Below are 69,252 nucleotides of genomic sequence, written 5' to 3'. Positions count from 1 at the left end.
TCCTCCAGCTGGTCCAGCGATTCCTCTCGGCTAGCTTGGTTGCTTTGTTCGGTGTAGGCCCTCACCCTCGGGGAGCCGTATTCCAGGTCAGTGGGCAAGATAGCTTCAGCCCCGTAGACCAGGAAAAACGGCGTGAAGCCCGTGGCACGACTCGGCGTCGTCCTTAGGCTCCAGACCACCGAGGGGAGTTCCTTCATCCATTGCTTGCCGAATTTGTTGAGGTCGTTGTAGATCCGAGGCTTGAGCCCTTGTAGAATCATGCCGTTGGCACGCTCTACTTGCCCATTCGACATGGGATGAGCCACGGCGGCCCAGTCCACCCGGATATGGTGATCCTCGCAAAAATCCAAGAATTTTTTGCCGGTGAACTGGGTGCCGTTGTCGGTGATGATGGAGTTCGGGACCCCGAAGCGATGGATGATGTTGGTGAAGAACGCCACCGCCTGCTCGGACCTGATGCTGTTCAGAGGTCGGACCTCGATCCACTTGGAGAATTTGTCGATGGCGACCAGCAGGTGCGTGTAGCCCCCGGGCGCCTTCTGCAAGGGACCGACGAGGTCCAGACCCCATACAGCGAAGGGCCAAGTGACGGGTATTGTCTGCAGAGCCTGAGCGGGCAGGTGCGTCCGCTTCGCATAGAATTGGCACCCTTCGCAGGTGCGGACAATTCTAGTGGCGTCAGCCACCGCCGTTGGCCAGTAGAAGCCTTGCCGGAAAGCATTTCCGACAAGGGCTCGGGGCGCTGCGTGGTGGCCGCAAGCCCCCGAGTGTATTTCTTGCAGCAGTTCCCGACCTTCGACGATGGAGATGCAACGCTGGAGGATGCCCGAGGGGCTGCGATGGTAGAGCTCCTCTTCGTCGCCCAGCAAGACGAATGACTTGGCGCGTCGCGCTACCCGCCGAGCCTCGACTTGGTCGAGGGGTAGCTCTCCTCGGCGGAGATATTGCAGGTACGGGGCCTGCCAATCTTGATCTGGCGTGGCCCCGCTCTGCCCTTCCTCGACGTTCAGTGCCTCGCCCTCGGGGGTCGAGGGTACCTCGGGCTGTGCCGAGGGTACCTCGGGCTGAGCCGAGGGTACCTCAGGCTGAGCCGAGGGTACCTCGGGCTCGGGCGCGTCGTCGAGCTTGACGGAGGGTTGATGCAGATCCCGGGAGAAGACGTCCGGGGGGACTGTCGTTCGCCCCGAGGCTATCTTAGCCAGCTCGTCTGCGGTTTCGTTGTAGCGCCGAGCGATGTGGTTGAGCTCGAGCCCGAAGAACTTGTCTTCCAGGCGCCGAACCTCGTCGCAGTAGGCCTCCATCTTCGGGTCGCGGCAGTGGGAGTTCTTCATGACTTGGTCGATGACGAGCTGCGAATCACCGCGGGCGTCGAGGCGTCTGACCCCTAGCTCGATGGCGATCCGCAATCCGTTGACCAGAGCTTCGTACTCGGCCACATTGTTGGACGCCGGGAAATGGAGGCGCATCACGTAGCGCAAGTGCTTTCCGAGGGGCGAGATGAAGAGCAGGCCTGCGCCGGCCCCCGTCTTCATCAGCGACCCGTCGAAAAACATGGTCCAGAGCTCCGGTTGGATCGGAGTCGTTGGCAGCTGGGTGTCGACCCATTCGGCCACGAAATCCGCCAACACCTGGGACTTGATGGCCTTCCGAGGGGCGAACGAGATCGTTTCGCCCATGATTTCCACCGCCCATTTTGTGATCCTGCCCGAGGCCTCTCGGCACTGGATGATCTCCCCCAGGGGGAAAGATGACACCACAGTTACCGGATGAGACTCGAAGTAGTGTTGCAGCTTCCGCCTTGTCAGGATCACAGCATACAGCAGCTTTTGAACTTGTGGGTAGCGGATCTTAGTCTCGGACAGCACTTCGCTGATGAAGTAGACCGGCCTCTGAACGGGCAATGCATGCCCTTCCTCTTGCCTTTCGACCACAATCGCGGCGCTAACCACCTGAGTGGTCGCGGCGACGTAGATCAAGAGGGCTTCTCCGTCCGCCGGGGGCACCAAGACAGGCGCCTTTGTAAGGAGCGCCTTCAGGTTGCCGAGGGCTTCCTCGGCCTCAGGGGTCCAAGCGAAACACTCGGCCTTCCTTAAGAGGCGGTACAGAGGCAGACCTCTTTCGCCGAGGCGTGAGATGAAGCGGCTCAGGGCCGCGAGGCATCCCATGACCCTCTGTACCCCTTTTAAGTCCTTGATGGGTCCCATGCCGGTGATGGCCGCGATCTTCTCCGGGTTGGCTTCGATGCCTCGCTCGGAGACGATGAACCCTAGGAGCATGCCTCGGGGCACCCCGAAGACACACTTCTCAGGATTAAGCTTGACTCCTTTCGCCTTGAGACACCGGAATGTCACTTCAAGGTCGGAGAGGAGGTCGGAAGCCTTCCTTGTCTTGACTACGATGTCATCGACGTAGGCCTCGACTGTGCGACCGATGTGTTCGCCGAACACATGGTTCATGCACCGCTGGTACGTCGCGCCCGCATTCCTCAAACCGAACGGCATGGTGACATAGCAGTACATGCCGAACGGCGTGATGAAAGAAGTCGCGAGCTGGTCGGACTCTTTCATCCGGATCTGGTGATACCCTGAGTAGGCATCGAGGAAGGACAGGGTTTTGCACCCAGCGGTGGAATCCACGATTTGGTCGATGCGAGGCAGAGGGTAGGGAACCTTCGGACATGCTTTGTTGAGACCAGTGTAGTCTACACACATCCGCCATTTCCCCCCTTTCTTCCTCACAAGCACAGGGTTGGCAAGCCATTCGGGATGGAATACCTCTTTGATGAACCCTGCTGCCATTAGCTTGTGGATCTCTTCGCCAATCACTCTGCGCTTCTCCTCGTCGAATCGGCGCAGAGGCTGCCTGACGGGTCGGGCTCCGGCCCGAATATCCAGCGAGTGCTCGGCGACATCCCTCGGTATGCCGAGCATGTCCGAGGGACTCCACGCAAAGACGTCGGCGTTCGCGCGGAGAAAGTCGACCAGCACTGCTTCCTATTTGGGGTCGAGCCCGGAACCGATCCGGACCTGCTTGGTGGTGTCGCCACTGGGGTCGAGAGGGACGGCCTTGACCGTCTCCGCTGGCTCGAAGTTGCCGGCGTGGCGCTTCACGTCTGGCACCTCCTTGGAGAGGTTCTCCAGGTCGGCGATGAGGGCCTCGGACTCGGCGAGGGCCTCGGCGTACTCCACGCACTCCACGTCGCATTCGAACGCGTGTTTGTACGTGGGGCCGACGGTGATGACCTCGTTGGGGCCCGGCATCTTGAGCTTCAAGTAGGTGTAGTTGGGGACGGCCATGAACTTCGCGTAGCATGGCCTCCCTAGCACGGCGTGGTAGGTTCCTCGGAACCCGACCACCTCGAACGTCAGGGTCTCCCTTCGGAAGTTGGAGGGTGTCCCGAAGCAGACGGGGAGGTCGAGTCGCCCGAGGGGCTGGACGCGCTTCCCAGGGATGATCCCGTGGAAGGGCGCAGCGCCTGCTCGGACGGAGGACAGATCGACACGCAGGAGCTTGAGGGTCTCGGCGTAGATGATGTTGAGGCAGCTGCCCCCATCCATCAGGACCTTGGTGAGCCTGACATCGCCGACAACGGGGTCGACGATGAGCGGGTATTTCCCCAGGCTCGGCACATGATCGGGGTGGTCGGCCTGGTCGAAAGTGATGGGCTTGTCGGACCAGTCTAGGTAGACTGGCGCCGCCACCTTCACCGAGCAGACCTCCCGGCGCTCTTGCTTGCGGTGCCGAGCCGAGGTATTCGCCGCATGCCCTCCATAGATCATGAAGCAGTCGCGGACCTCGGGGAATTCTCCTGCTAGGTGATCTTCGTTCTTGTCGTCGTCGCGGGTCCTGCCACCCTCGGCGGGTGGCCCGGCCCTATGGAAGTGACGCCGAAGCATAACGCACTCCTCGAGGGTGTGCTTGACGGGCCCCTGATGGTAGGGGCACGGCTCCTTGAGCATCTTGTCGAAGAGGTTTGCACCTCCGGGGGGCTTCCGAGGGTTCCTATACTCGGCGGCGGCGACAAGGTCCGCGTCAGCGGCGTCGCGTTTCGATTGCGACTTCTTCTTGCCTTTCTTCTTGGCGCCGCGCGGAGCAGACGCCTCGGGAGCTTCTTCCGATGGGCGGCCCTGGGGCTGCTTGTCCTTTCGGAAGATAGCCTCGACCGCCTCCTGGCCAGAGGCGAACTTGGTGGCGATGTCTATCAGCTCGCTCGCCCTGGTGGGGGTTTTGCGACCCAGCTTGCTCACCAGGTCGCGGCAAGTGGTGCCGGCGAGGAACGCGCCGATGACATCCGAGTCGGTGATGTTGGGCAGCTCGGTGCGCTGCTTCGAGAATCGCCGGATGTAGTCCCGAAGCGGCTCCCCCGGCTGTTGCCGGCAGCTTCGAAGGTCCCAAGAATTCCCGGGGCGCACGTATGTGCCCTGGAAATTGCCAGCGAAGGCTTGGACCAAGTCGTCCCAGTTGGAGATCTGCCCCGGAGGCAGGTGCTCCAACCAGGCGCGAGCAGTGTCGGAGAGGAACAGGGGGAGGTTACGGATGATGAGGTTGTCGTCGTCCGTTCCACCCAGTTGGCAGGTGAAAGGGAATTAGGCTTACACCTAGTCCCTAATTAATTTTGGTGGTTGAATTGCCCAACACAAACATTTGGACTAACTAAGCTTGCCCGAGTGTATAGATTACACAGGTGTAAAAGGTTCACACTCAGCCAATAAAAAGACCAAGTTTTGGATTCAACAATGGAGCTAAGTGGGAACCGAAGGCCCTCTGGTCTGGGAGCACCGGACTGTCCGGTGCACACCGGACAGTGTCCGGTGCACCACCGGACAGTGTCCGGTGCACCAGAGGACTCCAGCTCAAACTCTCCACCTTCGGGAATTCCCAGAGGCGACTCGGCTATAATTCACCGGACTGTCCGGTGTACACCGGACAGTGTCCGGTGCGCCAAGGGAGGTCGGCCTCAGGAACTCGCCAGCTTCGGGAAAACTCCAACGGCTAGTCCACTATAATTCACCGGACTGTCTGGTGTGCACCGGACTGTCCGGTGCGACTCCGGAGCAACGGCTACCTCCGCGCCAACGGCTCTCTGCAGAGCAATAAATGCGCGCGCAGCGCGCACAGGAGTCAGAATCGCCCATGCTGGCACACCGGACAGCAAACAGTACCTGTCCGCTGTGCACCGGACACCCAGGCGGGCCCACAAGTCAGGAGCTCCAACGGTCAGAATCCAACGGCAGTGATGACGTGGCAGGGGGCACCGGACTGTCCGGTGTGCACCGGACTGTCCGGTGCGCCATCGAACAGACAGTCTCCCAACGGCCACATTTGGTGGTTGGGGCTATAAATACCCCAACCACCCCACCATTCATTGCATCCAAGTTTTCCACTTCCCAACTACTACAAGAGCTCTAGCATTCAATTCAAGACACACCAAAGAGATCAAATCCTCTCCAAACTCCACACAACTCCATAGTGATTAGAGAGAGTGATTTGCTTGTGTTCTTTCGAGCTCTTGCGCTTGGATTGCTTTCTTCTTTCTTGATCCTTTCTTTGCAATCAAACTCACTTGTAATTAAGGCAAGAGACACCAATCTTGTGGTGGTCCTTGTGGGAACTTTGTGTTCCAAGTGATTGAGAAGAGAAAGCTCACTCGATCCGCGGGATCGTTTGAGAGAGGGAAGGATTGAAAGAGACCCGGCCTTTGTGGCCTCCTCAACGGGGAGTAGGTTTGCAAGAACCGAACCTCGGTAAAGCAAATCTCCGTGTCTCACTTGTTTATTAGCTTGGGATTTGTTTTGCGCCCTCTCTCGCGGACTCGTTTATATTTCTAACGCTAACCCGGCTTGTAGTTGTGTTTATATTTGTAAATTTCAGTTTCGCCCTATTCACCCCCCCCTTCTAGGCGACTATCAATTGGTATCGGAGCCCGGTGCTTCATTAGAGCCTAACCGCTCGAAGTGATGTCGGGAGATCACGCCAAGAAGGAGATGGAGACCGGCGAAAAGCCCACTACAAGCCACGGGAGCACTTCATCGGAAGAGTCCCGCACCAAGAGGAAGGAGAAGAAGAAGGACTCCTCCAAACGGAAGGAGAAAAAGTCTTCATCTTCTCACCACAAAGAGAAGAAGGAAAAATCTTCCTCCCACAAGCCGCATCGGAAAGGCGACAAGCACAAGAGGATGAGGAAAGTGGTCTACTACGAGACCGACACTTCATCAACATCGACCTCCGACTCCGATGCGCCCTCCGTCACTTCTAAGCGCCAAGAGCGCAAGAAGTATAGTAAGATCCCCCTACACTACCCTCGCATTTCCAAACATACACCTTTACTTTCCGTCCCATTAGGCAAACCACCAACTTTTGATGGTGAAGATTACGCTAGGTGGAGCGATTTAATGCGATTTCATCTAACCTCGCTCCACAAAAGCATATGGGATGTTGTTGAGTTTGGTGCACAGGTACCGTCAGTAGGGGATGAGGACTATGATGAGGATGAGGTGGCCCAAATCGAGCACTTCAACTCCCAAGCCACAACCATACTCCTTGCCTCTCTAAGCAAGGAGGAATACAACAAAGTGCAAGGGTTGAAGAATGCAAAGGAGATTTGGGACCTACTCAAGACGGCGCACGAGGGTGATGAACTCACCAAGATCACCAAGCGGGAAACGATCGAGGGGGAGCTCGGTCGTTTTCGTCTTCGCCAAGGGGAAGAGCCACAAGACATGTACAACCGGCTCAAAACCTTGGTGAACCAAGTGCGCAACCTCGGGAGCATAAAGTGGGACGACCACGAGGTGGTTAAGGTTATCCTAAGATCTCTCATTTTCCTTAACCCCACTCAAGTTCAATTGATTCGTGGTAATCCTAGATACACTAAAATGACCCCCGAGGAAGTTATCGGGAATTTTGTGAGCTTTGAATGCATGATCAAAGGCTCCAAGAAAATCAACGAGCTTGACGAACCATCCACATCCGAGGCGCAACCGGTAGCCTTCAAGGCAACGGAGGACAAGAAGGAGGAGTCTACACCAAGTAGACAACCAATCGATGCCTCCAAGCTCGACAATGAGGAAATGGCGCTCGTCATCAAGAGCTTCCGCCAAATCCTCAAACAAAGGAGGGGGAAAGACTACAAGCCTCGCTCCAAGAAGGTTTGCTACAAATGTGGTAAGCCCGGTCATTTTATTGCTAAATGTCCCATATCTAGTGACAGTGACCGAGGCAACGACAAGAAGGGGAGAAGAAAGGAGAAGAAGAGGTACTACAAGAAGAAGGGCGGCGATGCACATATTTGTCGGGAGTGGGATTCCGACGAAAGCTCAAGCGACTCCTCCGACGACGAGGACGCCGCCAACATCGCCGTCACCAAGGGACTCCTCTTCCCCAACGTCGGCCACAAGTGCCTCATGGCAAAGGACGGCAAAAAGAAGAAGGTTAAATCCAACTCCTCCACTAAATATGAGTCTTCCAGTGATGAAAATGCTAGTAGTGAGGAAGATAATTTGCGTATCCTTTTTGCCAACCTTAACATGGAACAAAAGGAAAAATTAAATGAGCTAATTAGTGCTATCCATGAAAAGGATGATCTCTTGGACTCCCAAGAGGACTTCCTAATCAAGGAAAATAAGAAACATGTTAAGGTTAAAAATGCTTATGCTCTTGAAATTGAGAAATGTCAAAAATTATCTAGTGAGCTAAGTACTTGCCATGAAACAATAGACAACCTTAGAAATGAAAATGCTAATTTGTTAGCTAAGGTTGATTCTCATGTTTGCAATGTTTCAATTCCCAACCCTAGAAATGATAATGATGAATTGCTTGCTAGGATTGAAGAATTGAACGTTTCTCTTGCTAGTCTTAGATTAGAAAATGAAAATTTGATTGCTAAGACTAAAGATTTTGATGTTTGCAATGCCACTATTTCCGACCTTAGAAGTAAGAATGAAATATTGCATGCTAAGGTTGTAGAACTAAAATCTTGCAAACCCTCTACATCTACCGTTGAGCACACTTCTATTTGTGTTAGATGTAGAGATGTTGATATTAATGCTATTCATGATCACATGTCTTTAATTAAACAACAAAATGATCATATAGCTAAATTAAATGCTAAAATTGCCGAGCATAACTTGGAAAATGAAAAATTTAAATTTGCTAGAAGTATGCTCTATAATGGGAGACGCCCTGGCATTAAGGATGGCATTGGCTACCAAAGGGGAGACAATGTCAAACTTGATGCCCCTCCTAAGAACTTGTCTAATTTTGTTAAGGGCAAGGCTCCCATGCCTTAGGATAACGAGGGTTACATTTTATACCCTGCCGGTTATCCTGAGAACAAAATTAGGAGAATTCATTCTAGGAAGTCTCACTCTGGCCCTAATCATGCTTTTATGTATAAGGGTGAGACATCTAGCTCTAGGCAACCAACCCGTGCTAAGTTGCCTAAGAAAACTCCTATTGCATCAAATGAGCATAACATTTCATTTAAGACTTTTGATGCATCTTATGTGTTGACTAACAAATCCGGCAAGATAGTTGCCAAATATGTTGGGGGCAAACACAAGGGGTCAAAGACTTGTGTTTGGGTACCCAAAGTTCTTGTGTCTAATGCCAAAGGACCCAAAACCATTTGGGTACCTAAAGTCAAGAACTAAAATGTTTTGTAGGTTTATGCATCCGGGGGCTCAAGTTGGATACTCGACAGCGGGTGCACAAACCATATGACTGGGGAGAAAAGAATGTTCTCCTCATATGAGAAAAACCAAGATCCCCAACGAGCTATCACATTCGGGGATGGAAATCAAGGTTTGGTAAAAGGACTTGGTAAAATTGCTATATCTCCTGACCATTCTATTTCCAATGTTTTTCTTGTTGATTCTTTAGATTACAATTTGCTTTCCGTATCTCAATTATGCCAAATGGGCTACAACTGTCTATTTACTGATGTAGGTGTTACTGTCTTTAGAAGAAGTGATGATTCAATAGCATTCAAGGGAGCGTTAGAGGGTCAGCTATACTTGGTGGATTTTGATAGAGCTGAACTCGACACTTGCTTGATTGCTAAAACTAACATGGGTTGGCTCTGGCACCGCCGACTAGCCCATGTTGGGATGAAGAATCTTCATAAGCTTCTAAAGGGAGAGCACATTTTAGGACTAACAAATGTTCATTTTGAGAAAGACAGGATTTGTAGCGCATGCCAAGCCGGGAAGCAAGTTGGCACCCATCATCCACACAAGAACATCATGACGACCGACAGGCCGCTTGAGCTACTCCACATGGATCTATTCGGCCCGATTGCTTACATAAGCATCGGCGGGAGTAAGTATTGTCTTGTAATAGTGGATGATTATTCTCGCTTCACTTGGGTATTCTTTTTACAGGAAAAATCTCAAACCCAAGAGACCTTAAAAGGATTCTTGAGACGGGCTCAAAATGAGTTCGGCTCAAGGATCAAGAAAATAAGAAGCGACAACGGGACGGAGTTCAAGAATTTTCAAATTGAAGGCTTCCTTGAGGAGGAGGGCATCAAGCATGAGTTCTCTTCTCCCTACACGCCACAACAAAATGGTGTAGTGGAGAGGAAGAATAGAACTCTATTGGACATGGCAAGGACCATGCTTGATGAGTACAAGACTTCGGATCGGTTTTGGGCCGAGGCGGTCAACACCGCCTGCTACGCCATCAACCGGTTATATCTTCACCGAATCCTCAAGAAGACATCATATGAACTCCTAACCGGTAAAAAGCCCAACATTTCATACTTTAGAGTTTTTGGCAGCAAATGCTTTATTCTTGTTAAAAGAGGTAGAAAATCTAAATTTGCTCCTAAAACTGTAGAAGGTTTTTTACTTGGTTATGACTCAAACACAAGGGCATATAGGGTCTTTAACAAGTCCACTGGACTAGTTGAAGTCTCATGTGACGTTGTGTTTGATGAAACTAACGGCTCTCAAGTAGAGCAAGTTGATCTTGATGAGATAGGAAATGAAGAGGCTCCGTGCATCGCACTAAGGGACATGTCCATTGGGGATGTGTGCCCTAAGGAATCTGAAGAGCCTCCAAATGCACAAGATCAACCATCCTCCTCCACGCAAGCATCTCCACCAACTCAAAATGAGGATGAGGCTCAAGTTGATGAAGGACAAAATCAAGAAGATGAGCCACCTCAAGATAATAGCAATGATCAAGAAAAGGAGGATGAGGAAGAACCAAGACCGCCACACCCAAGAGTCCACCAAGCAATCCAACGAGATCACCCCGTCGACACCATCCTCGGCGACATTCATAAGGGGGTAACCACTCGATCTCGTGTTGCACATTTTTGTGAACATTACTCTTTTGTTTCCTCTATTGAGCCACACAGGGTGGAGGAAGCACTTCAAGATTCGGATTGGGTGGTGGCGATGCAAGAGGAGCTCAACAACTTCACCAGAAATGAGGTATGGCATTTGGTTCCACGTCCTAACCAAAATGTTGTAGGAACCAAATGGGTCTTCCGCAACAAGCAAGACGAGCATGGTGTGGTGACAAGGAACAAAGCTCGACTTGTGGCCAAAGGATACTCCCAAGTCGAAGGTTTGGACTTCGGTGAAACTTATGCACCCGTAGCTAGGCTTGAGTCAATTCGCATATTATTAGCCTATGCTACTTACCATGGCTTTAAGCTTTATCAAATGGACGTGAAAAGTGCTTTCCTCAACGGACCAATCAAGGAAGAGGTCTATGTTGAGCAACCTCCCGGCTTTGAAGACAGTGAGTACCCTAACCATGTCTATAGGCTCTCTAAGGCGCTTTATGGGCTCAAGCAAGCCCCAAGAGCATGGTATGAATGCCTTAGAGATTTCCTTATTGCTAATGGCTTCAAAGTTGGCAAAGCCGATCCTACACTCTTTACTAAAACTCTTGAAAATGACTTGTTTGTATGCCAAATTTATGTTGATGATATTATGGGTGTGTTTGGTTTGACTTTTGGCTTTTGGCTTTTGCCCCCTAAAAGCCAAAAGCCAACCAAAGGGCTGGATCTAAGAAGCAGCTTTTTCTAAAAGCTGACTTTCTCACAGTGCAAATCTGAAAGCACACCTGAACCTGCTTTTAGTGGCTTTTCGGATGGAACTGTGAAAACATATATCGAAGAACTTTAAACGACTTTTAGTGGTTTCCACCAAACGGTTTTTAGCTTTTTAACGGCTCACAGCCTACAGCAGCTTTTTCCACAGCTCACAGCCCACAGCAACTTTTTTCACAGCCACAGCCCAACCAAACAGACCCTATATTTGGGTCTACTAACGAGTCTACTTGTGAAGAGTTTAGTAGGATTATGACACAGAAATTCGAGATGTCTATGATGGGGGAGTTGAAGTATTTTCTGGGATTTCAAGTAAAGCAACTCCAAGAGGGCACCTTCCTAAGCCAAACGAAGTACACTCAAGATATTCTTAGCAAGTTTGGAATGAAGGACGCCAAACCCATCAAGACACCCATGGGAACTAATGGGCATCTCGACCTCGACACGGGAGGTAAGTCCGTGGATCAAAAGGTATACCGGTCGATGATTGGTTCATTGCTTTATTTATGTGCATCTCGACCGGATATTATGCTTTCTGTTTGCATGTGTGCAAGTTTCCAAGCCGACCCTAAGGAAGCTCACCTTACGGCCGTGAAACGAATCTTGAGATATTTGGCTTATACTCCTAAGTTTGGGCTTTGGTATCCTAGGGGATCCACATTTGATTTAATTGGATATTCGGATGCCGATTGGGCGGGGTGCAAAATTAATAGGAAGAGCACATCGGGGACTTGCCAGTTCTTGGGAAGATCCTTGGTGTCTTGGGCTTCAAAGAAGCAAAATTCGGTCGCTCTTTCCACCGCCGAAGCCGAGTACATTGCCGCAGGTCATTGTTGCGCGCAATTGCTTTGGATGAGGCAAACCCTGCGGGACTATGGTTACAAACTAACCAAAGTCCCTTTGCTATGTGATAATGAGAGTGCAATCAAAATGGCCGACAATCCCGTCGAGCATAGCCGCACTAAGCACATAGCCATTCAGTATCATTTTCTTAGGGATCACCAACAAAAGGGAGATATCGAGATTTCTTACATTAACACTAAAGATCAATTAGTCGATATCTTTACCAAGCCTCTTGATGAACAATCTTTTAACAAACTTAGGCATGAGCTTAATATTCTTGATTCTAGAAATTTCTTTTGCTAAACTTGCACATATTGCTCATAAATGTACCTTTGATCATATCTCTTTTATATGCTATGACTAATGTGTTTTCAAGTCTATTTCAAACCAAGTCATAGGTATATTGAAAGGGAATTAGAGTCTTCGGCGAAGAAAAAGGCTTCCACTCCGTAACTCATACTTCGCCATCACTCCAAGCAACTCTCTATTCTTTGGAGAGAAATGAGCATCAAACAAAAGGACCGGACTTCATCCTTGGGGGAGAAATGAGCCCAAGGCAAAAGGACCGGACTTCGTCTTTGGTAAAATCTTACCTCATTTATGACCAAAGGGGAAGATAGCACTTCGAGGGCTCTAATGATTCCATTTTTGGCGATTCATGCCAAAAAGGGGGAGAAATGAGCCCAAAGCAAAAGGACCGCACCACCACCAATTTCAAAAATCTAGTGTTGAATATTTTCAATTGGTATCCTATTATGTTCAAAAGGGGGTGAGGTAGTATTTCAAAAATTGTATATCAAAACCCTCTTGAACACTAAGAGGTGGATCTCATTTAGGGGGAGTTTTGTTTAGTCAAAAAGAGAAGCATTTGAAACAGGGGGAGAAAATTTCAAATCTTGAAAATGCTTGGCAAAATCTTATTCATTCACCTTTGACTATTTGCAAAAGAACTTTGAAAAGGATTTACAAAAGAGTTTGCAAAAACAAAACATGTGGTGCAAACGTGGTCCAAAATGTTATATAAGAAAGAAACAATCCATGCATATCTTGTAAGTATTTATATTGGCTCAAATTCTAAGTAACCTTTACACTTACATTATGCAAACTAGTTCAATTATGCACTTTTATATTTGCTTTGGTTTGTGTTGGCATCAATCACCAAAAAGGGGGAGATTGAAAGGGAATTAGGCTTACACCTAGTCCCTAATTAATTTTGGTGGTTGAATTGCCCAACACAAACATTTGGACTAACTAAGCTTGCTCGAGTGTATAGATTACACAGGTGTAAAAGGTTCACACTCAGCCAATAAAAAGACCAAGTTTTGGATTCAACAATGGAGCTAAGTGGGAACCGAAGGCCCTCTGGTCTGGGAGCACCGGACTGTCCGGTGCACACCGGACAGTGTCCGGTGCACCAGAGGACTCCAGCTCAAACTCTCCACCTTCGGGAATTCCCAGAGGCGACTCGGCTATAATTCACCGGACTGTCCGGTGTACACCGGACAGTGTCCGGTGCGCCAAGGGAGGTCGGCCTCAGGAACTCGCCAGCTTCGGGAAAACTCCAACGGCTAGTCCACTATAATTCACCGGACTGTCCGGTGTGCACCGGACTGTCCGGTGCGACTCCGGAGCAACGGCTACCTCCGCGCCAACGGCTCTCTGTAGAGCAATAAATGCGCGCGCAGCGCGCACAGGAGTCAGAATCGCCCATGCTGGCACACCGGACAGCAAACAGTACCTGTCCGGTGTGCACCGGACACCCAGGCGGGCCCACAAGTCAGGAGCTCCAACGGTCAGAATCCAACGGCAGTGATGACGTGGCAGGGGGCACCGGACTGTCCGGTGTGCACCGGACTGTCCGGTGCGCCATCGAACAGACAGCCTCCCAACGGCCACATTTGGTGGTTGGGGCTATAAATACCCCAACCACCCCACCATTCATTTCATCCAAGTTTTCCACTTCCCAACTACTACAAGAGCTCTAGCATTCAATTCAAGACACACCAAAGAGATCAAATCCTCTCCAAACTCCACACAACGCCATAGTGATTAGAGAGAGTGATTTGCTTGTGTTCTTTCGAGCTCTTGCGCTTGGATTGCTTTCTTCTTTCTTGATCCTTTCTTTGCAATCAAACTCACTTGTAATTAAGGCAAGAGACACCAATCTTGTGGTGGTCCTTGTGGGAACTTTGTGTTCCAAGTGATTGAGAAGAGAAAGCTCACTCGATCCGCGGGATCGTTTGAGAGAGGGAAGGGTTGAAAGAGACCCGGCCTTTGTGGCCTCCTCAACGGGGAGTAGGTTTGCAAGAACCGAACCTCGGTAAAACAAATCTCCGTGTCTCACTTGTTTATTAGCTTGGGATTTGTTTTGCGCCCTCTCTCGCGGACTCGTTTATATTTCTAACGCTAACCCGGCTTGTAGTTGTGTTTATATTTGTAAATTTCAGTTTCGCCCTATTCACCCCCCCCTCTAGGCGACTATCAGCAGGCAAGGCGGTAGTCCGCGAGCCACAGTTCCGGTCTCGTTTCCCCCGAGTACTTTGTGATAGTAGTCGGGGGTCGGAACCGGGTCGGGAATGGCGCCCGTCGGATGGCCCGACTGAAGGCCTGCGGACCGGGTGGTTCGGGCGAGGGACTCCGATCCTCCCCGCTGTCGTAGCGCCCCCCACGCCTGGGGTGGTAGCCTCGGCGCACCCTTTCGTCGAGGTGAGCCCGACGGTCGCGTCGATGGTGCTCGTTGCCGAGGTGGCCCGGGGCCGCAGGCGCGGTGTTGCGCATGCGCCCGGTGTAGACCGAGGCTTCCCGCATGAATCGGGAAGTCGCGACATGAGGTTCCGAGGGATAACCTTGCCTTCGGGAGGCAGTGCTCTCGGCCCGCCGGGCCGCAGCGCCTTCCAGGAGATTCTTGAGTTCTCCCTGGATTCGCCGACCCTCGGTGGTTGACGGCTCCGACATCGCGCGGATGAGCATTGCTGCGGTTGCCAGGTTCTGACCAACCCCGCTGGATGCGGGCGGCGGCCTGATCCTGACATCGTTGGCGACGCGGTGCTGGAGACCTTGGGGCAGGTGACGTATTTCTCCGGCCAGGGGTTGGCCCACCCACGCCTGTCCGATGTCCCGACGGATCGGCTCAAGCGCTCCTGTTCCCTCGTTGAAACTGGCCTGCACCTCGCGGACTTGCTCGAGTTGTGGGTCGTAACCCCCCGCCGGAGCGGGGACCACAGCTAGCTCCCGTGGGATGTCGGCGCGAGGCACCGGCCTAGGGAGATCACCGTCCTCCGGCATGCCAAGATGGTTGCCTTCGGAGGGATCCCCTAGCTCGATGTGGAAACATTCGCGGCTTGGGCCGCAGCTCTCGTCGCCAAGGCTGCGGCTTCCATCGGAACAGTCGGATAGGCAGTAGTCACATGCGGTCATGAAGTCCCGCACGACACTGGGGTTGCCAAGTCCGGAGAAATCCCAAGCGATGCTGGGATCGTCATCTTCCTCGGACCCAGAGGGCCCGTAGGTCGAGACGTCCGTCAGTCGGTCCCAAGGCGACCGCATACGGAACCTCAGTGGGGTTGCACTCGCCTCAATGAGAGCGCCCGCCAAAACGAGGTCGTTTGGCGGGTTGAGGCCGAGTCGAAATGACGCAAGATGGGAGTTAGTCGGTACCTTTTTGTCGACGAGGAGCGACGTAGTCACATCGGGGACTGGTTGCACCGTCAACTCTGGTTCGAGGGCGACGTCCTGCAGGCTTTCCGCGAGCGCGCCGGCGTCGTCTTCTTGCTCGGGGTCAGCGTGCCGCGGGGGGACGGCGCTTGCCTCCGTCTTGAACGCGAGGTCGACGTCCGGCGTGCCTTCCGTCGGGGCGTCGGGGGCGTCGATTCGCTCGACGGCCGACGAAGCGCGGCCTCCCACCTGGCCTTGACGGCCCCGCCTCCTCCTCCGTTGGCGGGGGAGAGAACGGAGCGAGCCCGAATGTTGCCCTTCCACCACGCGGGGAAGACGTCGTCGATTCCGCCGCCGGCGGGCGGGTCGTCGGCCGCCATTGTCGTAGTCGCGCGGTGGTGGAAGAAGTATCATGTCGTAGCTGCCGTCGAAGGACATGAACTCAAGAGTCCCGAAACGAAGCACCGTCCCGGGCCGGAGAGGTTGCTGGAGACTGCCCATCTGGAGCTTGACGGGGAGCTGTTCGTCAGCACGCAGCAGGCCCCTACCTGGCGCGCCAACTGTCGGCGTTTCGAGACAGGGGGGTCCCTAAGCCGACGAGTGAGTGTGCTGCGTGCCCCAGCCCAGATGGGTCGAGCGCGTGGGCGAGCGCGAAGGGGGGAGAGGCGAGGTGGCCGAAGTCGAGCGTGAGAGAGGTGGAAGTCCCGCGGCCTTCGTGTTCGTCCCACGCCCAGGTCAGGTGCGCTTGCAGTAGGGGGGTTACAAGCGTCCACGCGGGTGAGGGAAGCGAGCGGCCCCAAGAGAGCGCCTGTCCCGTCCTCGGTCCCGCGCGGCCAACCTTCTCTAAGAAGGCCCTGGTCCTCCCTTTTATAGTCGTAAGGAGAGGATCCAGGTGTACAATGGGGGGTGTAGCAGAGTGCTACGTGTCTAGCGGAGGGAGAGCTAGCGCCCTAGGTACATGCCAATGTGGCAGCCGGAGAGATCTGGGCACCCTGCTGGCGTGATGTCGTGGCTGTCGGAGGTGCGGCGGAGCCTGGCGGAGGGACAGCTGTTGGAGCGGTCGAGTCCCTGCTGACGTCGTCCTGCTTCCGTAAGAGAGCTGGGGGCCGCCGTCGTCATAGAGCTTGTGGAGCGCCATCATTGCCCCTCCGGCAGAGCTGGCCGGATGGGACGCCGGTCTTGTTCTCCGTGTCCCGAGTCGATTCGGGGTAGGATGATGATGGCGCTTCCTGTTGACGTGGCGGTCTGTGCTCTAGGCAGGGCGACGTGGGGGTTCCTCCGAAGCCGAGGTTGAGTCTGCCTTCCGTTGCTGTGGCCGAGCCCGAGCCATGGGGTCGGGCGAGGCGGAAGTCGTTCGGCCGAGGCCAGGGCGGAGTCCGAGCCCTGGGGTCGGGCGAGGCGGAGTTTCGTCGTCTTCCGGGTCTTAGCCCGAGTCCGAGCCCTGGGGTCGGGCGGAGCGGAGTTCGCCGTCTTCCGGGTCTTAGCCCGTGTCCGAGCCCTGGGGTCGGGCGGAGCGGAGTTCGCCGTCTTCCGGGTCTTAGCCCGAGTCCGAGCCCTAGGGTCGGGCGGAGCGGAGTTCGCCGTCTTCCGGGTCTTAGCCCGAGTCCGAGCCCTGGGGTCGGGCGGAGCGGAGTTCGTCGTCTTCCGGGTCTTAGCCCGAGTCCGAGCCCTGGGGTCGGGCGGAGCGGAGTTCGCCGTCTTCCGGGTCTTAGCCCGAGTCCGAGCCCTGGGGTCGAGCGGAGCGGAGTTCGCCGTGGCGCCTTTGGCAAGGCCTGGCTGCCTGTCAGACTCACTCTGTCGAGTGGCACTGCAGTCGGAGTGGCGCAGGCGGCGCTGTCCTTCTGTCAGACTGGCCAGTGGAGCGGTGGAGTGACGGCGGTCACTTCGGCTCTGCCGGGGGCGCGTGTCAGGATAAAGGTGTCAGGCCACCTTTGCGTTAAATGCCCCTGCAATTTGGTCAGTCGGTGCGGCGATTTAGTCAAGGTTGCTTCTGAGCGAAGCCAAGGCCTCGGGCGAGCCGGTGATGTGTCCGCCATAAAAAGGGGGCCTCGGGCGAGACGGAAGTCTCTCGAGGTCGGCTGCCCTTGGCCGAGGCTAGGCTCGGGTGAAGCGTGATCGAGTCACTCGTGTGGACTGATCCCTGACTTAATCGTACCCATCAGGCCTTTGCAGCTTTATGCTGATGGGGGTTACCAGCTGAGAATTAGGCGTCTTGAGGGTACCCCTAATTATGGTCCCCGACAGTAGCCCCCGAGCCTCGAAGGGAGTGTTAGCACTCGCTTGGAGGCTTTCGTCGCACTTTTTGCAAGGGGACCAGCCTTTCTCGATTGCATTTCGTTCCGGTGGGTGCGCGCGAGCGCACCCGCCGGGTGTAGCCCCCGAGGCCTCGGAGGAGTGGTTACACTCCTTCGAGGTCTTAATACCTCGCGCAATGCTTCGGCTGGTCTGGTCGTTCCCTCATGCGAACTGGCCGTAGCCCGGGTGCACGGTCGAGGTCCAAGCTCTCGGGCTGGTATATTGACGCTGTCAACGATTTGGCCGGAGCCGGTTTTTGCGAGAGCAGCCCCCGAGCCTCTGCACAGGGCGAGAGGGCGATCAGGGACAGACTCGACTTTTTACATATGCCCCTACGTCGCCTTTCCGCAAGGAGGAGGGGGGGAGTGCGCCATGTTACCCTCGATGGGCACCGAACATGGTGTCTCCGGTGAGCTGCAAGCGGGTAATCCGAGTGGACGTTCGTGCCCCGTTCGTTGGGGGTCGGCTAGGGGCCCAGAGGCACGCCCAAAAGTACCTGCGGGTGATTTGCCGGACCCGGTCCCCTGGCGACGGGGTCCGAGGGCTCGATGCCTCCCTCCGATGGGATTCCGTTACAAGATCGTTCCCGCTGGTCTCGGAAATGTCCTAGGGTACCTCGGGAGCGCAGCCCGAGCCTCGGTTATGTATCGAACGTACCCCTGGTCATCCCTTGCTCGGTGTCTGAGGCGACTGTGAACCCTTCGGGGGCCAGCCTTCGAACCCCTGATCAGTAATGGGCGCGGAGCCCGAGTAGCCTGAGGCGGCCATGGAACCCTTCGGGGGGCTGGCCTTCGAACCCCTGACCAGTAGTGGGTGTCGGGCCCACGCGATCTTAGGCGGCTGTTGAACCCTTCAGAGGGCCAGCCTTCGAACCCCTGATCAGTAGTGGGGGGCTCGGAGCCCGGTTCCTTCGCGGAGAAGGATCCCTTTCGGGGTATCCCCCTTCCCCGGTCCCTGTTGCAAGAGATAGAGAAAGAGGAAAACGGAAAAGGATACGAAATCGGACGACGTGGCGTACCTTTTCTGACGCGGTTATTACGGCGAAGGTGAAGCGTCGCGCGCTCCTCCTGCCAGAGGCGCCGCGTGTCCCGCCGCGGAGTTAATGCGACGGGGCGAGTGGTTGGCGGGGCGGCCGTTGCGCGCGTGCGATCCGTTCGAGGAACGGGTCACGGGTGCACCGTCTCCACGCCGTGAGAGGAGGCTCTCTTGCTGTCCCAGGATGGGACGTGAGCCTGGCTGACGACGTGACCGCTGCGCCCGCCCGCCTGCCACCGCTATTACTGCCGGCCCACTTTCGGTTGCTTTGACCGATGCGCCAGGCTGGCGCTGTTGGGTCGCCTCGAGTAGTGGCATTGGCTCCGCAACCGAAGAGGCGCGATGGTGGCACAAGTGGCGGTGCGGTTGCTCGCATGCAGCAGCTGGCGTGCCGGTTGCTCGATGCGTGGGCCTGGGTTCCCAAGCTGGCGTGTCAGAAGTCGGAGAAGCGCGCCCATCTGGCGCGGTTGCATGCCGCTTGCATGGCTGCCCGCCCCTTCTGCCCGTTGGTCTGGGCGAAAATGGGGGGTCGCTTGTAACCGCTGGACGGTCGTGCGCACCACGCGCGGCGGTCTGGCTTCTTCTGCCCTGAGCCGGCTTGCATGACATGCGGGACCCAGCCCCCGAGTCGCAGGGGAGGGCCTTGGAGCGTGTTGGAGAAGACTCAGCCCGTGGCGCCTGGGGGCGCACGTAGGGAGAGTTGCCTTTAAAAGGAGGGAGACTCCTTTCGGAAGGCAACCATGTCTTCTTCCTCCCTTAAGCGTCGTGTCTTCCCATCTTCCAAGCCCCCGGATGGGGGGTATCCGCCGCCTTTCCGCCTCCTCGTTGGAGGAACGCAACTCCATGGGAGTTGGTACCTCTCAGCCATCGTTCGGCTTCAAGGATTTTCATCATGCTGCCCGGCTGCTCCCCTCCGCCGGCGGTCACCTGAGATGGCGACCTCCGGCTTGATGGTGGGGGAAAGCGAGCCGGGCTGCGGCCTCTTCCCCTCCCTCAGCCTCAAGGATTTTCATCACCAGGGCTGGGGAGGGGAGTGCGCCGAGTTGAGGTCGGCCCCCGCGTGGGCGGCGGCCCGCTCCTTCACTCAGTGATCGGAGGGAAAGGCGGCCGTCGTCCGTGGCGCTGGCAGCTGCAGCGTGCCTGGCTTTCAGGCGCGGGTGGCTTCGGAGCCGCTCGCGGTGCCGGCATCCGCCACGGCAGCTTGAAGAGGTTCTGCTGCCGGCGAGATAGCCGGGGCCGGCCACGGGCTGACCTCCAACTCTACGGCCTTCTGCCCGTCCTTGCCTTACGAGTTTTGGCATGGGCGGGGGCCTCCTGGCAGCGGCATCTAGCCTGAGGTCGGCGTTGCCGCTGCTTGGTCCCTCGGAGCAGAAGGCGTCGTCGTCGCCGCTGCTGGAGCAGGTGACGGCGCACCATTCGTCGGCCTTCAGCTGCTCCGCAGGCCTTCCCCCTCGGAGTGGGGTCGTTCGTGCCTGCGGAGGGGGAACCGGAGTTCCGTTCGTAATGGCACTTCGAATGCCAGTGTTTTTTGTTCATTGCGGCTGTCGGGGCCTGAACATGTATGTAATTTCGGCACGGAGCCGTGTTTTTTCCTCATTTTCGAGCACTAAGTCTCGCCTGTTGATTATCTGAACCGCTTTACCAAGCATGAGTCGCCCCGTGTCAAGGTGACGGGTGAGGTATCCGTATCCCGGAGGCGTAGGAATCCCTCGGCCCGTTCGGCCTTGTTGTCTGGGGTTCCTCTAGCTTAGTTAAAGAGACCCCTCGGCCGCCCTTCGGTGGACCGAGGCCAGGGGTAGCGATATCAGTATGAACAGAGGCGGAGTTGGCTCGAGAATGGGAACCTGGTTGGCCGGAGCCTAGTCGTGTTGTCCGTCAGCGGAGCCGACGCCGAAGTCGATCAGTCGAGGCCTCGGGTCGGGCTGGCGCCCTTGGAAGCCGGTTGACCGAGGCCCCAGGGGTAACCGGTCGAGCCGCCTGCTCGGGCCGGATTCCCGGAGGAGTCCCTGGGCCGCGTCGTCGCCCGAGGCTGGGTCGGGCTTTGCTGAAGACGTCGTCGATGCCGAGGGTGCTACGGCTCCCTTCAGCGTGAAGACCCGAGCCTGCAGGATCAGATCATCTTGTAGCGTGTGCTTTCTGCGGCCGCCGAGGCCAGAAAAAACACACCCTCGCCACGCTTGCGAAGCTGCGCCTTTTTTCCTCTTGTTTCGAGCATCTGGACTCTGTCGGTAACAGGGATGTTTGTGTGAGCGAGAGTTGCTTTTCGCGGAAGGGACGAGTGAGGTATCCGTATCCCAGAGGCGTGGGAATCCCTCGGCTCGGTCGGCCTTGCCGCTTACGCGTACTTTCACCCGTCCATGAGGCCCTGTCCCCGACTTAGTCGAGAAAGCTTGAAGGACTGCTTCGGCAGGAGAGCTTCCGAACGTGAAGACTTGTTCGGTCCACGGAGTCGCTTTATCCGAGCGCAAGTTACTTATCGCGGAAGGTGATGAGTGAGGTATCTGTATCCCGGAGGCGTAGGAGTCCCTCGGCTCGGTCAGCCTTGGCTGCTTACGTGTACTCCGTCGTTTCCAGGATCCGCTTTCCGAAGTAGTCGAGAAGCACGAAAGAAATCCTGCTAAAAAGAGATCCTTTTTCGAGGAAAAATTCGACGCAGAGGGGGTCTCCCCCCTTTTAGCCCCCGAGGGAGGGTCGGGCTTTGCCGAGGCTAAGCCGACCCTTCCTTGACGACTAAACTTTGTGTAGGTGCGAGGTATATGAACAACTTGAAAACATCTTAAGGGTAGAAGCGACGTAGCTGTTTGATGTTCCAAGCGTTGCCGTAGATCTCGCCTTGATGGTTGGCCAGCTTGTATGTTACGGGCTTCAGAACTTTGGCGATGACGAATGGCCCTTCCCAGGGGGCGTGAGCTTGTGCCTCCCTCGGGCGTCTTGCCGCAGCCGAAGCACCAGATCGCCCACCTGGAGTTCTCGGGACCGGACCCCTCGGGCGTGGTAGCGTCGCAGGGACTGTTGGTACCGCGCCGAGTGTAGTAAGGCCCTGTCCCGAGCTTCCTCCAGCTGGTCCAGCGATTCCTCTCGGCTAGCTTGGTTGCTTTGTTCGGTGTAGGCCCTCACCCTCGGGGAGCCGTATTCCAGGTCAGTGGGCAAGATAGCTTCAGCCCCGTAGACCAGGAAAAACGGCGTGAAGCCCGTGGCACGACTCGGCGTCGTCCTTAGGCTCCAGACCACCGAGGGGAGTTCCTTCATCCATTGCTTGCCGAATTTGTTGAGGTCGTTGTAGATCCGAGGCTTGAGCCCTTGTAGAATCATGCCGTTGGCACGCTCTACTTGCCCATTCGACATGGGATGAGCCACGGCGGCCCAGTCCACCCGGATATGGTGATCCTCGCAAAAATCCAAGAATTTTTTGCCGGTGAACTGGGTGCCGTTGTCGGTGATGATGGAGTTCGGGACCCCGAAGCGATGGATGATGTTGGTGAAGAACGCCACCGCCTGCTCGGACCTGATGCTGTTCAGAGGTCGGACCTCGATCCACTTGGAGAATTTGTCGATGGCGACCAGCAGGTGCGTGTAGCCCCCGGGCGCCTTCTGCAAGGGACCGACGAGGTCCAGACCCCATACAGCGAAGGGCCAAGTGACGGGTATTGTCTGCAGAGCCTGAGCGGGCAGGTGCGTCCGCTTCGCATAGAATTGGCACCCTTCGCAGGTGCGGACAATTCTAGTGGCGTCAGCCACCGCCGTTGGCCAGTAGAAGCCTTGCCGGAAAGCATTTCCGACAAGGGCTCGGGGCGCTGCGTGGTGGCCGCAAGCCCCCGAGTGTATTTCTTGCAGCAGTTCCCGACCTTCGACGATGGAGATGCAACGCTGGAGGATGCCCGAGGGGCTGCGATGGTAGAGCTCCTCTTCGTCGCCCAGCAAGACGAATGACTTGGCGCGTCGCGCTACCCGCCGAGCCTCGACTTGGTCGAGGGGTAGCTCTCCTCGGCGGAGATATTGCAGGTACGGGGCCTGCCAATCTTGATCTGGCGTGGCCCCGCTCTGCCCTTCCTCGACGTTCAGTGCCTCGCCCTCGGGGGCCGAGGGTACCTCGGGCTGTGCCGAGGGTACCTCGGGCTGAGCCGAGGGTACCTCAGGCTGAGCCGAGGGTACCTCGGGCTCGGGCGCGTCGTCGAGCTTGACGGAGGGTTGATGCAGATCCCGGGAGAAGACGTCCGGGGGGACTGTCGTTCGCCCCGAGGCTATCTTAGCCAGCTCGTCTGCGGTTTCGTTGTAGCGCCGAGCGATGTGGTTGAGCTCGAGCCCGAAGAACTTGTCTTCCAGGCGCCGAACCTCGTCGCAGTAGGCCTCCATCTTCGGGTCGCGGCAGTGGGAGTTCTTCATGACTTGGTCGATGACGAGCTGCGAATCACCGCGGGCGTCGAGGCGTCTGACCCCTAGCTCGATGGCGATCCGCAATCCGTTGACCAGAGCTTCGTACTCGGCCACATTGTTGGACGCCGGGAAATGGAGGCGCATCACGTAGCGCAAGTGCTTTCCGAGGGGCGAGATGAAGAGCAGGCCTGCGCCGGCCCCCGTCTTCATCAGCGACCCGTCGAAAAACATGGTCCAGAGCTCCGGTTGGATCGGAGTCGTTGGCAGCTGGGTGTCGACCCATTCGGCCACGAAATCCGCCAACACCTGGGACTTGATGGCCTTCCGAGGGGCGAACGAGATCGTTTCGCCCATGATTTCCACCGCCCATTTTGCGATCCTGCCCGAGGCCTCTCGGCACTGGATGATCTCCCCCAGGGGGAAAGATGACACCACAGTTACCGGATGAGACTCGAAGTAGTGTTGCAGCTTCCGCCTTGTCAGGATCACAGCATACAGCAGCTTTTGAACTTGTGGGTAGCGGATCTTAGTCTCGGACAGCACTTCGCTGATGAAGTAGACCGGCCTCTGAACGGGCAATGCATGCCCTTCCTCTTGCCTTTCGACCACAATCGCGGCGCTAACCACCTGAGTGGTCGCGGCGACGTAGATCAAGAGGGCTTCTCCGTCCGCCGGGGGCACCAAGACAGGCGCCTTTGTAAGGAGCGCCTTCAGGTTGCCGAGGGCTTCCTCGGCCTCAGGGGTCCAAGCGAAACACTCGGCCTTCCTTAAGAGGCGGTACAGAGGCAGACCTCTTTCGCCGAGGCGTGAGATGAAGCGGCTCAGGGCCGCGAGGCATCCCATGACCCTCTGTACCCCTTTTAAGTCCTTGATGGGTCCCATGCCGGTGATGGCCGCGATCTTCTCCGGGTTGGCTTCGATGCCTCGCTCGGAGACGATGAACCCTAGGAGCATGCCTCGGGGCACCCCGAAGACACACTTCTCAGGATTAAGCTTGACTCCTTTCGCCTTGAGACACCGGAATGTCACTTCAAGGTCGGAGAGGAGGTCGGAAGCCTTCCTTGTCTTGACTACGATGTCATCGACGTAGGCCTCGACTGTGCGACCGATGTGTTCGCCGAACACATGGTTCATGCACCGCTGGTACGTCGCGCCCGCATTCCTCAAACCGAACGGCATGGTGACATAGCAGTACATGCCGAACGGCGTGATGAAAGAAGTCGCGAGCTGGTCGGACTCTTTCATCCGGATCTGGTGATACCCTGAGTAGGCATCGAGGAAGGACAGGGTTTCGCACCCAGCGGTGGAATCCACGATTTGGTCGATGCGAGGCAGAGGGTAGGGAACCTTCGGACATGCTTTGTTGAGACCAGTGTAGTCTACACACATCCGCCATTTCCCCCCTTTCTTCCTCACAAGCACAGGGTTGGCAAGCCATTCGGGATGGAATACCTCTTTGATGAACCCTGCTGCCATTAGCTTGTGGATCTCTTCGCCAATCACTCTGCGCTTCTCCTCGTCGAATCGGCGCAGAGGCTGCCTGACGGGTCGGGCTCCGGCCCGAATATCCAGCGAGTGCTCGGCGACATCCCTCGGTATGCCGGGCATGTCCGAGGGACTCCACGCAAAGACGTCGGCGTTCGCGCGGAGAAAGTCGACCAGCACTGCTTCCTATTTGGGGTCGAGCCCGGAACCGATCCGGACCTGCTTGGTGGTGTCGCCACTGGGGTCGAGAGGGACGGCCTTGACCGTCTCCGCTGGCTCGAAGTTGCCGGCGTGGCGCTTCACGTCTGGCACCTCCTTGGAGAGGTTCTCCAGGTCGGCGATGAGGGCCTCGGACTCGGCGAGGGCCTCGGCGTACTCCACGCACTCCACGTCGCATTCGAACGCGTGTTTGTACGTGGGGCCGACGGTGATGACCTCGTTGGGGCCCGGCATCTTGAGCTTCAAGTAGGTGTAGTTGGGGACGGCCATGAACTTCGCGTAGCATGGCCTCCCTAGCACGGCGTGGTAGGTTCCTCGGAACCCGACCACCTCGAACGTCAGGGTCTCCCTTCGGAAGTTGGAGGGTGTCCCGAAGCAGACGGGGAGGTCGAGTCGCCCGAGGGGCTGGACGCGCTTCCCAGGGATGATCCCGTGGAAGGGCGCAGCGCCTGCTCGGACGGAGGACAGATCGACGCGCAGGAGCTTGAGGGTCTCGGCGTAGATGATGTTGAGGCAGCTGCCCCCATCCATCAGGACCTTGGTGAGCCTGACATCGCCGACAACGGGGTCGACGATGAGCGGGTATTTCCCCGGGCTCGGCACATGATCGGGGTGGTCGGCCTGGTCGAAAGTGATGGGCTTGTCGGACCAGTCTAGGTAGACTAGCGCCGCCACCTTCACCGAGCAGACCTCCCGGCGCTCTTGCTTGCGGTGCCGAGCCGAGGTATTCGCCGCATGCCCTCCATAGATCATGAAGCAGTCGCGGACCTCGGGGAATTCTCCTGCTAGGTGATCTTCGTTCTTGTCGTCGTCGCGGGTCCTGCCACCCTCGGCGGGTGGCCCGGCCCTATGGAAGTGACGCCGAAGCATAACGCACTCCTCGAGGGTGTGCTTGACGGGCCCCTGATGGTAGGGGCACGGCTCCTTGAGCATCTTGTCGAAGAGGTTTGCACCTCCGGGGGGCTTCCGAGGGTTCCTATACTCGGCGGCGGCGACAAGGTCCGCGTCAGCGGCGTCGCGTTTCGATTGCGACTTCTTCTTGCCTTTCTTCTTGGCGCCGCGCGGAGCAGACGCCTCGGGAGCTTCTTCCGATGGGCGGCCCTGGGGCTGCTTGTCCTTTCGGAAGATAGCCTCGACCGCCTCCTGGCCAGAGGCGAACTTGGTGGCGATGTCCATCAGCTCGCTCGCCCTGGTGGGGGTTTTGCGACCCAGCTTGCTCACCAGGTCGCGGCAAGTGGTGCCGGCGAGGAACGCGCCGATGACATCCGAGTCGGTGATGTTGGGCAGCTCGGTGCGCTGCTTCGAGAATCGCCGGATGTAGTCCCGAAGCGGCTCCCCCGGCTGTTGCCGACAGCTTCGAAGGTCCCAAGAATTCCCGGGGCGCACGTATGTGCCCTGGAAATTGCCAGCGAAGGCTTGGACCAAGTCGTCCCAGTTGGAGATCTGCCCCGGAGGCAGGTGCTCCAACCAGGCGCGAGCAGTGTCGGAGAGGAACAGGGGGAGGTTACGGATGATGAGGTTGTCGTCGTCCGTTCCACCCAGTTGGCAGGTGAAAGGGAATTAGGCTTACACCTAGTCCCTAATTAATTTTGGTGGTTGAATTGCCCAACACAAACATTTGGACTAACTAAGCTTGCCCGAGTGTATAGATTACACAGGTGTAAAAGGTTCACACTCAGCCAATAAAAAGACCAAGTTTTGGATTCAACAATGGAGCTAAGTGGGAACCGAAGGCCCTCTGGTCTGGGAGCACCGGACTGTCCGGTGCACACCGGACAGTGTCCGGTGCACCACCGGACAGTGTCCGGTGCACCAGAGGACTCCAGCTCAAACTCTCCACCTTCGGGAATTCCCAGAGGCGACTCGGCTATAATTCACCGGACTGTCCGGTGTACACCGGACAGTGTCCGGTGCGCCAAGGGAGGTCGGCCTCAGGAACTCGCCAGCTTCGGGAAAACTCCAACGGCTAGTCCACTATAATTCACCGGACTGTTCTGGTGTGCACCGGACTGTCCGGTGCGACTCCGGAGCAACGGCTACCTCCGCGCCAACGGCTCTCTGTAGAGCAATAAATGCGCGCGCAGCGCGCACAGGAGTCAGAATCGCCCATGCTGGCACACCGGACAGCAAACAGTACCTGTCCGCTGTGCACCGGACACCCAGGCAGGGCCCACAAGTCAGGAGCTCCAACGGTCAGAATCCAACGGCAGTGATGACGTGGCAGGGGGCACCGGACTGTCCGGTGTGCACCGGACTGTCCAGGTGCGCCATCGAACAGACAGCCTCCCAACGGCCACATTTGGTGGTTGGGGCTATAAATACCCCAACCACCCCACCATTCATTTCATCCAAGTTTTCCACTTCCCAACTACTACAAGAGCTCTAGCATTCAATTCAAGACACACCAAAGAGATCAAATCCTCTCCAAACTCCACACAACGCCATAGTGATTAGAGAGAGTGATTTGCTTGTGTTCTTTCGAGCTCTTGCGCTTGGATTGCTTTCTTCTTTCTTGATCCTTTCTTTGCAATCAAACTCACTTGTAATTAAGGCAAGAGACACCAATCTTGTGGTGGTCCTTGTGGGAACTTTGTGTTCCAAGTGATTGAGAAGAGAAAGCTCACTCGATCCGCGGGATCGTTTGAGAGAGGGAAGGGTTGAAAGAGACCCGGCCTTTGTGGCCTCCTCAACGGGGAGTAGGTTTGCAAGAACCGAACCTCGGTAAAGCAAATCTCCGTGTCTCACTTGTTTATTAGCTTGGGATTTGTTTTGCGCCCTCTCTCGCGGACTCGTTTATATTTCTAACGCTAACCCGGCTTGTAGTTGTGTTTATATTTGTAAATTTCAGTTTCGCCCTATTCACCCCCCCTCTAGGCGACTATCAGCAGGCAAGGCGGTAGTCCGCGAGCCACAGTTCCGGTCTCGTTTCCCCCGAGTACTTTGTGATAGTAGTCGGGGGTCGGAACCGGGTCGGGAATGGCGCCCGTCGGATGGCCCGACTGAAGGCCTGCGGACCGGGTGGTTCGGGCGAGGGACTCCGATCCTCCCCGCTGTCGTAGCGCCCCCCACGCCTGGGGTGGTAGCCTCGGCGCACCCTTTCGTCGAGGTGAGCCCGACGGTCGCGTCGATGGTGCTCGTTGCCGAGGTGGCCCGGGGCCGCAGGCGCGGTGTTGCGCGTGCGCCCGGTGTAGACCGAGGCTTCCCGCATGAATCGGGAAGTCGCGACATGAGGTTCCGAGGGATAACCTTGCCTTCGGGAGGCAGTGCTCTCGGCCCGCCGGGCCGCAGCGCCTTCCAGGAGATTCTTGAGTTCTCCCTGGATTCGCCGACCCTCGGTGGTTGACGGCTCCGACATCGCGCGGATGAGCATTGCTGCGGTTGCCAGGTTCTGACCAACCCCGCTGGATGCGGGCGGCGGCCTGATCCTGACATCGTTGGCGACGCGGTGCTGGAGACCTTGGGGCAGGTGACGTATTTCTCCGGCCAGGGGTTGGCCCACCCACGCCTGTCCGATGTCCCGACGGATCGGCTCAAGCGCTCCTGTTCCCTCGTTGAAACTGGCCTGCACCTCGCGGACTTGCTCGAGTTGTGGGTCGTAACCCCCCGCCGGAGCGGGGACCACAGCTAGCTCCCGTGGGATGTCGGCGCGAGGCACCGGCCTAGGGAGATCACCGTCCTCCGGCATGCCAAGATGGTTGCCTTCGGAGGGATCCCCTAGCTCGATGTGGAAACATTCGCGGCTTGGGCCGCAGCTCTCGTCGCCAAGGTTGCGGCTTCCATCGGAACAGTCGGATAGGCAGTAGTCACATGCGGTCATGAAGTCCCGCACGACACTGGGGTTGCCAAGTCCGGAGAAATCCCAAGCGATGCTGGGATCGTCATCTTCCTCGGACCCAGAGGGCCCGTAGGTCGAGACGTCCGTCAGTCGGTCCCAAGGCGACCGCATACGGAACCTCAGTGGGGTTGCACTCGCCTCAATGAGAGCGCCCGCCAAAACGAGGTCGTTTGGCGGGTTGAGGCCGAGTCGAAATGACGCAAGATGGGAGTTAGTCGGTACCTTTTTGTCGACGAGGAGCGACGTAGTCACATCGGGGACTGGTTGCACCGTCAACTCTGGTTCGAGGGCGACGTCCTGCAGGCTTTCCGCGAGCGCGCCGGCGTCGTCTTCTTGCTCGGGGTCAGCGTGCCGCGGGGGGACGGCGCTTGCCTCCGTCTTGAACGCGAGGTCGACGTCCGGCGTGCCTTCCGTCGGGGCGTCGGGGGCGTCGATTCGCTCGACGGCCGACGAAGCGCGGCCTCCCACCTGGCCTTGACGGCCCCGCCTCCTCCTCCGTTGGCGGGGGAGAGAACGGAGCGAGCCCGAATGTTGCCCTTCCACCACGCGGGGAAGACGTCGTCGATTCCGCCGCCGGCGGGCGGGTCGTCGGCCGCCATTGTCGTAGTCGCGCGGTGGTGGAAGAAGTATCATGTCGTAGCTGCCGTCGAAGGACATGAACTCAAGAGTCCCGAAACGAAGCACCGTCCCGGGCCGGAGAGGTTGCTGGAGACTGCCCATCTGGAGCTTGACGGGGAGCTGTTCGTCAGCACGCAGCAGGCCCCTACCTGGCGCGCCAACTGTCGGCGTTTCGAGATAGGGGGGTCCCTAAGCCGACGAGTGAGTGTGCTGCGTGCCCCAGCCCAGATGGGTCGAGCGCGTGGGCGAGCGCGAAGGGGGGAGAGGCGAGGTGGCCGGAGTCGAGCGTGAGAGAGGTGGAAGTCCCGCGGCCTTCGTGTTCGTCCCGCGCCCAGGTCAGGTGCGCTTGCAGTAGGGGGGTTACAAGCGTCCACGCGGGTGAGGGAAGCGAGCGGCCCCAAGAGAGCGCCTGTCCCGTCCTCGGTCCCGCGCGGCCAACCTTCTCTAAGAAGGCCCTGGTCCTCCCTTTTATAGTCGTAAGGAGAGGATCCAGGTGTACAATGGGGGGTGTAGCAGAGTGCTACGTGTCTAGCGGAGGGAGAGCTAGCGCCCTAGGTACATGCCAATGTGGCAGCCGGAGAGATCTGGGCACCCTGCTGGCGTGATGTCGTGGCTGTCGGAGGTGCGGCGGAGCCTGGCGGAGGGACAGCTGTTGGAGCGGTCGAGTCCCTGCTGACGTTGTCCTGCTTCCGTAAGAGAGCTGGGGGCCGCCGTCGTCATAGAGCTTGTGGAGCGCCATCATTGCCCCTCCGGCAGAGCTGGCCGGATGGGACGCCGGTCTTGTTCTCCGTGTCCCGAGTCGATTCGGGGTAGGATGATGATGGCGCTTCCCGTTGACGTGGCGGTCTGTGCTCTAGGCAGGGCGACGTGGGGGTTCCTCCGAAGCCGAGGTTGAGTCTGCCTTCCGTTGCCGTGGCCGAGCCCGAGCCATGGGGTCGGGCGAGGCGGAAGTCGTTCGGCCGAGGCCAGGGCGGAGTCCGAGCCCTGGGGTCGGGCGAGGCGGAGTTTCGTCGTCTTCCGGGTCTTAGCCCGAGTCCGAGCCCTGGGGTCGGGCGGAGCGGAGTTCGCCGTCTTCCGGGTCTTAGCCCGTGTCCGAGCCCTGGGGTCGGGCGGAGCGGAGTTCGCCGTCTTCCGGGTCTTAGCCCGAGTCCGAGCCCTAGGGTCGGGCGGAGCGGAGTTCGCCGTCTTCCGGGTCTTAGCCCGAGTCCGAGCCCTGGGGTCGGGCGGAGCGGAGTTCGCCGTCTTCCGGGTCTTAGCCCGAGTCCGAGCCCTGGGGTCGGGCGGAGCGGAGTTCGCCGTCTTCCGGGTCTTAGCCCGAGTCCGAGCCCTGGGGTCGAGCGGAGCGGAGTTCGCCGTGGCGCCTTTGGCAAGGCCTGGCTGCCTGTCAGACTCACTCTGTCGAGTGGCACTGCAGTCGGAGTGGCGCAGGCGGCGCTGTCCTTCTGTCAGACTGGCCAGTGGAGCGGTGGAGTGACGGCGGTCACTTCGGCTCTGCCGGGGGCGCGTGTCAGGATAAAGGTGTCAGGCCACCTTTGCGTTAAATGCCCCTGCAATTTGGTCAGTCGGTGCGGCGATTTAGTCAAGGTTGCTTCTGAGCGAAGCCAAGGCCTCGGGCGAGCCGGTGATGTGTCCGCCATAAAAAGGGGGCCTCGGGCGAGACGGAAGTCTCTCGAGGTCGGCTGCCCTTGGCCGAGGCTAGGCTCGGGTGAAGCGTGATCGAGTCACTCGTGTGGACTGATCCCTGACTTAATCGTACCCATCAGGCCTTTGCAGCTTTATGCTGATGGGGGTTACCAGCTGAGAATTAGGCGTCTTGAGGGTACCCCTAATTATGGTCCCCGACAATATGTGAATTGTGTGAATTTTCATTTGTGACTCAGTTGGTTTTTGTGAACAGCGTGCTTCGGACCGATCCGGCCCCGTGGGCTGACCGAGCCAGAGACACGGCACGACACAATTGAACTTATTTCGTGTCATACTTAGACTGTGTCCAACAAGGACCTGTATGTGGTCCTGTCCGCCAAATTTACAGGACGTCGAGCTCCTTTGCTGGTCCAGCAACAGACGGTACAGCCTCCGGTAAAATACCGGACGCTGCCTACGCGTGCTACATTTAGCGTTTCTCTGTGCGTCCGCTACGCAGCCGGCCAGCAGGGGCATAGTGCTGATACGACGAGGATGGCCCACAAGCAGCTCGTGGGACCAAGAGCTCATAGGAGGAGGCAACGACATTGGAGCATGAGTCGGGCCCACAGTTGTCAGAAAAAATATATAATATGGGATATAGAGGACAAAATTTAGGGAACGTTGCTGGAGACGGTAGATATATAGAGGATGAATTTTTTAGAATATACTGTAAAGAACGAAGAATATTTCTTTAGAAGATGAAATTTAGAGGACGTTGTTGGAGATAGCCTTAGACCAGTTATTCAGTCCATAGGCTAGCATCGACAGTAACATGTCATGTTTGGCCGTGCGGCACATATATATCTGCACACTCCGCCTCTGGTTCCTTCTCGAGAGATCCGTCTCCACCGTTTCTACGGCCGGCCTTCCTTCCGTTCCGCGACCCTTGCGCTGGCGGGTTCCTGGGGTAGTGGACTTCTCTCGCACGGCACGGAACCGCCATGACACTGTGATTCCTTCACCAACATTTTAAGGGCGTGTTTAGTGTGGCGCCTAAGCCGCCACACCGCACCACACTTTTAAGCCACAGGTGTGGCGGCCAAATCGACCGCCACACCTGTGACTTAAAAATGTGGCGGCTTAGGCGTTGGCCGCCACACCTGTGGTTTAAAAGTGTGGCGCGGTGTGGCGGCTTAGGCTCCACATCAAACACGCCTTAAATAGCCCCCACCTCTTTCTCGCCTCTTTCCCCATTCCCAATCTCGTCTTGTGTTGTTCGGAGCGGGCAGCAGCACACAGCCCCATCCCAATCCTAGTCGATCTTCTTCCCCTCCTCAAGGTATGGCGATTCTCTCCCCCTCTCATCTTTTCTGTTGGTGTCACTCCCCCTCCCTTCTAGATTGGCGAGTTTCTGTGAGTAGATGCTTCTCGTCTAGGTGAGGGGATCTCTGTCTTGATTTATTTGGCTGCTCGGTACGGATAAATCTGGTCCTGCTTTTCTTAATTCTTGGCGCAGATCTTGTGATCTGGTTCTATGGTCATAGATAGGTTTGTGCGCATGATTTGTTCGATTGACTTCGTCCTAGGTCGTGTTTGAGTCTAGATTAGGGTAGAATAGTTGTCTTATATTAGATCTGTACCTGTATGTCACCAAACATGCTCATAGTTACGTTGAGTTGATGGATGAAGATATATGATTCGATAGTCAATGGCATGTGCTGCTGTTACTCGTTTACTAGGCTGTAGCTTTTACACGACGAGCGTTATTATCGTGGTGGTTTGTTTTGACATGCATGCCCGATTCATTTACTGCTACTGATTGTTATTTGGAGCATCTCCAAAGGTGCCTAAAAATTAAAATACTACATCATTTAATGTGTGCAGAGCACTAAAAAATAAATTGAGATGCAACAGTTAGACCTTAAATAATGTATTTTAAGAAGTAAATTATATTATTAGGAAAGAAAATGTTCATAATGATCTAGGAAATAAGGATAGAACACTAATATGATGTGTAGTATATTTGAGTCACCTTATGATGAGTTCTATATATATTTTTTTAAAAATTTGTAAAATAAGGTACTGTTGGAGGTGTTTTTTTAGAAGTTGAGCCCTTTATTTAGGGCATTGATTTAAGACAGGCTTGGAGATGCTCTTAGTCCATTCACAATGGAAGTTTAATTAGATATTTTATAACATTAATTAGTATACCACATAGGATTTGTTGGAGGTGTTTTTTTAGAAGTTGAGCCCTATATTTAGGGCATTGATTTAAGACAGGCTTGAAGATGCTCTTAGTCCATTCACAATGGAAGTTTAATTAGATATTTTATAACATTAATTAGTATACCACATAGGATTTTTGACGACATTACAGTATATTTATTATGAAATAGTTGAAACTAACTATGCCAACATGTTTCCAAGGTATTGGAAAGCGTGTGAAACTACCACTGAACAATTTATTTTATCTCCATCTATTTTATCTGTTCCTATAGTTATTTATATTTAACATTTTGTAATATGTTAGTCTATGAAATTGTGTCATGAAACTCTTCATCAAGAGAGCATATTTCATGCTTTATTTCATCTTACTCTGGTTGACGTGGTGACATTGGAAATGGTGTGATAAAGCTACCACTGAGGCCTTACTATCCATTTCGTGCTCATCTATGCTGTTGTTATTTATTTTTATTACTTGGATGGTAGCATGCTGCTGCTGTTTGCTGATTCTGCGGTACCTATGTGGCTATGTGATTAGCATGCATATCTGTTTCTTGTTGCTTACTGTTCCTTATTCCTCCCTTGGTCTACTGAGACTATGTTCAACGGTGCACCCTTGGCTCCCCCTCCCCTAACACTGTAGCCGATTTAGGGGCTACAGTGTGCCCCTATCCCCTTCACCGGCTTCCTCCTCCTCCTCCTCTCGCCTCCCGATTCCTTCTCTCTCCCGCTAAATGGATGGGCACGCTACGCCGGATTTCTCCCCCGCAGCCGGTTCCTTCGTCCACACGACCGCGCGCTCGGAAAACTCCGCGGAGGGCGAAGGAGGCGAACCAAGGGCGACGTATCCGCCGCCGGAGAAGGTAGCCCTCGATCCGCCGTCTCCCGCGATTCGTTTGTCTTGCGACAGCTGGGCGACCGTCGTCGCCGCCGCCCTTCTCCAGGTGCCCAGGTCTTCGCCGGTCCCTTTGCCGCCTCCTTGCCGCCGACGAGCACCAGCCAGGTATGCGCACCCCTTCTCGGTCCTCCCTGCTGCGCGAAACCGAGCGCCCGAACCCTAATTTGAGCTATCTGTATTCGGATCTAACCCAATTACAAGAGCGCGCATGTATTATGGCTCCTAGCTTCCATTTTTACACATGCATGTCCTTTGCTGGGCCCGCCCCTGTCTGAACCCTAACCTAAGCTATTTGGATCTGATTTAGTTACGAGTGTATATGTGTATTTGCACCTATTTGGATCTTGCGGTTCCTAAGGATAACGGCTGTGATGTCGTTTATTAAGGTGCTTGATGTTTTGATTGTTTTCTCCACCACAGCCTAAGCTATCTCTTCTATAATAACTCTCTTATATAATAAGTATCACACAAAAAAATTTCCCTATAATGTTTACATAATTTGCACATCATCATTTATTGTAAAGTAACTCAAATACGTAACAGAGCGTGCCCAAGGGTGCCCAAGGTTGTTTAGGAGACTTAATTACTGTAATTTGGGTTGGTTTGAAGGAAGAAAAGAAGCTGAACCATGGGGAAGAGAAAGTCAGCTGCTAAGCCACCTCCTAAGAAGCGGATGGACAAGCTTGACACTGTCTTTTCCTGCCCATTCTGCAACCACGGGAGTAGTGTTGAGTGCCGAATGTGAGTATCATTTTCCAAGCTTTCCTGTTTAGCTTTTGATGCTAGATTTAGTATCACATTAAGAATTTTTTTCTTGATTTCTCTCTTTTATCCAGTGACATGAAGAATCTGATTGGCGAAGCATCTTGTAGAATCTGTCAGGAAAACTTCAGCACAACTGTTAATGGTATGCCAAACCTATGTATAAAACTGTACCGGTTGCTCCTAATTTCACTTCTATGAACTGTACTAATTTGCATCGAAGAAAGTTTGGTCCCAAACAACTCGTGAACTCGTTTTCTTATTATTGGGCTGATGGACAAGGCAACGTGAAATTTTTCATGGTACCTGGGAACAGAACTTAGCCTACAAACTGCAGAACCATTCTCATTTCATCTTGTAGTCTTGTCTTGCTAATAATGGACTTTGTGGGCTGTCTGTTCCCTGTGTAATTCATTTGGCCATGACAGTTCTTGATCATGTGATATCATAGAATGTGTCAAAAACCGCATCACATCAAAATTAAAACTGGATACAACACTATACATAGGTAATAGTAGAATTAAATGATAAGAAGTATTTCTTTTTGTTTATTTTAATTACTAATTGTCTTATGTGATCTCTTTTCTTGCAGCACTCACTGAGCCTATTGATATGTAAGTCAATGCTGTCAATCTTTGCAAATTAGTGAAAAATCTGTGATGTTTATCCTCAACTGGAACTGAGCTGGAATCCTTTTCTTTTCCTCACAGATATAGTGAATGGATTGATGAGTGTGAGCGTGTCAACACTGTTGAAGGCGACGATGATGCGTGAGCTTGCCCCATGCGATGAAACTGTTACCTACAATCGTAATGTAATGTGCTGGTATTCTCGAATGCCATAGCCCATAGTCAGCCATGGCTTGGAATAACGTAGTGGCTGACTGATATGCCAGTAGGCACCTGTCTAGTACTTACAGAACTACAAAAAGTTTGTACTATACATATATGGACAACCTTATAAGTGGCTATGTGTGTACCTATCCTAACGCTTATCCCAGATGGTGTATCAGCGTTTTTCTGTGAGATTGTTTTCAAGCAAGGGGTTGTTCATTCATTGGGTCTTCTCGGGAAAAAGAGAATTATGCTGCAGTCAACCAGATGGCCGCTGTTGTGCCGACAATACAGGGTAAACCAAATGCAACCAGAATATAATCTGCAGCGGAAGATATTCATAGATACAATTGTTTTCAGTTCATTCAACGCTGAAAGCGGTTTCGGTCTGGAGGCTGAGCTTTGGATCATTGGATGGCACTATGCAGCTTTGGCACCTGGAGTACCGCTCATTAGTTTTTCATAAAGTCCCGTTCATTTCTTGTGCACATTGCTGGAGATTGAGAGATCGAGATCAAGACTGTACGCATCATAAACCGATCAGTCTATTCTTTGCTGTGTACACCTGGGTTGTCTTTGTGCCTGTGGTCTCTGCCAGGAGGGTGTTCTTCGAAGTTTGAAGTACATGTGGTTTGTGTCTTAATGCAGTTCGGTTTCATGGACGGGTTGTCAAGTGTTTTACCAGGAACAGTTGTCGGTGCAGCAGTATGCTTAATCATGAATAAATGATTTTTGTATTTAAATCTGGGCGCGCGGTTTGGTTTGCATTTCTTCTGGTTTTCTTGTGCGTTTCTTCTGTTCTTTTAAGTGAATGTTGTCTGAGATTTGTCGTTACAGGTTCACCACATGTTCTGACATGGATTTCTAGTTTTGATTGAATGCATGAAAGACAGGTTTATCAGTATTGAATGCTTTAATTCTTGCAAGAGTTTTCAGGTTTATGATGGACATCGTTGAGAGTTTCGGGTTCGAATGTTTCCCTTGAGCACTTCACATCCAGGTTTTGACTGTATGCTTGCAGTAATTTTTAGGTTCGAATGTTCCAAGTATCAGCCTGGAGAACAGGGCGTTTCGGAAATTTCGGAACTGCTGAGTATTGGAGACGAGCTATAGCGCTTCCTTCAAGAAATATATTGAAGAAGCGCTTTACATTTAAATAAGACCACTCCATTTTTATAAAAGGGGAGGTTTGGTTAAAAATAAAAAAGAATTCATTATATTTCTTTCTTCTACCTTCAATTTTATATCATATTTTAAATCTTAGTCCGTAAAATTGTACTTAGGTTCCAAGTGATCGTGACGGCGAAGGTTTCATAAAAAAATATTTTCAAGTTAACTAAGTTTGGATTTTCTTCTCTAAACCTTTGAAATCTAGAGCTTTAAACCTAGAGGTTTAGAGCTAAAACGAGCTTTACACTTAAAAGTTACCTTTAAGTTACTATTCATATTAGAGCTTAAAAGTAAGTTAAGGTGCCCTAAAATTTTCATAGGAGATACAAATAGGTACTAATTATACTAAAATATTTTATACAGAGCACTAAATTTTTTAGTTGAAGATATTTAAATAGCTCATAAATATGCTAAATTATTCTATGTAGTACTCGTTTATTAGTACTGGGAGAGACGGAGAGTAGTACAATAGCTTTACTTGTTGGGCTGCGCATCGTAAGCCTGTCCCGATCATCACAAACAGACGGCCCATAATTAAAACTGGGCTGGAGCCAGCAAGCCACTAACAGACAACCCACAAAGATAAAATTGGGCTGGAGCTAGTGAGCCACTAACAGACAACCCACAAAGAAAACTGTGGCGGGAAGCGCGCGAACCAACCAAACCCTATCTATTGTTCGTCTGCTCTACTCCTCCCTCCAAAACCCCGTTGAATCCGGTTGCTCATGGCAGCATCACCCACCTCCAATGGCGCCGCAGCTCGCCGCAGCTGGCCCGACCTTATACGCGCCTCGCTTTGGCACCGCCCTCCCCTGCCGCGCCCGGACAAGGAAGCCGGTCTCTCGGCGCCGGGCCGCGCTCCCCAAGGATGAGGTCTCGTGCGCCCACCAGCGGCAACGCTGATACGGGTCACCAAGTTCCATTGCGGCATTCGCGTTTGAATCTGTATTTTTTTTGTGTGTAGGATTATTACTTGATCGATGCGGATGAGTCCATTGGGGATGGCTTCTCGTTCAGTGGAGGCGAGTCAGGGACTTGGGCAAGCTCTGGGCTTTATCAGTCGGGTTCGATTCGGATTGATTGACATTGTTATATTTTCTTGTCTTTTGTGTGGACTGTTGCAGGGAAGTACGGGGATGGACCAAGTAAGTCGGATGAGTGGTTTGCTCAAGGGAAAATGGTATGGTGCTACCTTCTGTTCTTTGTTTTACATTGGCGAATGCTTCCATCTGTCATCCCACATGTAATTTTTCATGTCAGAAACTGAAAAACGCGCACATTAGCACTTTTCTTTTGTAGTTTGTCTTACCTTCCATATATGTTCTTTTTTTGTCTTTTGTGTGGGCTTCGTCGACGAACGTGGCTCCGCTGTTTTCGCTTGCGTCATGCGCGTCCCCGTCGCTTGCGTCCCACCGACACGCTTCGCTGATCCCGCCCACGTCTACCACCGTCGTGGGCGGACTGACCCACCGCCCCCTTCCCCATTGGCTCGTTCCTATGTCGAGCCCTCGGTGTACCACCCGGTCGCCATCCACCGTGACCTTGGCCATGTCCACCTAATGGTGACACGTCGCTCGGCCAACATTCTCTGCCGTGTCGATCGGTTCGTTCTGATGACTGTCTCTGCTTCGGCTGCCTCCTCGATTCCCTCCCCCCGTCCGCGCCACTCTCGTAGATCCCCACTGTCGCCGCGCTATGGAGGAGAAGTACTCGGACCTGTTGGCCAACCACACTTGGGACCTAGGGCCGGTCCTAGCATTTTAGGGGCCCTAGGCGAAAACTAATTTAGAGGCCCCTATTATCTCTCTCTATATATATTATATATCTAATATATATTTACATATAAAGTTTTTGAAAACATCTAGCACACATATATATTTACATATATATTAGATTTCCAACAAGCTTCATCTAGCGAACAGACTATTGAATAGTGTTTGATCCAAGACCAATTACTAAATATCCATAGCACACAATATATACTTATACTTAATACATATTTAGGGGCCCCATAACTTTGGGGGCCCTGGGCGGCCGCCCACTCTACCCACCCCCAGGGCCGGCCCTGCAGGTACCAACGTGGTCACCAGCAAGTGGATCTTTCGGCACAAGCTCACCTCAGATAGTTTGCTCAACCGCTACAAGGCTCGTTGGGTTATTCGGGGCTTCACACAACGCTCTGGAGTGGACTACGACAAGACCTTCAGCCCCGTCGTCAAGTTCGCCGCTGTTTGGGCTGTCCTCTCCCTTACCCTATCTCGGGACTGGGCGGTCCATCAACTGGATGTCAAGAATGGCTTTCTCCATGCCACTTTGACAGAGACGGTCTATTGCAGCCAGCCCACCGGCTTTGTCAACTCCGCTCGCCGGACCTGGTTTGCCGGCTGAACCGCTCTCTGTACGGCCTCAAGCAGGCGTCAAGGGCCTGGTACAGTCGCTTCGTCTTCTACTTGGTCTCCCTTGGCATCGTTGAGGCCAAGTCGGACTCGTCCTTATTCATCCATCGGCACGACGACAACACCGTCTACCTCCTCGTCTATGTCGATGACATCATGCTTACTGTGTCCAGTGCCGCTCTCCTTCAACGCACGATCGCCGCCCTTCAGCGCGAGTTTGCGATGAAGGACCTCGACCCTCTCCACCACTTCCTCGGGATCACCGTGGAGCGGCGGCCCTATGGCCTTTTTCTTCACTAGCACCAGTATGCCCTCGACATCCTGGAGAGGACTGGCATGTTCGACTGCAAGCCCTGCTCCATGTTTGTCGACACTCATGTGAAGTTCTCCAATGACAACGGGCCTCTGGTCGCCGATGCGACATCCTACTGAACCCTCATTGACGCTCTACAATACTTGACATTCTCCCAGCCCGACATCGCCTATGTCGTTCAACAAGTGTGCCTTCACATGCACACACATGGGAGCCACACCTCAACGCTCTCAAGCGGATTCTCCGCTACCTCCACGGCTCCATCGACTACGACCTTCTCCTTTGACCCTCACCAACTTCGGAGTGGTCTACACCGACGCCAACTGGGCTGGCTACCCCGACACACGTCGGTCTGCATCCGACTACGTCGTGCTCTTGGGTGCTTTACAGCCCCCACGAGCGCTTCAACGCTGAGACCGAGTATCACGCTGTGGCCGACGGCTTGGTCGAGGCCTCCTAGCTCCTCCAACTTCTTCCGGAGCTCTACAACCCCTCGAGCGCTTGTTGGAACTTGCTCTCAGTTACAAGGGGATCCAACAAGGGTGAACAATGACGTAAGCAGGGCTCTCGCGCGTGTGGGCAATAGCTCTGTTAATCTGGCCTCTCACGGGCACTGTGCGGGGGTATTTATAGGTACTGAGCGCCCAGCGCCTTGTGTTAAGGACGCATGTGCCCTCAGCTACCTAGGTTATCCCCAGAATATTCCCATAAAGCAGGGCTACGGATTGTAATTACAGGGATGCCTTTACAAATTAGGCCCGTAACACGCGGCGGCCACGCAGGGCCCGTTACAGTGGGCCGGATCACACGTGGGCCTCTGAGCTGGGCGAGGCTGCACTGTGGGATAACGCCGTCGCAGGCCTTCGTCTGGTGCCGAATCGAGCGAAGGGTGTCCCTGCCCGTTTCGTCTCTGTCAGACCAGCGACTGCAGCGAAGGCCTCGAGCGAAGGGTGGCGTCTTTGCCTTCGCCCCAACATTTGCCCTCCGAGGGACCAGTTCGACAAAGTCACCTGGTGCCGAAGACGTCGCTAGATGGCGGAGACGCTGCCCTCGCTCGAAGTGGTTCCGCGGGGGTTTTTGACGTGACCGTTGATTGACAGCGTACTGTTGGATTGCGGGTTTCCCGAAGCGCCGCGCCCTGTTGGATTGCGGGTTCCCCGAAGAGCCGCGCCCTGTCTATAAAAGGGGGCGGGGGTCGACGCTTTTTGAACTTCACTTTCCGCGCTCCGTGAAAACCCTAGCCGCCTTTTTCACCGTCTTGTTGCTCGTCTGCCCGCCGTGCTCTTGTTCGCCGGAGATCTGGCTCGAGTGAAGCAGACCGCCCGCCGCCGCCGACGGTACGTAGCGATGCCGACCTCCTCTTCTTCCGCTGCCGCTACGCCGCCGGCCGACGCCTCGCCGCCGGCCGACGCCTCGCCGCCGGCCGACGCCTCGCCGCCGGCCAACGCCTCGTCTGAGGAGACGCTGAGTAGTTTGATGGCGGAGGAGTTGCGCGCCGGCGATTCTGTGGATTTTGGCGTGTCGCGGATGTCGTCGGTCCGCGTGCAAGATATGCAGCGATTGGGTTACTTCGGCGGCGAAGTTGCTCGTGTCCCGGGGACGGAGGAAGTCCCCGAGCCGGAGGGCGAGTTGGTTGTGTTCGAGGCGTTCTTCGCCGCCGGTCTCCGCCTGCCTGCGCACCGATTTGTTGGCGAAGTCCTGCGCAGGTTTAATGTTCAGATACATCAGCTGACACCGAACGCCGTGGTGGCTCTGTCGAAGTATGTCTGGGCGACGACTTCGTACGGCGGACAGCCATCGGTCGAAGTCTTTGCGAAGTATTATTGCTTGCACTGGCAGAAGAGGATGATTGGAGATGAAGTTGCTCAGTTTGGGTCCTGCACGTTTACGCCGAAGACCGGCAAGACCACGATGCAGGTAGTCGAGTTGGTTCCTTGCGCCCGCAACAAGTGGGGCAACTGGAATGAGTTTTGGTTTTACGTTGCTGAGGGTACCGTCGAAGACCATGAGGGGCTCCCCGTGTCCGAGATGTGTTCTCATTTTTACTCAGCGTACCCGCCCTTTGAGGTGGCGGAGGAGGATGCGGACGAAGGGGCCCTTCGCTGCGCCGCCGGCCTGAGCACTGGGCGCGATTTGGTTGAAAAATTTGTGGCGTACGGGGTATGGCCCTTGGCGCATGGCTGGGCGTTGGGCGAAGTGTGCCCTCGTCAGATGCCTTTCCATGGTGGAAGGGTGGTGCGAAGTCCCGCCTTCGCGCTGAATCTGCAAAGCCGCGATCCGGCCGCCTTTGTGCGTGAGGCGGAGGATGTGGCGGTGCGGCTCGTTGGCCGTTACGTGCCGAGGACAGAGGGCCCGCGCAGCTGGGAAATCCGCGGGTCGAATGACCGTCTGAACAGGGTTTTTGAATTGAATCAATTGCCGTATGACGGCTATCCCGGTCAAGACGATGCGGACCGCCGTGGGAAGAAGCCGGTGGTGGAGACTAGAGACGACCCTGCGCCGGCGGCCGCCCCATCCTCTAAGAAGAGGAAACTAGGTACTGCCATGGGAGGACTTGGGGTTTCCGATGGTTTTGCTAGAGAGTTGATGAGGACATGCGCGGCCCCGGGGGGAAGGATGTCTTCGCCCGAGCTCCGGGAGTCTTCGGCTCGGATGCTGAGGGTTACTGGGGGTTGTTGGCCTAGGAATGTTCCTATCCCCTGCGCGGCTGGCGAGGACTTTTTTACATCTCGCATGGTTCGTGAATGGAGAGTTTTTCCTTACGGGCGGAATATTGCTGCTGTTGTGTCGGCAGTGATGGACAAGGATCGCTAGGGAGCTGCACAAAAGCGTCAGGCGGTTGTCAGGCTTCATGAAGCCAGGCCGAAGAGGCAGCGGGGGACTGCGAAGGCTGCGGCCCCCGGCGGAGGCAAGCCGCCGCTGGCGGCGAAGTCGGGCGTCCCTGCATCTAGCAAGGCGCCTGAGGCAACGGCAGGCGCCGGAGGCTCCAAATCGACGAAGGCTGTGCCGCCGTCTAGCAGAGTGCTGGAGGTCGCGAAGGCGGCCCGAGCGTTGCCGTCGTCAGGCAAGCGTGTCGCCGACTTCGCCACCGATATTAGTGTGGACGACTATCTTGGTGGTAAGCCGCTGGCTCGTGTGTGTGTGTTTTTTTTAATTCGTTGATACGTCGCAGGGTCGGACGAAGGCCAACTTGCTATAGTTGAGCCTGCCGCGACGACCACGACGGCTGCCGTAGTGCCGAAGGCGAAGGGCGGGGCTCTTAGCGCCGGAGGCGAGATGTCGGCACTCGCGGCGGTCAGGGATGAAGCGGGCGCTGCGTCCCGCCGGCTGAAGGAGGTGACGGAGGCGCTAAGTCAGGTCCGTTGAGCTAGACTTCGGTTTTTTTTTCTTAGCGGCTTTGCTGGGGCCGTGGTCTTATGTGTGTCCTGCAGGTTGCTGACTTCGCCAACCGCACAGCGTCGGGGGCCCTCACGGCAGTTGTGTCTGCCGAAGTCGAGAGACTTCGGACGCAACATGCTGACGCTGTCCGCGAAAAATCGGCCGCCGACAGCAAGTGCCGCAAGCTGGCGGACAAGGTGGCCGCACTGGAGAGGGAGAAGACTGACCTCCGACGCCAACTGGTGGGGGAGAGGAGGGAGACCAACGAGGCCCTCGCCCAGGCACAGGCTGCGCAGGCGGAGGCCAACCTGGCGCGGGCGGAGGGCAATCTTGCCAGGGAGCGCGCCGAGCAGCTGCAGGAGCGGCTCACCGCCCTGGAGAGCCGTGTGGAGAGGGCCGAGGCCACGTCGCGCGCGGAGGCGGAGCGGACGCGCAAACAGCTTATGGATTCATACCATGAGCTGGGCGCGCGGACCGGTGACTTCGAAGTGCCGGACCGAGAGCCCGGACTTCGCTGCCTGGAGTGGGTGCAGGAGGAGTTGCAGGCACTCCCCACTATCGTGGAGGGGTTTATGTCATATGCCTCCCTGGTCACCTGCGAGGGGGCGATGAACGCGCTCTCCCGCGAAGGGTGCCGGCACTTCGAGGTCTTCGACCAAGCCGATGAAGATTTTGAGCGAGATATCTACAAGGTTGAGGACCCCATAGTGAAGGAATCCGCCGGAGCCATCTACGACCGGATGTGGGGTCCGCACGGTCGCGAGGTGGTGAGGGAGCGGACCGAAACGGCGAGGGCTCAGGTAACATTTGACGTTTGCTGGATGTGGGCTATGTGTGGGTTTGCTGAATTTTGTGTGCTGTGTCTTAGGCGGCGCGTGGCGAGAGGGTGGATGACTTCGGGGCGCTGAACAGCGCGCTGCCTGACCCGGAGCCGACCCCGGCGGAGGCCGTGTCCGGGGCTGCCCTGGAGCCGCCCCCGGAGACTGCGGAAGGCGCGCCGGATGCTCCCGCATTCGCTGCGGCCGGCGGAGACCTGCCCCCAGAGACCGCCGAAGGCGCGCCGGATGCCCCCGCAGCCGCTGCGCCGAGTGCTAAAGATCCTGCGACGGTGGCGGCGGAGGCGACAACGGAGGCAACGGCGGAGGCAATGGCGACGGCAGGGTCTTCGCAGGTGGCGTAGCGGGTGCAGATAGTTAGGGAATTTTGGATATGTTGCTGAATTTTGGTTGCTGCGCAGGTTCAAGATTTTGGGCCTGCGCAGGCAACCGCCTCTACTAAATTTTTGGCGGCTTCGACCGTAGATGGTGGTAATAAATGTGATGGTTCTGCATCTGAGTTTTCTGATTTTGCTGACTCTGGGAGCTCAGTTGAGTGGACTGAGGAGTCGTCGGAGGAGGACTTGGACTACTTTGCGGCCTTGGATGTGGCTGCGGCGGGGGCTTCACCGCATGCTGCGGACACAGAAGATGTGCCTGGTCCTAGTACTGGGCGCCGGCGACGAAGGGCGGTTGCTAAGCGCAGAGTGAGTGAAGCGGAGGGAGGTCGGCTTCGTGTGAGTAGGGCTGGCCGGCAGGAACTATTGTCTTTGCCAGCCGCCGGGAGTACAGGTGAAGGGGAATTGCGAAGTCTTTTTGCGGGTGAGGAGCTTAGGATAATGTTGTTTAATTATAGGGAGATGAGAATTATTCTTAAGGTTGAGCCGATGTAGAGTGTGGTGCCCTCGCTTGTATATGTGTAAAGGCTTGTATGATGAGGTTGTGTGCTCCCGCACCCTTGGCTGTCTGCGAAGGCGTTGTGTACTTGATTTGGTGTGTTTTGTTATGCTGTGCTGGTGCGCATATAGTCGGTCTTGGCGCGGACAGTTTGTCGTTTTTGCTTTTGTTGTGCTGGTCCGGCCGCACCCTTAGGCGACTTCTGCACGGATAATCTACGCGGTAGACTTTGGTTTCTTTGCACTTGTTGTGCTAGTCCGGCTGCGCCCTTAGGCGACTTCTGCGCGGATAGTCTTCGCGGTAGACTTCGGTTTTTTCGCACTTGTTGTGCTAGTCCGGCTGCACCCTTAGGCGACTTCTGCGCGGATAGTCTTCGCGGTAGACTTCGGTTTTTTCGCACTTGTTGTGCTAGTCCGGCTGCACCCTTAGGCGACTTCTGCGCGGATAGTCTTCGCGGTAGACTTCGGTTTTTTCGCACTTGTTGTGCTAGTCCGGCTGCACCCTTAGGCGACTTCTGCGCGGATAGTCTTCGCGGTAGACTTCGGTTTTTTTCGCACTTGTTGTGCTAGTCCGGCTGCACCCTTGGGCGACTTCTGCGCGGATTTGTCGCACGCGAGGGTGGCTAGCGCTGAGCCTCGCGGTGACCTCGTATTGGTCGAATGTCGAAGACCGTCGTCGCGGTCTTTTTTCGACGCATGTTTTTGCGGGGGATTTTTCACACATATATTACATGGCTCCGCCTCGTTAAAAACCTCACCCCCCGGGAGGAAAAGAGTGCGGGCCGGTATAAGATTGTTTTTGCGAATTACAAGGGCGAAATCAGCCCTGATGAGTCAAACAAAAAATTTGCGGAGGTTGTCGATGTTCCAGGAGTGCTCCAGGTCTTCGCCGTTTGGCGTTGTGAGCCTGTAAGCGCTGGGGGAAGCTTTCGTCTTGACTATGAAGGGGCCCTCCCACTTGGGCTCCAGCTTGCCCCTGGACTCTGTCCTAGCTGTTCGGACGAGTACGAGGTCCCCTTCGCTGAATTCCCTCGGGATGACTGCGTGGTCGCGCCATGCTTTTGTCTGGGCTTGGTATTTGTTTAGGGCCTGTAGGGCGAAGACTCGGTCTCCGTCAATGAGATCCTTTGAAGTTGGCTCGTCCACGTCGGGGACGGCTGACGGAACTGTTCGCGGGGACCCATGTTTTATTTCTTGTGGGGTCATGGCCTCCGATCCGTATAGAAGGCGGAAAGGAGTAAATCCGGTCGCCCTGCACTCAGTCGTGTTTAATGCCCAGACTGCCTCGGATAACAAATCGGTCCATCTGCCTTTTTTTCATCGAGGAGCATCTTTTTGACAGCTGTGAAGATTTTCCCATTGGCTCGTTCCACGACTCCGTTGGACTGCGGATGATAGACTGAGGCGAAGGCAAGCTTGGTGCCAATGGAGAAGCAAAAATCCTTGAAGTCTTGGCTGTCAAACTGCTTGCCGTTGTCAACTGTTAGTTCGGACGGTACTCCGAAGCGGCAAACGATGTTTTGCCAAAAGAATTTCTGGGCAGTTTTTGATGTTATTGTGCAAACAGCCCTTGCCTCGATCCATTTGGTGAAGTACTCGATAGCGACGAAGGCGAACTTAAGGTTCCCCTGAGCGGTGGGCAGGGGCCCGACAATGTCCAGACCCCATCGCTGGAGAGGCCATGTGTGGGCGATCAGCTTTGTATACTGCGAGGGGCTGCCTGACCGAGGAGAAAACTTCTGGCAGGCTTCGCAGGACCTTGTGACCCGATTTGCGGCGCAGATCATTGCGGGCCAGTAAAAGCCTTGGCGGATCACCTTACTAGCTAGGGCCCTTGGCCCTGCGTGCGAGCCGCACGTGCCACTGTGGACTTCGCGTAGGATCTGGATGCCTTCGGTTTCGGTGACGCACTTAAGCATTGGCTGACTGACCCCTTTCTTGTAGAGTTGGCCTTCAATCAGTGCGAAGTCTCGGCTTCGATGTCTGAGGCGCTTGGCCTCGCTGATGTCGGTTGGATGATAGTACCCCTGTAGGAACAGGGTTATTGGTGCCCGCCAGTCCTCGGTCATGATAAGGTTGACTATGCGGTGGCCCTCGCTGTCATTAGTTATTTGGAGCCCTTCGGGGCTCCGGACGGCTGGCGTGCCGATGACATGAAAGAATACGTCGGAGGGCAAGGACTCGCCTCTGGCGGCGGCCTTGGCCAATGCGTCAGCCTCTTCATTCTTGGCCCGATCCACATGCTGCAGGGTGAATCCCTTGAATTGTCTCTCGAGGCTTCGGATGGCCGCGAGGTACTGCATAAGCGCGGGGTCCTTTGCTGCATAGTCTTTCTCGACCTGGCCGGCAACTACCTTGGAGTCTGTTTTGATGATGCAGGTGGTGACTCCGAGGGCCCTTAGCTTGCGGAGGCCGAGTATGACTGCTTCGTATTCTGCTATATTATTTGTGCATCTGTCGGATTCCAGAGCGAAGCTGAGGCGTGCTGCATATCTGTGCTTGACCCCGACTGGTGAGGTGATGACTGCAGCGGCGCCTGCCCCCGCATGGCACCATGCGCCGTCGCAATGGATCGTCCAAACCTTCTCTGCGGACTGGTCTGGCTGCGTTGTTGGCCCAGTCCAGTCGACGATGAAGTCTGCCAGGACTTGCGACTTGATGGCTGTCCTGGGCTCGAAGCTGATGTGGTAGCCGGAGAGTTCGGCCGCCCACTTGGCAATCCTCACCGATGCCTCCGGGTTTCTGAATAATTCGCCGAGTCCCCTGTCTGAGGTGACTCGGACCTTGAATGCTTCGAAGTAATGGCGCAATTTGCGCGAAGACATAACGACTGCGTAGGCAATCTTCTCCAGCTCCGTCATGTTACACTTGGACGGTGTCAGCACTTCGGAGACATAGTAAACGGGGCACTGCCTAACCACGCCCTCAACTGTTTGCTCCTGCACTAGTGCCGCACTGACCGCGTGCGGCGAAGCCGCGACGTAGAGCAACAGGGGGAGCGAGGAGTCGGGACTTGTCAGGACGGCCAACTCTGTCAGGTACTGTTTTAATGAGGCGAAGGCCGCCGCCTGCTCTGGTCCCCAGGCGAAGTCTTTTGCACCACGAAGTGTTTTGAGGAAGGGGAGACTTCGCTCGGCGGACCTGGAAATGAATCTGTTGAGAGCGGCCAATCTGCCTGTTAGGCGCTGGACGTCTCTGGCGGACTGCGGAGGCGTCATGTTTATGATGGCCTGAATCTTGGTTGGGTTGGCCTCGATGCCGCGGTGCGATACCAGGTAGCCCAATATTTTGCCTTGGCGAACGCCGAAGACGCACTTTTCCGGGTTTAGGCGGAGTCGTGCGTCTCGCATGTTCGCGAACGTCTCGGCGAGGTCAGTGAGATGGTCCGCCTTGCTTTTGCTGGCGACGACAATGTCGTCCACATATGTGAATATATTTCTGCCAACTTGCCCGTTGAGCACTGTCTTGGTAAGCCTGGAGAAGGTGGACCCGGCGTTCTTGAGTCCCTCCGGCATTCTGATGAAGCAATATGTGCCGAAGGGTGTTATAAAGCTGGTGCTAGCCTTGTCTTCCTCCTTCATGTATATCTGGTGGTAACCGGAGAAGCAATCGAGGAGTGACATGACTTCGCATCCGGCCGCGCTATCGACTATTTTGTCGATCCGCGGCAACGGGAAATTGTCCTTTGGGCATGCCTTATTGAGACTGGTGAAGTCGATGCACATTCGCCACTTCCCGCTCTTTTTCTGCACCATCACTACATTGGAGAGCCACGTGGGGTAAGCCACCGGCTCAATGAATTTGGCTTCCAGGAGGCGGTGCACTTTTGCCTTGGCGGCCTCTGTCTTCTCGTCGGACATCTTGCGAAGCCGCTGTTTTTTCGGCCTTACCGAAGGGTCGATTCCCAAGCTGTGCTCAATTATGGAACGACTAACCCCGACCAGATCGAGGGCTGACCAGGCGAAGACATCTTTGTTCTTTGAAAGGCAGCAGAGGAGCTTCTCCTCTTCATGCGAAGTGAGGTCTTCGCTGATAGTGACTGTCTGCTTGGGCGTGGCCTGATCGAGGGGGACAGTCTTTGTCCCGTCGTTGCTCTGCAGCTGTGCCTTGTCGTGCTGTTTGTCGGTTGGGCTGGCGGGCGCGGGGACCTCGCGCTGGGCCGTTAGGCAGTGCACGTTTCTCTGACCGGGCACGAAGTCCCGCTCTATGTTGCGCGCCGTCTGTTGGTTGCCGTAGACCGTAATAACGCCTAACGGACCTGGGATCTTCATACATAGGTACAGTCCGTGAATGGCGGCTTCGAACTTATTGATGGAGCCCCGGCCCATGATGGCGTTGTATGGATATACCATATCCACAATATCAAATGTCACTTGCTCACTTCGTGCATTGGGTGCTACACCGAAGGAGAGGGGCAACTCTATTTTGCCGACAGGAAAGGTGCCCATGCCGCCGAAGCCGTACAACGGGTTGTCCGAAGGCTTGAGCAGGCTGTGGCTTATGCCCATGCGATCGAAGGCGTGGAGAAAGATGATGTCCGCCTGACTGCCATTGTCAACTAGGACTTTGTGCAGGTCCCAGCCTGCCACGCTGCAATTGATAACCATGGCGTCGCAGTGGGGGGCGCTGCGCAGGTCGACGTCCCGTGCGTCGAAGGTTAGCGGTATGTGGGACCACCTTGTCTGCACGACTGGGCCGGTGACGGCGACGTGGTTAATGCTGCGGTAGTGGTCCTGCTTCTGCCTCTTTGTGTCGAAGTCAGTGCTGGACCCCCCAGTTATCATGTGAATGACTCCGCGATATGGCTGATCGGCGAAGTCTTCCTGCTTTGGAGCATGGGGGATGTTTAGATGTTGCTGGTGTGGTGGTGGAGGTGGTGGAGGTACGATTTGTACTTCCGGATGGTGTTGGTAAGCGTGGTGCGGTGGATGCGGGGCGGGGGCGTGGATATATGGTGGAGGGGGTTGCTGGTAAGTGTGTGCGACAACTCTGGGGTTGTCGGCAGGCTGCGCCCGTGCCATCCTGTCTCTGGTGGCCTTCGTTTCTGGGCAGTCTTTGGTTTGGTGGGCGCAGTCTTCGCCATGGAAGAGGCAGTAGAATCGGCGCGGCGGCTGCGCCCGCCCCCGACCCCTACCGCGAGTTCCATTTCCGCGGCCCTGGGGGGGATACTCCTGGCGACGAGGGGCGTCAGCAGCGGGGTGCTGGTTGGCGATGTTGTGCACTTGCTGTTGATTGCGGCCGTCTCGACCGGAGTCCGGCTGCGGAGTCCTCGTCCACATGCGGCTGGACTGTGGAGCATCTTTTGGCTTCCTTTGGGACTCAACCTTGCGCTGGTGGAGTTCTTCGGATTTAGCGTACTTTTCAAACAGCTGATATAATTCCTGGAGGTTCTTGGGCGGATCTCTGATGCAGTGGCTGTAAAGGACGCCGGCGCGAAGGCCACTGATAGCGTAGTGGATAGCGATCTGATCATCGACTGAGGGCAGCTGTGACTTGAGTGTTAAAAATTTGCGGTAATACTCCCGCAGAGTCTCCTTTTCCAGCTGCTTGCAGAGCGAGAGTTCGGCCAATGCGTCGGTGTCTGGGCGGTACCCTTGGAAGTTGAGTAGGAACTTGTCCCTGAGGCTTCTCCAGGAATCAATGGACAACGGAGGCAACCTGGTGAACCAGGTGAGAGCTGGGCCCTCTAGGGCGATGATAAAAGACTTCGCCATTGTGGCGTCGTCCCCTCCGGAAGATGCAACGGCGACCTGATAACTCATTATGTATTGCGCCGGGTCGGTGCTGCCGTTGTACTTGGGATAGGTCCCTGCCCGGAAGTTAGCTGGCCAAGGCGTCACTTGCAGGTGTGGCGCCAGGGGACTTCGCTCGTCGAGATAGTTGACCCCTTGGAATGGCGCGGCGTGCGGGAAGGTGTGATCGCGCTGGGGGAAACGCGGGTCTTCCGGTTGTGCGCGGTGTTGCAGGGGTGGCCCTTGCTGCAGGCCGAGGTGGCCTTCGCGCGTGTCTTCCAGTTGTGCGCGCTGCTGGAGGGGTGGCCCTTGCTGTAGGCCAAGGTGGCCTTCGCGCTGCATCAGCGCGATCTCCCGCTCGAGGTCCTGGGCCTTCTGCTCTTCGTCGCGTATCATTTGCCGCACTTTGGCCTTCTGCCTCTGGAGATTGCGGTTCTTGAGGCGCAGGGCGCGCAGCTCTAGCTGTTCTTCCGCTGAGACGCCGAGGACTTCACCATCCTCGGTGAGGTCCGCGCCCTCCAGAGGGGCAAAGCCTGAGGGTGGCTGCGATTGTCCTTCAGGGCCGCACGTGCGGGGAGTGTCGTCTTCGCAGGTGCGGGGAACGTTGTCTTCAGTGGCCTCTTGGTGGGTGGATTGGGTGAGGGCGAGGGCCTTGCCCTTTCTTGCGGCGAGCAGTGCTGCCTTCGCAGCCTCGTCAGCCTTCGGGTTAGCTCTCTTGGGTGCCATCGTGGGTGGTTTTCTCGTAGCACGAACGGTGGGCGCCAAATGTTGGAACTTGCTCTCAGTTACAAGGGGATCCAACAAGGGTGAACAATGACGTAAGCAGGGCTCTCGCGCGTGTGGGCAATAGCTCTGTTAATCTGGCCTCTCACGGGCACTGTGCGGGGGTATTTATAGGTACTGAGCGCCCAACGCCTTGTGTTAAGGACGCATGTGCCCTCAGCTACCTAGGTTATCCCCAGAATATTCCCATAAAGCAGGGCTACAGATTGTAATTACAGGGATGCCTTTACAAATTAGGCCCGTAACACGCGGCGGCCACGCAGGGCCCGTTACAGTGGGCCGGATCACATGTGGGCCTCTGAGCTGGGCGAGGCTGCACTGTGGGATAACGCCGTCGCAGGCCTTCGTCTGGTGCCGAATCGAGCGAAGGGTGTCCCTGCCCGTTTCGTCTTTGTCAGACCAGCGACTGCAGCGAAGGCCTCGAGCGAAGGGTGGCGTCTTTGCCTTCGCCCCAACAGCGCTCCACCCTCGTCTACTGCAACAACGTTAGCGCGATCTACCTCTCCACCAATCATGTGCAACATCAGCGTACAGAACACGTGGAGATCGACCTCCACTTCATCCTCAAGCGTGTCACAGTCAGCGATGTTCGCATTTTCCACGTTCCGACCACCTCGCAGTTCGCTGACATCTTCACCAAGGGGCTACCCTCGAGTGTATTTACTGAGTTCCGATCCAGTCTCAACATTTGTACATGATAGAGTTGAGACTGCGGGGTGTTAGACTCCTGTTAGGGTTAGGTTAGGGTTTTATTGTATTTAGCCAATTACCCCTATTGTGATGGGCTTGGCCCACCTAACTCATCTATATAATTCACTACCAACCTTGGATTAGGGTTAGGGTTTCTCATCTTCCAATAATGGTGTTGAATTGCAATGCAGGTAAACGCTTACCCAGTATATGGGGACAAAGGGAAGGCAAAAGATCCATTCTTTGGCCTGACGATGGGATCAGGATCTCAATCTTCATATGATATTTTCAGGTGAATTGAGTAAGTGGTTAGCAGGGTGTCAAGTTACAAAAATGCGTGTTGCATTTAATCTCGTACTTTCATGCCAGGTGTCCACTTTCTTGATATATTGCAGGAAACAACTCTCATTTGTGTTTTCATTGCGATGCAGATGGTTCTGTGTGGAGGCTGGGAGCTCTTCTAGTCCTAAAGTGCTTTTAATTCACGGCTTGCCATCGCAGGTGGGGGCTTTATCTGCTTATTGCTTCCAGTTTTCTTGCATGATTAGCAAACTGGTAGACTGAAAGGACGAGATATGTCTTTACCTCAATTTCATGTGCCCCTACAGAAGATTGGTTAATGTCAGAACAGACAGATTGATGCGTCAATAATCAACACGGCACTTTTAAGTTACACTGAAAGTGTCCTTTGCTACCACACTTCATTACAGGCATACTCTTACCGCAATGTGATGCCTGTACTGGCGGACAAATATCATGCCATTGCTTTTGATTGGCTCGGTGAGCACTTACACACATCTCTGCTGTTTCATCAATTTAAAAGGTTCTGACACAAAGTAGTCTGTTGAGTTGACAGGGAAACTAAAGTCCTGCATATATTGGTGTTGCCATTGGCAAAAAATGTTTTGGAGTATTGACACTTATGCCTGATATAAGTATACATATCAACACAGAAAGTCATCACTTCTACCAAATATCATCTTTTGGCTCCAAAACTTAAAATCACTAGCCGCTATTTGACTGTACCGTTTCATTTTCAAGCTCTACTGTAAAATCATGCAACAACACTATAACTTTCTAAATACTGGGTTTGGGGGCAGAATGGTACTTATCTAATTTGAAAACTCTACTGTAAAATCATGCGTGATCTTGCTACTCTTTTCCCTGATATTGGGTTTGGGGGCAGAATGGTACTTATCTAATTTGAAATCAAAGAAGTTTGTGTCTGCAGGGTTTGGATTTTCTGATAAGCCTCAACCAAAATATGGTTTTGACTATACACTTGATGGTAAAATGATTGTCACACATACTGATTATTCTGTTTCACCCAACAATGCATTGTCAATAACATAATAACTTGAGCTCCTATGTTTCAGAGTATACTTCATCCTTGGAATTTCTAGTCAATGCTGTTGCTCCTGATAAGCTCTCTATTGTTGTTCAGGTTCTTCTCATTATGACAGTCTTTATGTATCCATCTCTATGATCTTTGTTGAATGAGAATATAAATTTTGCAGGGCTACTTTGCTCCGGTTGCAGTCAAATATGCTAGTGAACACCAAGACAAATTGAATCATCTTGTACTAGTGAATCCACCAGTTAGGTCCTTTTTGAATTAGTGCATAGCTTTTGCAGGGACATTGGGATTATAAATACATGTCCGCCTTCAAAACTTGGTCATTGTACATTGGTCTTAAAGTAGTTTTATATTCCAGATAACCGATAAACATTTGAACCTTCCATCCACCCTGGCTTCGTTCAGCAACTTCTTGTTGGGTGAGATATTTTCTCAGGTCAGCAAGCATCATGTCAACCGAATTTTAACCCTATAGCCGTTTTGGTTTTGCATTCATCCAGACGTAACTCCTTCACTTGAATTGTTTCAGGATCCTCTCAGAGCTAGTGATAAGGTATTGACTAGTTGTGGTCCATACATGATGAAGGAAGAAGATGCTATGGTGTATAGAAGGCCATACCTTGTCTCTGGTTCCTCGGGGTTTGCACTTAATGCAATAAGCAAAGCTATGAAAAAGGACCTTAAGGTTTTTCTCTTTATCTATCTCTTTGTGTTTTGTTTTAGTTCATATGTTCTAAATTGGATGTTTTTAAGGCTTATATTGAATCCATGAGAAGCATATTAAGAAGCAGTTCGTGGAAAACAAAGACAACAGTATGCTGGGGCATGAGAGATCGTTGGCTAAGCTATGATGGGGTGGAAGAATTTTTTGGAGGCCTAAACCAGAAGATTGTAGAACTGCCAATGGTTTGTCATGAAAACCCAGCTATTTTCAACTTTAACTCATTTTCATGACTATTTATGCATGGGGTGGTGTGGTTTGTGTTGCATGCATAAGGACATGTGGTTGTATGCGTGAACGAAGAACACATTTTCTGGATTTATTTCTTCCTTTTCCTTCATTTGATATTATATTGTCATATCATTTTGTGCAATGACTTGTGCAGGCGGGGCACCATGTGCAGGAGGACCGTGGTGAAGAATTAGGCAATATAATCAAAAGTATACTGAGGTAATGTTGTTGGAGTCTTTTTCTAATCTTGTCTCTTAGTTTTCTCCTTGTATACATTACCATATGAGCAAACTTTTGTTGGCTTGTATGCCATAATCAAGTGTGCGTGTCACACATTCATTTGAATAAGAGAATGAAATAAGCATTCTTCTTACATAGTACACGTCAAAACATATATTAGATAATACTCAATAGCTCTCCTTGCATTTTTGTGCAATGAGCTGGAACGGAAGCAGGAGGCACTTCTTAGCACTTGTTAGTCTAATGATTGTTTGGGCAGCTTCAAGGGCAGTCACGTATCAAAGGCTATGCCCCCTCGGCCCCGTCCTCTATCTAATTAGTTCCAAAACAATATAAAATCCAACTAGCAACGGCAAGGAGACAAGCATCCCAAAAATAACCCTGCAAAAATTGAGCGAAGATATGGTTAACATGCACTGAGAAATCGCAGGAGCGCACATTGAACTAGTGCCCGTGTGTAGCCGAGATCAAGAATACTTACGCAGTGCTAAGAACATCAGCGTGCAACCCATATTCTTTTGCAAATATGAACGATGTGATGGATTGGGGTAGTGCGGCCTGCAAAAATGTTTGTACAAAAATGTTAGGCTATGCACAAGTTGACGTAGTACACATGTGATCTCGACATGCCCTTTCTTTTTAACGAATTAAGCAGAGGAGATGCTGATTCTATTAAGAAAAAAAGCTCTACATAACCCTAGCGTCAGGTATTATGCTGACTGATAAACTTGCCATCATCTTTTTTTTTTTTTAAAAAATGTCGTCTTGAACCCCACTATCTGGGTGGAAGACCAATTGACACCTCTTCCAAGGCACCCAGAGGCCATTTCTCGCTGAGCAAAACCGATACCATTTTTTTACATCCTTGTAGGCTTGTACCATATTGTATATTAGGATTAGATTGCATTATGAAGGAACGACAGAGACAAGAGTCAGACAGGAAACAGAACTCTTGTGTTATTTAAATGCTTTCCCGCCCCTAGAAAGCAAACCAACTATTTTGTTCAAGGTTAGTTCATCCCCAGCGAACGAGTGCAAGCTCCACAACAGCAGGTACTACTGGCTTTTGAAACCCCCAGCAGAGTTATAATACTGGTGGTGGTGTTTAACTAGCATTACATATATATATAGCTCGATTCATCATTATGCATCAGACGAGTGGCTGGCGATGACTTCCCAGGTTGATGCTTTTGACGTGGCATTTCGCTTGGCAGATGATGACTGCGGATCGCGTGCAGGGGGTGAGGCTCTAGAGCGTGCCAAGAACCAGATGCTTTACGAGGTATGACGCTGACGCGCAATGCTGTGTGCACTTGGTTTAAACAACCGCTCTGTTTGCTCAATTGTTTGTGCGCGCCTTTTAAATCCAGACGCGAGACGGGTCTCAGCGGGTGCCCTTTCTTGTCTCTGGCAGGGGTCAAAATGTGGCGAAGCAATAGGATACGAAAAATTGAGTATGATGCACGGGGCAATCCGCTCTATGCATCGATTTTTATCAAGAGAACGCCACCCTGAACTCAAGCGGCGATGTGGAACATTTTCAGACAACAACAATTGATTGACGACCTTGCGAAATCTTTTTTTTTCTCCTAAACTAAAGTAGCAGAACTAATGAAATATATCCAAAAAAAAGGAAGGAAGAAAGAAAAGGTATCGCCGTGCGTGCATGTATCGGTCACTTGTACGTTGCTCGTGCAGTGCAGTGCAGTGCAACGACGGCGACGTTCTGTTGGAATCGTCGTGGTCGTTTTGCATGTCAACCATCAATCAAAGGAGTAAAAGAACGAGACTAGGTTGGGTTTCTAAAGTGGGGGGTAAAAGCAAAAGACTAGCGCTGTAGCGCATGCGTACGTGCGTAGACTGAAAGGAGGCCAGGATACCTGTATGATGGCGACGCGGAGGACGTCGCCGCGGAGGCCGACGGCGATGGAGCCGATGGCCATGGCGGCCGGGCCGAGCGCGAACTTGAGCACCAGGCCCAGCGCCGCGAAGCTGGGCCCGCACGCCAGCACCTTCTCCTGCTGCGCCATGAACAGCCCTGCGTGCATGCAGATGCAGGCGAAGCGATGCAAACGAGAATTAATTAAAACGGCCTCATCAGGAAAGAAAAATAAACCTTCACCTTTTCACTTTCTTTTGTAGTGTTATAGTAAGTATGTCACACCACCGTGCACACGCGGCAGATAGAATCTATACTTATATGCCTTTCGATCAGTTCGGTTTTCCGGATGGCTAGAGAGCACTGGATACGAGAATTAATCGGAATGTGAGTGGGAATAACTGAATAAGAACTAGCATACATGCGCGTGTGGTGGAGATTAAATTAACCGTGTATATACATTTTTAATTTTGGGGGATAATATAATAGCTAGATTTGTCAGAATTCATGAGACAGGGAAATCACTCTCACCCATGCTGAACATGGCCATTCCCGTGCCCGACTTGGACATGATGAGCACCGACCCCTCGAAGGCGCTGGGCAGCTCGATGTGCAGCCTGTTCAGTTTCACAAGAGCAGAGGCAGCAGTATTATTCCATCGTCAGACATGTTTCTTTTGATCGAGCTGCATGGTTGGCATTATTATTATATTATACTATGATTAGGCCGCCAGCATCCCATTGACATCTCTGGGGCCAAGAGCTAGCCAATTCAATGGCTTGAGCGTCAGAGAAACACCGGCCATGGCCATGCACAATGTGTCACTCTTCATCACTTCAGGTGTGTGTGTGTGCTACACACGTCAGACCACAATTCTCGTTGCTAGCTACCTGGCTCTACCACACATTTCGCACTAGCTAAACCGGCAATAAACCCGAGCCACACATAGCAACATGTCATGGAATTCATGCACGTACGTACGTAATCTGCAGAATCATCATCATCTACAGAACGGGTTTACTTTAATTAATTTGCAGGGGCCTGTGCAGCTAGCATGCATGCGTCTACTAGCTTTTTACTGTACCGATCGAATATTTACAGGTAGTAGTTAGCTCTAGATGCGTATATATTGTCATCGTCGTTATTATTAGCTAGATGCATGCTGAATTAATTACTAGCCAATTAGGCATGCAGTTTGCTAAAATACACCATATCTAAAAAATAAGAAAGCAATGGGTACGTACGTACGTATGCGTACCTGTTGGCGACGCAGGCCCAGGTGATGCCGACGAAGCTGGCGTACGTGTTGGGGTTGCGCGACAGCTTGTGCGCCACCACCTTGATGAGCGCCCAGAGCGAGGGCTTCACGGGGACGACGACCACGACGGTGGCAGCAGCGGCAGGGCCGGCGGCGGGACGACGATCGCCGGCAGCGGCCTCGACGTCCTTGTCCTTGACCGGCGAGTCCGGCACGCCGCCGTCGCTGTCAGCAGCGCCGCCGGGGACGACGTACATGCCGATGGCGGCCTTTCTGGTCTCGAGCACGAAGAGGAGGAGCGTCAGCCAGACGATGGCCTGGAAGACGGAGAGCTGGACGACGAGCTGCTGCGCCCACTCGCCGTACATGGCCCTGGCCATGGGCACGCCGACCACCAGGGAGTTGGTTAGCGTGGACAGCGAGAACCCGGTGATGGACCAGCCGACGGCGCCCTTGCCCTTGCCCGCGGAGCCCACCCTGCTGCCGGCCCAGCAGCCGATCACGCCCACGATCACGGCCTTGGAGATCACGTCGGCGGCCACGGCGCGGTAGTTCACCTGGAACGGGTCCGTGTGCAGCGTGAACTCGAACGTGAAGAAGGGCAGCGCGAAGAAGGCCACCAGCCGGTTCACCGCGTCGCACTGCTCCCGCGTGAAGATGCGCCACCACCGCACCGAGCCGTAGCCCAGGAACAGCGCGAAGTAGAGCGGCACCGTCGCCGCCACCACCTTGTACACGTCGCCCCACCCGATCATCGTCCTAGCTCGTCGATCGCCTCTTCTGATAGCTTGATCGATATATATGATCTCTCTTGCTAGCTAGCTGCTAGCTTTTGTTTCACCAGGCTAGCTAGGTGAGGAATGAACTCGTGCGCAGCTGCGGCCGCTATACCTGCGCGTACGGTTAGCTAGCAGCAGTATATATATGCCGCTAGTCGATCGTGCACGTAGGAGCGAGGAAGAAGAAGAACAGTGCGATCGCGATCGCGCGTGGGTAAAAATGGAGATCTCAAGCAGGCTAGCTAGATCGTCGTCGTCGATATGGATGTGCAGTGTGAGGCAGAGAGTGTAGGGGTTGCAAGCTTTATAGAGCGGTAGCTAGCCGATGTGCGATGGAAGGAGGTTTGGGACAAGCTAATAACTTTGCTCGCTCGTACTCGAACAACGCGAGCAGCTAGCGAGAGAGAGGTGGACCGGAGCATCGTGGGCCGTGGCCGTTGAAATGGGAGCAGCCGGGAATAATAATATTAATAATATTTGTATATTTATTCTCTTATAATTCTAAATCGCAAATAACTTTGGCTTTTGTGTGTAACTAGCTAATGGTGGTGATGAGCTCTAAATTTAATGATTGGACCGAATTAGAATCGAGAAACATTTAGATTATAATCTCTTACCACCCCTATATTTACCATCCCTATATGTAACTCAAACTTATCTAACTTTATTAATAATTTATTTTTTAAAAAATATTAGCATCTCTAGGTTGTACTCCTAAATAAATACACCGTACGTACGTCCGAACGAACTGAAACATATACAATAGCCGGAATTATCAAGACACATGTCATGATTGGATAAAAAAACAAATTTAGTATTGTGTAGATCTATATTTATATTTTTTAAAGCACGAGTTTGGTGCGTCACGCTCCACAATGCACTTACGTCTATTTCTCCTCCGCTTCTTGTCTATCATTGGCCATTATCTATAAAAAGCAGCCAAGCCAACACGACGGGGTGTACGTCTATTTCTCTCCCTCATTTCTCGCCTACTGATGGACCTTTTTCATTACTCTGCAGATGGATCCTGAGAAACTACTCAAGCCCAACATGATCTAAAGTCGTACGTAATGTTGGATTCCAATATAGTACCACTCCACTAGGTGAAGGAGAATGAGCGACCGAACAAGATCTATAAAAAGATTAATCTACCTTTTCAACTCACTACAGGAAACGACTAAATTTTCGTGGGCCAAAAACCCACCAAAATAAGCCTAAACCGACGAAAATAGCCGCCGAAAATAAGTTCGACGAAAATAGGGAATTATTTTCGTCGGTACCGACGAAAACGACTTATTTTCGTCGGCTTCCCCAAGGCCGACGAAAATAGTTGGTCGGCTGACTATTTTCGTCGGCCACCCAGGCCGACGAAAATTCATGATACCCCCCCCCAAAAACAGATTTTTCTGCACCTTTTATTAATTCACAGCAAAATAAACATATACACAATCACATATACAGATTTCACAAACAATACAGTTTTCACAAACAACATTCACAAGCAATTACATAATTGTTTCAAACATATTCCATACATATAGTCCATATATAGTCCATACATAAACAAAGTCATTCCCTCCAGAACCATAAACAAAGTCTATACATATCCATACATAGTCCATAAACAAAGTCACTACTCACTCCGGCGGGCTATGTGAGTTTTGGCCACTCCCTCCTCCGCCACCAGGAAGGTGGCCACTCCCTCCAGAACCATGGACGAGGAAGTCTTGGACGTTGACAGCACCCTCCGATCCCTGAGCATGTGACGCTGAACCCTGCAATTCATCAATCATTCAAATAAGGCTGTGTTTGGTCAATATTTGCATAAAACTAAACATGGAACGTCACCTGTGATCCATGGTGAGGAGGAGGCTGTGCATGCATCCACGGGTACTGTTGTGCTGGTCACCCCTGAGGTGGTGGCACCCACCCCGTCGGTGGCGGTGCCATCCACGCTTGAAATGGCTGAGAGCCCGCTGGTGGCTGGAAGACCGGTGGCACCCATCCCGGGACTGGCTGTGATCCTTGGGGTGGTGGAGGTGTCCAAGTGCCTGGAGGTGCCTGCGTCCACCCAACACCAGTCCACTGTGGCTGCGACGCTGGAGCTTGTCCTGGCCACTGTCCCCATCCTTGTGCCTGCGAGCCATTTTTTATAATAAAAAAAAGAGTTGCTATGGAATTGAAGTGTTCAGATAGTGTTACCTGGGGAGGGCGAAAAGCTGGCAAGTTCATATCAGGGCCGAGTCGAGTAGTCATTTCCTGCAAATGGATGAAACGTTAGAATCGCAACATTATACTTTGAATTCAATGACGACACGTGATGAGATAGACGGATTACCTGAAAATAAGAAGCCATATACTGCGTCAGCTGTCCAACCTGCTCCTGCGCTGCTCGAGCCTGCTCCTGTGCTGCTCGAGCCTGCTCCTGTGCTGCCCGAGTCTCCTCCTCCAGCTGAGCCTCTCGAGCAGACTTGGAGGAGCGAGAACTCCCTGCCGAAGACGATGCTTTCCCTTGACCTAATGTCCTGTTGTACTCCACAACGCCGGTGCCAAAGGCAAACCTGCATGATACACATAGTTGAGCCATTAAGTGGACACATTCATGTTAATGAAATTGTCGAATCAAAGACAACCACCTCACCTGCCATGCTTTCTACCCCCACCACTGTGGTACAACGCCGAGGCATCTAAGTCTGAATGCATCCAGTCGAAATCAGGCCCATGGCGTTGAGTCATTTCCTCCCCATATGCATTCTGCAAAAAAGTTAGAGTTGGAGTTAGACACAAAACATGCAATTTAATTCGTAAATACAACTTGTTTACCATTTTCTCCCTTGCCGCCTCGCTGCATAGCTCATCAGGGTTCGCCGGATCAGGGCCACGGTGATCACGGACGTAAACCTCCATAAAACTTGGAGCAACTCCACTTTCAGCTTCCTGCATGAAAAAGAAGAGTTAAACCATATAATTTTCATAGATGTAACATACAAGTTTGATTTATATACTTACCATGCGGCGTGCGGTACCAAGGTGTCCATCGGCGCCGTACCTATGCCCTGGTCCTTCAGTGCCACGGTTGACACGGTGCTTGTTGGACTCTGCAATCCACTCAGGCGACGCCCATCTCTTTGCCAACCACCTCCAGGCTTCCATGTCCTTCGCCAGCCAATCCACAACGCTCTCCAGGTACTGCTCCTCTGTGAGGTAGATCTCATTGGCCCCTAATGCTTTGCTCATTTTCTGCCCCTTTATCTTCTTGTAGTAGTAGTTGACGGCCGCGATGCGAGCATTGTACATGGCATCCTTGATGACCTTATCAGCGCACTTCCGAAAGTGCCTCTTCACACGTGCCCATTGAGCCTGATCGTCCTCGATGTCATCCGGCAATTCGAACCTCCCCTACATATCAATGGAGAAGTTAAGTTAAAGTAAGATTAGGAGAAGCAATAATTCAGTGAATTGCTTATATACGAAAGTAAACTCACCCAGAACTCGTCCCACACAGCCACCTGACAAGTCCTTCGTTTTTTTTTTCCGAACTTCCCCCTCCGCTACTGCTTTCCCCTGACTCCCCTGGCTCGACATAGTCCTTTAGACCCCAGTCAGCCCACTGCATAGCCGCGAACCTCTCGCCATTCAGCTCCACCATGCCAGGGTAGTAGAAGCGACAGAGGCTACCCAACACCGCGTTCACCTTGGGACGTCTGCCTGTACCGTCCCAAGTCAAGTCTTCCCATGACCTACAAACATTAATAAAACAAGTAAACCAGTGCAATCACGTTCACATTAAAAAATTAACACAACAGAAATAAGCCCCACGATTCTCCATGCGGCCGGATGAGCCTCCTCTCGGCAGGTCTCGGACCAAGCGCATTGCTCTTCTTATACCTAAGTATACAAGTAAATTCAATATGATGAAATGATTAGAAACTAATATCAATTAAACTAATATGCATAATAATACCTGAAGGACGTAGAACCATCTGACGCGTCGCCCGCGCTGCCTGCCCCCATTGGGTCAACCTCCTCATCCTGCTCACCCTCCTCATCCTGCTCACCCTCCTCACCCTGCACATGAGCATCCTGCTGAGGAGTCTCCTGCTCACCCTCCTCACCCTGCACTTCGTCTAGACAGTCGAGAAGTTGCTGCTGCCTCTGTCGGCTCTGTGAGGTGCCCTGAAAAAGCCCACTGCCCGAGCTGTCCTCGCTGGCCGCGCTGCCCCCACTCCTCCTCGATCTCCTATGCTTGAACATGTTCAACTGTAGATAAATTAATGTCAAACCACATTATATGAAACAAATAATATGAAAATTAATAATGTGGAAATTGGAATACATAGCTTAATTGATTAACTAAAAGAAACATACTAATCAAAAGTCATCCGCATCCGATGATGCTTCTTCGGCTCGTTGTTTATTCATACGCTCTTGATTTCGTTGGATCCTTACTGATCTTCTAACGACGACAGGTCGTTTGCGCTTTGACCTAGGTTCTTCAATTAAGTCGCTTGAATTGCAACAGAGATTTTCGAGTCCTTCTCCATTGGTCACATGGAATCGGTGAGCTATGTCTTGATTCGACGCCGCTTCTGGTTGAAAAACAGCATCATCGTTGTCCCTGCTCGTACACACGTAGTCAGCACTCTCTGGAGCGACGACTTGTGGGTTGACTTTGATTGCAACCCACCAAGCCCTAAGGCTTGGGTGAGGATATGGCAGGTAGTACACCTGTTTTGCCTGATTTGCAAGGACAACATCGCTCATACTGCTCGGAATCCTAGAGCTATGCTTCACCTCGACATTACCATACTTGTCGACACGAGTCCCACTATGAGCATCAAACCAGTCGCACTCGAAAAACACGACTTTAAGTTCTTTGGGGCCATCGAAAATCAACTCTACAATGTTTTGAAGAACACCGTAATAGTCCACTACTTTGTCATCGTCAACATATGAACTTGCCAACACACCACTATTGGTGGTGGCTGCCAATGGTCGACTCTTCTCCAATTTCGCGGTTCGGAAGCGATATCCATTTACATCATAGCGAGTATAGTTTCGGACGGACACAGAGGTATGTGCCATTTGCTGCAAGTCCGGGTGCACAAAGTTTTTGGAAACCTATACAAGTAATTAGTATATGCATTATATCTTCCAAGTCCAAAATTCAAAGATTAAGTATGGACAATGAGAGAACGACAATTACTAACATAATTACGAAACCACTGCACGAAGTTTGGTCCACCTTTCAACCCATCACGTCGAAGATTTTCTAATTGGATGGCCATAGGTTTACTAGTAGATTTCCAACATTCTTCATCAAACATGCTGGACATATTACAAACATGGAGATTACACACTATAGAAATTATGAGATGAGAAAATGGACGTAACTATGAGGAAAACTTACTCGAACGCCTCCTGTGTGCTGTCAATATTGCTATACATATATAGCATTAGCGTGTTCAAATCTGATGCTTCAATGTGACGTACACTCCCTTTTCCAACTGCTTTACCCGGATTCGCGAAAATTTGAAGGGTGCTTTGGGGTGATTCATTTTCGACATGAAGTCGCACTGAAGGCGCAAACACATTGTTGGCTCGAGCGAAATACCTGGTTGAGAATTGAGATATCTCCTTAAGGGCAAAAGCCTCCGCAATACACCCTTCGACTCTAGCCTTGTTCCGAACAGACGCCCTGAGCTTTTTCAACGCCCTTTCTATAGGATACATCCACCTGAATTGCACTGGTCCGCCTACCAAAGCTTCCCAAGGCAAATGCACAATTAGATGTTGCATCACATTGAAGAATCCTGGCGGGAAAACCTTTTCAAATTTACAAATAAGAATTGGAATTTCTTTCTCAAATTTCTGCATCAACCTCTTCGATACCGTCTTTGCGCATACTTCCCTATAGAAGTAACTCAACTCTGCAAATATGCTCCAAAGCTCATCCTTAAAATAGCCTCGAAACATCACGGACATCAGCCTCTCCATAATAATATGGTAGTCATGGCTTTTCAAACCGATCAATTTACCGGTCTTCAGATTGACTGCCCGTTTCAGATTTGCCGCATACCGATCTGGAAATTTCAAATTCTTCAACCACTTAAATATTTCTTTCCTTTCATCCGGCTTGAGGCAGTAATCAGCTCGCGGCCTACTTTCATGCCCTTTATCGCTTACTTTCAACTCGAGCATCGGCCTCTTACAAATTTCAGCCATGTCTTTTCTTGCCTTCATATTATCTTTCGTTTTATCAGTCACATCGAAACATGTGCTTATGATGCTTTCAGCAACGTTACGCTCTTGGTGCATCAAGTCTATGTTGTGCGGCATGATCAAGGCTTTTGCATACGGAAGCTCCCATATTGATGAAATATGGGTCCAGTTATGGTCCTCCCCGTAGCCTTGGAACCTATCATTTTCTCCTTGCTTCAGACAAGCATGCCATGCCATTATCTGCGGTGCAGTTTTCCTCTTTGGTGGCCCATTTCTGATTTTGGCTCCACCTCTGAATGCAGTAAGCGAATTCCTAAAATCATGCTTGAATGGAGTCCAACGTCGATGAGCATCAAAGAATGACACTTTCCTACCATGCTTCAATCTGAATGCATCCGTATCATTCATACATATGGGACAGCACAACCGACCATGGACACACCATCCAGACCAATCTCCATACGCCAGCAGATCATGCACTGACCACAAATAAGCAGCGCGCATGGTAAACTCCTTTTCACTATGGCTGTCATAAGCCTTCACACCTCTCCACAATTGTTTCAGCTCTTCAATTAAAGGGCGAACAAACAAATTCAGCTTTGGCCCTGGATGCTCGGGGCCTGGGATGACTAGTGCAAGGAACATGAACTCTTCTTTATTGACCAACTCAGGAGGAAGATTATATGTCACAATGAAGACAGGCCAACACGAGTAAGGGCTTGCACTGGTATTGAAAGGTGTGAATCCGTCCGTCGATAGACCAAGCCGTACACTCCTAGGGTCGTTTGCAAATTCGGGATCAAACTCGTCAAATGCCTTCCACGCATCACCGTCCGATGGATGGACCATTATGTCTGGATCAGTGACGAGACGTACACCATTCTTTGGCCACGTCATATGCAGAGCTATTTCCTTGTTGAGGAACAACCTTGAAAGCCGAGGAATGATGGGCAACCGACGAAGTTGCTTAGCTGCGACCTTCGTAACTACCAATTCACCCTCATCATTTGTCACCTCGACATATCTAGAAGCTTCACAATGCTTACAACGGTCTAGCTTGTCATCCTTCTCAAAGAATAGCATGCAACTGTTGGGACACACGTCGATCTTCTCATATGTCATCCCAAGACCAGCCAACATCTTCTTTGCGAAGTACATATTCTTTGGCAACTTATGATTCTCCGGGAGAACCTCGCCCATCAGTTGGACGATGTCGTTGTAAGCACTGTTTGAAATGTTGTGCTTCGACTTTATCGCCATTAGTCTTGTGAGAGTCCCAAGAACTGACATCTGAGTGTGCTCGTGCAGTCTCTCTTCCCCCGCGGCGAGTAGCCTGAAGAATTCCTGAGCATCGCGTGGAAGCTGCCCCGGCTCCTCAGCGTTCATTTCAACATCCCTACCAAGATCATGCAACATGTCATCCATCCTATCATGATCGTCATCAAGTTCCACCTCCGCGTCAACGTGTCTAATAGACTCTCCATGCCGGTACCATACAAGGTAGTTCGGCATAAACCCACTTTTGCAAAGGTGTTTCTCCATTTCTTCCTTCTTCTGAGGACACTTGTTCTCGCAGCGATTGCAAGGACACTTCACTAGACGACCAGTTGCATCTTTGAAAGCGTGCTGAAGAAAAGCCTTTGTTACACCCATCCATTCATTCGAATGTGCCCCATCCTTTCTCCACCCGTCATACATCACCCTCTGATCACCGTCCATTTCAAAGGCTAAACAAAAGACAAAGAACATCAACGATCGTCCGTGGCTTAGGTGAACTCCCTATTAGGTAAAGGCCCTAAACCCACCCAAGAGTGTAGGTCGATGCTTGTGATTTGTGACGTGTAGCCTACGATTGCCGCGAAATTTCGGCAGCATAACCCCGCTGCTCTCCAAGCACACGCCTGAACATGGTGCGTTGGAGAACAACTGGGTTACACAACCGAAATTCCGCGTCAATCGTAAGGCACATGTCACAAATCACAAGCATCGGCTTACACTCTCAGGCTGTCCAAAATACGTGGACAATTCCGGAACGGCGAACCTCACAAGCCAATGTGACGTTCGCCGTTCCCGAACGGGTGACGCATACGGTTCGCTACGGTTAACGATTAAAACTGAACTCTAAACATTAAAAATATCTCGGAGATTAAACAAAAGACATCACCCTCCGATCACCCTCCGAACGGGTGACTAATAACTATATAGTAAATAATAAATGACACATTAACCGAAATTACGAAAACAATGTATACCTGAGAATAATGTACGAGTCCAGCTAACACGGTGGAGAAGGTCAAGTCGAAAGAACACCTATGTACAAAAATTACTATTGTCAATAAAAAAATCGGCAGCACCTCCACTATAAAGTGATGTTTCTAAAACCTGCAAAAAACAACAACACGATGGTTGCCAACACAGAATACTACACGATAGCTACATAATGAACAGCTATCAATACCTAGCAAACTTTTGAACAGTCTGAGCAACAGTAGTTTCAAAGAAGCCAAGTGTCCCTTCACTAAACTGATTATCTAATAACTTTTAATCATTTTATTTTAGACATGTGTCTAATTTTACTAGAGGTGGAGCTACAGGGTATGCCCCAGTATACTCTGTTAGCCTTCGAAGTAGAGCAACATGATCTGAAATATTGATATTCTCAAACCACTACTTAAGCAACTCTTAGAAAGACAAGCTTGTCTATTCGAAAGAGAGTGGTGTTAAACATGGTCAACCGATCTGGTTGTGCTAAGATAGATTGCATGGCCATAATTGAACAAATGAAAGTAACAGAATCTGACAGGAAGAACTCCCATTCTAGCATGCTGTTATGCAAACTGATTTTACTAAATGTGTATGGTTTGGTTGCTGCCTGATCCAACAAACAAATTATCCCGTGGCGTGCAAGCAAGCATAACATTTTTTTTTCAAAAAAAGCAAGCAAGCATAACATACATCGCTCTATTCAGGGGCAACTATGTACCTGACAGCGCGGCAGCGGCCGGGCGCGCGGCTGCGGGCGGGCGTGCGGTGGGCGGGCCGCGACAGCGGTGGCGCGGCGGGCGGGCGCGCGGCGCGGCGGCGGTTGCGCGGCTGAGGGCGGGCGCACGGCACGGCGGCGGTGCACGGCGCGGCTGCGTCGGCGGCGGATGCGTGAGAGACGAGAGAGAGGGCACGTGAGAGACGAGAGAGAAGGCCGGGATGGAAGATAACGGCCTCTATTTTCGTCGGCCTCATTGAGGCCGACGAAAATAGTGGCCCGTTAAAAGTTTATTTTCGTCGGCCGGGCTGGGGCCGACGAAAATAAATGACGTATGTTCGTTGGCCGAGCGCAGACCGACGAAAATACAGACAATTTTTGTCGGTTTAGAGGCTGACGAAAATAACTTTCGTATTTTCGTCGGCAAGCCGACGAAAATACAGCCTGACCCACGAAAATAGGCCGCATTTTCGTCGGTCACGAGGGCCGACGAAAATAACCTTCTATTTTCGTGGGCCGGCCGACGAAAATATATCGGCCTACGAAAATTTAGGCGTTTCCTGTAGTGACTTATATCTTTCTCGACCTTTTAGCTGAGCTAAAATGTAATATTTGTTCTTGTCAGATTAATATAACTTTGATATTAAATTTGTTTTTATGGCATTTTTACTAGGAGGGTTCACCACTTGGTTTCACGTGTTGCACTAATTGTTTGCCGTTGTAATGCTCGTGTATTGTTCTAGTATTAGTGTGTTCCTGAGCCGCGTGCATCGACTGATCTCCAATTTTTCATGCCTCTCGTCTCCAGCGAGCGCGTGGTGTGCAGCAGTGCAAGTTAGCTAACGACGCGTCATTGACGGTTGCCATTAAATGTTAAATCAGTGTTTACTTCCGTCGTCTGCTGTTGTCTCACCGACGCTTTTCTTCTCCCTGCACCCACACAACACAAGCGTGGTCAACTTTAGCGCCAACAGAAAAAGAAACCGGCCACGATAAAACTTGGCGCAAACGTGAAAAAAAAGACCGCACAGTCCATCTGCACGGCGCGCTAGCAAGAATAGAAAGTGGCAATCATAAGTCATGCTGCCCCATGCTCCGTGGTATTGTACAATGCAAAATAACAGCACAAAAAAAAAAAGAGATATCATGTGTTCGTGGGTCACGAGTGGTAGGCAGACTAGCGCTTCCACTGTGTCTCGACGCTTGGTCGGTCACTTATGACGGATCGGTTTCGAGCCAGTCATGGATCCACTTGAGTGGTTTTTCTTCGGCACGCTCGGCCCCCTGTTCGGTTCCGTCATGCTGACCCCGGCTCAGTGCCGTGAGCCGGATATGTCCGGGGGCTAGTTGTTCAAGGGTAGATGTTATCTGTCTACTCCGACTGACCATCTAGCCCTACTTGCTAGAGGCCTTTTTCCCCGATGTGCTTACTGACCGATGGGCCCCAAAGACCGAGGATTGTATCCCGGTCACCCTTCCTCTATTCTAAAAAGCGATGGTAATAGATATAAATTTCATGAAACCAATAAGAACATGATGCAACTAAACAAATAAAAGCTAGTTTTAGATAGGGGAGAGTAGCTTTTTTGTTTTGAAGAAACTGATAATTCAATTTCTATAAACCAGGACGTAAATTGATATGTTTAG

At 53.1% G+C, this 69,252-nt stretch overlaps 3 protein-coding genes across 9 annotated transcripts; 1 reads left to right on the top strand and 2 right to left on the bottom strand.

Annotated features, from left to right (window-relative positions):
- Positions 1-32,864: 32,864 nt before the first annotated feature.
- LOC118476815 (uncharacterized) lies at positions 32,865-35,791 on the bottom strand. The gene is made up of 3 exons (XM_035966588.1): positions 35,738-35,791; positions 34,781-34,935; positions 32,865-34,276 (listed from the first exon to the last, which is right to left on the bottom strand). Exons 1-3 carry the CDS (start codon positions 35,789-35,791, stop codon positions 34,003-34,005), a joined length of 483 nt encoding a protein of 160 aa, XP_035822481.1. The 3' UTR covers positions 32,865-34,002.
- LOC100193707 (uncharacterized) lies at positions 35,525-56,222 on the top strand. Of its 5 annotated transcripts, none has more exons than XM_035965653.1 (17): positions 35,525-35,546; positions 35,643-37,808; positions 37,900-37,957; positions 38,060-38,115; positions 52,130-52,230; positions 52,370-52,439; positions 52,649-52,718; positions 53,170-53,226; positions 53,315-53,382; positions 53,456-53,536; positions 53,654-53,731; positions 53,825-53,980; positions 54,049-54,201; positions 54,402-54,466; positions 55,359-55,540; positions 55,702-55,769; positions 55,902-56,222. In XM_035965653.1, exons 2-15 carry the CDS (start codon positions 37,683-37,685, stop codon positions 55,450-55,452), a joined length of 1,233 nt encoding a protein of 410 aa, XP_035821546.1. In that variant the 5' UTR covers positions 35,525-35,546; positions 35,643-37,682; the 3' UTR covers positions 55,453-55,540; positions 55,702-55,769; positions 55,902-56,222. The 5 variants fall into 5 exon arrangements, with proteins under 5 accessions (XP_035821546.1, XP_035821547.1, XP_020405078.1 ...); XM_035965654.1 differs by having other exon boundaries at positions 55,858-56,222; XM_020549489.2 differs by lacking the exon at positions 55,359-55,540.
- LOC100281763 (uncharacterized) lies at positions 54,463-58,814 on the bottom strand. 3 transcript variants are annotated; one of them, XM_020549710.1, is made up of 5 exons: positions 57,615-58,814; positions 56,898-56,983; positions 56,368-56,525; positions 54,969-55,045; positions 54,463-54,868 (listed from the first exon to the last, which is right to left on the bottom strand). In XM_020549710.1, the coding sequence occupies exons 1-4, from the start codon at positions 58,377-58,379 to the stop codon at positions 54,984-54,986; spliced, it is 1,071 nt and encodes a 356-aa protein (XP_020405299.1). In that variant the 5' UTR covers positions 58,380-58,814; the 3' UTR covers positions 54,463-54,868; positions 54,969-54,983. The 3 variants fall into 3 exon arrangements, with proteins under 3 accessions (XP_020405299.1, NP_001355026.1, XP_020405300.1); NM_001368097.1 differs by having other exon boundaries at positions 54,540-54,868; positions 57,625-58,679; XM_020549711.1 differs by lacking the exons at positions 54,463-54,868; positions 54,969-55,045; positions 56,368-56,525 and adding an exon at positions 56,532-56,729 and having other exon boundaries at positions 57,625-58,814.
- Positions 58,815-69,252: the final 10,438 nt, after the last annotated feature.

Source organism: Zea mays, chromosome 3 (genome assembly GCF_902167145.1).
Source record: "Zea mays cultivar B73 chromosome 3, Zm-B73-REFERENCE-NAM-5.0, whole genome shotgun sequence".
Lineage (NCBI taxonomy): Eukaryota > Viridiplantae > Streptophyta > Magnoliopsida > Poales > Poaceae > Zea > Zea mays.
The sequence above is the reverse complement of the archived record's forward strand: the minus strand, read 5'-3'. Positions and strand labels throughout refer to the sequence as shown.

Excerpts from the sequence above, each read along its gene's own strand:
- LOC118476815 (XM_035966588.1), bottom strand. The coding sequence starts at position 35,791 with ATGGCTGACTATGGGCTATGGCATTCGAGAATACCAGCACATTACATT. Across the intron at positions 34,936-35,737 it reads CAGCACATTACATTACGATT|GAAAGCTTGGAAAATGATAC; the intron begins GTAGGTAACAGT and ends AAAGCTAAACAG. Across the intron at positions 34,277-34,780 it reads ATGGTTCAGCTTCTTTTCTT|CCTGGCTGGTGCTCGTCGGC; the intron begins CCTTCAAACCAA and ends GGGGTGCGCATA.
- LOC100193707 (XM_035965653.1), top strand. The coding sequence starts at position 37,683 with ATGGCGCCGCAGCTCGCCGCAGCTGGCCCGACCTTATACGCGCCTCGC. Across the intron at positions 37,958-38,059 it reads TGGCTTCTCGTTCAGTGGAG|GGAAGTACGGGGATGGACCA; the intron begins GCGAGTCAGGGA and ends GGACTGTTGCAG. Across the intron at positions 53,732-53,824 it reads TGGGTGAGATATTTTCTCAG|GATCCTCTCAGAGCTAGTGA; the intron begins GTCAGCAAGCAT and ends GAATTGTTTCAG.
- LOC100281763 (NM_001368097.1), bottom strand. The coding sequence starts at position 58,379 with ATGATCGGGTGGGGCGACGTGTACAAGGTGGTGGCGGCGACGGTGCCG. Across the intron at positions 56,984-57,624 it reads TGGGCCTGCGTCGCCAACAG|GCTGCACATCGAGCTGCCCA; the intron begins GTACGCATACGT and ends GAAACTGAACAG. Across the intron at positions 56,526-56,897 it reads AATGGCCATGTTCAGCATGG|GGCTGTTCATGGCGCAGCAG; the intron begins GTGAGAGTGATT and ends GCATGCACGCAG.